Source organism: Cyphomyrmex costatus, unplaced genomic scaffold, assembly GCF_001594065.2.
Source record: "Cyphomyrmex costatus isolate MS0001 unplaced genomic scaffold, Ccosl1.0 scaffold26, whole genome shotgun sequence".
NCBI lineage: Eukaryota > Metazoa > Arthropoda > Insecta > Hymenoptera > Formicidae > Cyphomyrmex > Cyphomyrmex costatus.
The window spans coordinates 52,899-124,987 of record NW_017276692.1 but is presented as its reverse complement, the minus strand read 5'-3'; the positions used below and the strand labels follow the sequence as shown (position 1 = coordinate 124,987).

The 72,089-nt window shown below is 27.5% G+C and overlaps 6 protein-coding genes across 6 annotated transcripts in view; all 6 read left to right on the top strand.

Annotated features, from left to right (window-relative positions):
• The first annotated feature begins 18,989 nt into the window (after positions 1-18,989).
• On the top strand, positions 18,990-20,881 carry LOC108774517 (uncharacterized). The gene is made up of 2 exons (XM_018540651.1): positions 18,990-19,073; positions 20,468-20,881. Exons 1-2 carry the CDS (start codon positions 18,990-18,992, stop codon positions 20,879-20,881), a joined length of 498 nt encoding a protein of 165 aa, XP_018396153.1.
• A 2,582-nt stretch (positions 20,882-23,463) lies between these two features.
• LOC108774516 (Odorant receptor 47b) lies at positions 23,464-33,168 on the top strand. Its single transcript, XM_018540650.1, has 8 exons — positions 23,464-23,757; positions 23,847-24,256; positions 24,409-24,508; positions 25,432-25,590; positions 30,959-31,368; positions 31,478-31,577; positions 32,796-32,897; positions 33,001-33,168. Exons 1-8 carry the CDS (start codon positions 23,464-23,466, stop codon positions 33,166-33,168), a joined length of 1,743 nt encoding a protein of 580 aa, XP_018396152.1.
• A 3,706-nt stretch (positions 33,169-36,874) lies between these two features.
• Positions 36,875-45,670, top strand: LOC108774515 (putative odorant receptor 69a). The gene is made up of 9 exons (XM_018540649.1): positions 36,875-36,958; positions 38,153-38,559; positions 38,993-39,092; positions 39,773-39,931; positions 42,426-42,832; positions 44,022-44,121; positions 44,909-45,010; positions 45,096-45,254; positions 45,611-45,670. Exons 1-9 carry the CDS (start codon positions 36,875-36,877, stop codon positions 45,668-45,670), a joined length of 1,578 nt encoding a protein of 525 aa, XP_018396151.1.
• A 3,318-nt stretch (positions 45,671-48,988) lies between these two features.
• LOC108774514 (odorant receptor 67c-like) lies at positions 48,989-51,192 on the top strand. The gene is made up of 5 exons (XM_018540648.1): positions 48,989-49,380; positions 49,938-50,037; positions 50,588-50,689; positions 50,975-51,133; positions 51,181-51,192. Exons 1-5 carry the CDS (start codon positions 48,989-48,991, stop codon positions 51,190-51,192), a joined length of 765 nt encoding a protein of 254 aa, XP_018396150.1.
• Positions 51,193-54,892: 3,700 nt separating this feature from the next.
• Positions 54,893-55,291, top strand: LOC108774513 (uncharacterized). Its single transcript, XM_018540646.1, has one exon. It carries the CDS (start codon positions 54,893-54,895, stop codon positions 55,289-55,291), a length of 399 nt encoding a protein of 132 aa, XP_018396148.1.
• Positions 55,292-70,356: 15,065 nt separating this feature from the next.
• The window catches only part of LOC108774557 (odorant receptor 49b-like), a gene marked incomplete at its 3' end in the record, with an annotated part of 3,159 nt that continues 1,426 nt past the window's right edge, over positions 70,357-72,089 (top strand). The window contains exons 1-2 of the mRNA XM_018540696.1: positions 70,357-70,650; positions 71,035-71,444. Of these exons, the coding sequence (XP_018396198.1) occupies positions 70,357-70,650; positions 71,035-71,444 (704 nt within the window). The remainder of the gene's footprint in view (positions 70,651-71,034; positions 71,445-72,089) is intronic.

Here is a 72,089-nt window from a genome sequence, read left to right as displayed (position 1 = left end):
AATATTTTCAAAGTCGATCATTTATTATTATGTATCTTTTCTCCGACATGTTCATATGTTTGATTAAATTGTTATTTAATCACAGACACGTTAAGTATATCATATTAAAACTATATTAAGTGCTTCTGTCAAATTTGCATTAATAGAACGTTTGAATATTTAAAACGTTTTTTGAAGAAATTTAAATTTGTACGAACTCGATTTTTCTTTCTAAAAGTTTTGAATATACTGGCAATTTTATAATTATTCCACTGCTGTTATATAATTCACGCTCTTATATTTGTATTTACTTATTGTCGTAAAAATACTTCGTTACTACCGAGACGTTTTTCTCGGGAGTATAATAAAATATTTATTATATCGCAAATTAACTAGAATCAGGCAACCTATTATACATTCTTTATCTTTGCTTAGTAAGCGCCAGCGATTTGCTAGTCTCGTAAAACTCCTAATTACAGAATACTTTATCTTATGTTTACTGGCAGCTGGCATGGCCGGAACCTTTTCCTTCTCAGAAAGCAATTAAAAGTTTTCGGCGTGTTTTAATGTTTGTTGAAACGAATGAAAACTGTACACATTAAATTAAAGTTTGTAAAACTGGTTAGTAGAAAGACTGGCTATATATTTTAAATTACATCGTATGCCCCTTAAATCATGAAAACATATGATGTATAATAGCTGTACATTATTTAATAATTATTAATATTAAGTGACATGAAAAATAAGGTCAATTTAGTTACCTATGAGCATCGTATTGACATTGCTAAATTAGAATTAAATGTGCGTGTAATATGTTATTAATAATATGCAGCAGATTGCTGTTATAACAGGCTAGAAATATTATCCAGTGTTGCCACCGTGTGAATCGAAAACGATCAGCGAGCTATGCAAATCTGCTTGCGCAACTGCACATGGATTTCAGGCTTATTAACTGTCGAAAATATTTATATCTCCACGAGATTTAATTTGGCACTATATGCAAAGCGCGTGTGCGCCAAATGCGCACTAAACGCACCGACATATAAAAACGGCGATTAAAATTATTTATGTTCGGCGACGTTGGCGTCCTGCATCCTCGCGAAATTTGCATTTTATCGTTCGTCGCTTTTGTTTGTAGTATTATCGCATGCTGAAAGCGTCGCGTTGATGTACTTCATTACGATTTACCGTAAATTCAACCACAGCTCTCTCCTAGTTACACCGACTACACGACGAGTAAAATCGGAGTTTTCGATATCGTAATTAATCAAAATAAATTTCTCTATAAAATCAAACTGTTACTGCTACAAAAAGATATAAATTAATACTTTCAAGGAGTAATGTCCCTCCCAAAGGATTGCATCATTTTTTTAAATAATATAAATATAAATACTGTTACACTGCGTTTTAATAAAATAAGAATAATATACGTAAATTGGATAGATAAAAAGGAAAAAAGTATTGTAAATTTACAACATTACTATATTTTAAAATCTCAAGAAATATTATATTAAGCGTAAATTTTATAAACAATAAATATAAATTAATTTTTTATTTGCTGTCGTTTATACAATTTTAATTTCTTACTACAATTTTTAATTTGTGCCAAAACAAGCATTTTTACAAGATTAGGCAAATTATAGCTCACATTAATTATTACTTGCTAAACATATAAATATAAAGAAAATATTGATCAAAAAACACATAAACTAACAGTTTAAAAAATGATAGTAGCTGTCTATAAAACAGTGACTTTATATATGAACCTAAACTCTGCCAGCATTAATAAGCTTCACGAAATTGGACATAGACGCCTCAACGTGTTACATCCATCTTGCAGCATGACAGCTTCCGTTCAAAGCAGATGTTCCGGTGCATTAAAAGATCTGGCTGTACGACAGCGACGATTATTCGATGGATGGCGGAACCGGAAGTCGAAGATCTTAATCTGCCTTTAATATCCTGCGTCTGAGAGGACTGCCTAGCTACGATCGCAGGTCGTTCGATTCACAGGTCAAAAGAAAACTAGGCGCTTTTGGCCGCACAACTCTCGAATGGACATTGCTCATTTTCTCACGGAGATAGCCGGAGAGAAAAGTAGCGGGAAACGAAGATTCTGGAGAGGGAATCTCGCCGAACGGAAACGAAATGTCAGCGGAGTGAAATGCTCGGGGAATTAACGAGTTTCTATAAGTTCGGCTCGCGCAGCATCAAGAAGAATTGATCGTTCTTTCGACTCCGCGGCAATCAGTTTTCATCGCGCGAGTATGAAATTTTTACTTAATCTCTTCAACGCAATCGGATTTAAGGATTGAGAGCGAGAGATATTAATTTGATTAGTTCAAATTTCGATACTGCAGGTGTGTAAAAGTAATCTTTATATGTAGATATTTGCAATAGCTATAATTTTGTTCATATGTAAAAATAAATAAAAGAAGAATGATACAACGTATGGAAAAAATTACTCTATGAGCCAGAAAAGCAAAACAAAATTCAAACCTTGTAAATTATTAAAATTTATGTTATTTTATTAATTATATAATATAGTAAAATAAAGCAATAGTTTAACGCATTTTAAACAGATTAATTAAAAAAAATTCTAGTACTGGAATAAGGTAACACATTATGAAAGATACATGAAAACTTTATGTAATAGCGACAGAAAATAATCTCGCTGTAAGTACGAGTATACCGATTTTCTTTTAAGTAAAACTATCATACAACTTGACATTTCGCCTTTTTCGGCGTTAAGATCTATACTATTTCATAGAAGCAGACTTTACGATTTGTCCCCGTCGTAAGTTTACTCCGAAAGCGCAGCTGAAATTCGTCTTGTCCTTTATCTGTCTCATTTGAACCACGGGAACGGTCTAGACGAATAAAGACTGAGAAGACAGAATGATGATGAGAAATCGATCTGAAAGTATGTTGAAAAATTTGCTGTCATTTTAATTATCTAAAATCTTTTATCAACATATATATATATATTTTTTCAAAATTACAACACTAAAAAAAACGACTAAATTTTAATAATTATTTACTTAATAGCATTCACATAAATCGTAGCCCTTTTCCTTTTTCATTATTTTTAAATTTATTGAGCCTCACAAAAACATATATTAACATAAATATTTATTAAATGTAACTTTTTTTATTGAATAAATATTTATTTACTAAAAATAACCGTTTAATTGATATTATTGAAAAAATATGTATTAAAATTTAGTAAATCTTTTTCAATGTACAATACAATATTTAAAATTAATTAATATGTTTATTATAATATCTAAAAATATGATTATAATTTAAATATACGCATGATCGATTATTTTATTGTGAGAAGTATTTTAGTCGTACAAATATTGAATAAAACATTTATAATAACTCAGCAAAATTGTTTATCTTTTATATGTGGTGCATTTAAAAGAATTTATTTTATAAAATTGTAAACCCAAATATATGCATCGAAGTGAATATCGAGCGTGAATTTATGCAGGATATCGTAATGTATAATACAAAAGCAAAGTTTGCTTGGACAATATAAAATGCGTTACATTAAGTGAGATCTGAACAGCTTCGAAAATACGGACTTAGAATTTTAAAGCCACTTTACGGACAGATTTTAATTCCTAAAGCGCTTTAAACTGTCCTGGAGGTTATTTAAACTTGCAAATCCGTTCATTTGAGTTAGATCCCGATAGTGCTTGTTTCCCTTTAAAAATGCTCTTCCACCCGGAATACGGGCAAGCGGCGGAGTATTGCATTCCGTTCGCCGCCGCGATTAAAGCAATTATTGATTTCGCATTCGCGTCGGCCGACACGAATTATTCGAAATATTAGCGAATTATTCGAGAAATTTGCCGCATTGATTACACGCGGTTGCAGTTGAAATGTGACTGATACAATAGAATCGTAATATTACCAATCACATTTAAGACGGACTGATCAGTTTATTAAATTGTTCTTCTATTATTAAAATTGACAAAAACTTCAAATTATATCTTATTTATTAACGTGTATAATTTATTAATTTTATTTATAATTTATTAATTTAAAGAGATTTATTTATCCATAAAAATTTTGCCACGTAACATCGTTCAAAAGAATTTAAAGCAAAATAATTATAAATAATTATTTTGCTTTAAATTATTATTGTTTATCACTTTTATGTTGCTATAGTAAGTAACAAAAAAAGTGCCAAAAGATTTGGTCACAAAAGTTTAGTGTTTTTTTTATCAAATTTTATTTAAATTATTTAATATAATGATATTTTTTATATAGTAGCTTAGATATATTAAGAAAAGACAAATTCTAGAATGTTAGTTACATATGTTATTAGATATCAAAAATAACTTGGCATCGAAAAGTTTCCATTCGCTTGTAAATTAAAAACCGTTCTATACTGATTGTCTAAAAGAATTTATCCACAGAAAAACAATGGATATTGATGCGTACCCAAGTGCCTTAAAACTTCATCAAAACTAAAAGTGGCCATCTTGAATATTAATTATTATTTTGATACTAAATAGGATGGAATGCTATTTTTTTTAAATATACGTTACCAATAATTTGATAAACACAAAATTCTGTAGTAAACTTGCGCGCGCGCGTGTGTGTGTGTGTGCGTTTACTTACAAAGTTTTGTTTTATCAAATTCTTAGTAATGTAAATTTTTACAAAAAGAACAGAACATAGAGTGTTAATTATGTTATCCAATATAAAAAATAATAGTTATCAGTCAAAATGATCACTTTTAAACAAAACTTTGTTAAAAAAATGAAGCATGTATCCCGGATGTAGATGCGATATGCCTATGAGATTTTTATTACGCTCAATATCGTGGCGACCATTGCGACAGAGTTAAACACGAATCACGCAGGGACACGATCTGGAACGGTTTGCAAAGAAAATATTATGATTTTTTTTGTAAAACGTTCCAGATCGTGCCTCTGCGCGATTCGTGTTTAACTCTATCGCAATAGTCGATTTGATAGCCGCGATATCGAGCGTAATAAAAATCTCATAGGCATATCGTCCATACATCTGGAACACGCTACGTAGTTTTAAAAATCGAAATATCATAACACTGGTGTCAACAGATGATCCGAAACTGTAGAGAAAAACAGAAAAGAGGGAACAAACGAAAAGCAACAATTGTTTGAAAGGTCGAGAGAAATAAGAACTTAGACATGTATCTACATATCACCTATCAAGTCTATTTCCGTCACTCACATTTATGTATAGTATATATTAGTATCATAGAGACGTGTTCAAAAGACACGGGAATTTGATGCGCGCGACGAATATCAGCGCTCTGACATTGAGGAATTCGCCTTCTTGTTCCGCACATTATCAATTTACGTCGTTATACGATCTGCTATACCTCGTTATTGCATTAATAAAGCTGCTAATAAAGTAATCAACAAATTTGTCCATCGGTGTACTTTTTCAATCTGATTTAATTTTTTTATCAAAAAAACAATCAGAAAAAGACATGATTGAGAAGTACATGTAACACCGTTACCAATATCGTTGCTACCGGTCGTTATATTTTTACAATAATGGTAACAAACAATCGTTACTTTTACCGTTAATCTTCTATTATCTTTATATCTAATCAATAGGTCGCATTATTTTCGAAAATATTTTATTTAAATAAAAATTTAAATGTTAATAAATATTTTGTACTTCAAATTTTAAGCCGCATTTCAATAATCACTGCCAATACAGAACATCTATACATACACACATATTGTGTATGCGACGTTAGTTGTCAATTATTGGCAATACATTCTTAATAATGCATTCTTAATAACGGATTAATATTTACAACGTTTAATAAAAATTGTTAATAAAATTTGCGTTTATGAAATCTAAGTTTTTAAATATATATTAAAAAATAAAAATGTTAAAATAAAGAATAATAAATAACAAGAATATAAAGGCTAATGAGAGCTATTCGCTGTTATTAGTGCGATCATATATAAGATATGTTAAAGTGTGAATTTTATATACCACGTATGTAGTCCCCTAAAACGCGTGCCGAAAATCCTTCAGACTTACAACGCAACTCTAATTAACTACCGTGGTAATATCACAAATTTTTGATGCTTATAGCATCTTATTGGATCTTAATAATATGTTGAAAGACATATTAAAATTTTAAAGATGTAATGTTAAATTCGTCTAAGGTAGGCTCCAAGCGTCTAAGGTAGGCTCTCACTGCATTACCTTACTGATGAGTCTAGTAGTGAGAAGCCGGGACGAAACGCCAACTTGTGATATTCTTCGCAATCTTATTTTTCACAGATTTTAATTTACCATTAATTTAACATTACATCTTTAAAATTTAATATGTCTTCCAACATATTATTAAGATCCAATAAGATGCTATAAGCATCAAAAATTTGTGATATTACCACGGTAGTTAATTAGAGTTGCGTTGTAAGTCTGAAGGATTTTCGGCACGCGTTTTAGGGGACTACATACGTGGTATATAAAATTCACACTTTAACATATCTTATATATGATCGCACTAATAACAGCGAATAGCTCTCATTAGCCTTTATATTCTTGTTATTTGAAATTTTCGAGAGTCTACTTTAATTGATTTGTTTAAAGAATAATAAACACTTTTTTTAGATGAGTATAATATAAAAAAACAGCTTATTATATAAAGATTAGTTTTAATACTGCTAACAATAAATATTAATTATTAAATAAAGTAGATTTTTAAATTTTTTGTCTTACTTTTTAACATTATAAGAAAATAACAAAAGCAATGAATCATTACTTTTTAAGTAACAGTAATGGTAACGCATTATTTTTTTTACAGTAACGTTCCCAATCTTAGAAAAATTGCAATCTGCTAGTAGCAAGGAACAGCAAAAATAATTTTTATATTTGCACGTTCTATTCTGGTAAAACACAATTCTTTCAAATGTTCTAAATAAGACAAGAAAACAGAAAATATATACACATATATATTTTTATTTCAAGAAAAGCATGCTTAGTTCGAAAGATTATGTACTGATGATAAATACATCGCCTTCTTGCAACAGAATTTGAACAGTTGATAAGAACTTAAGAAAACACTGTATTGACTTAATTTAATATAATCACATTCTTTTTAAAAAAATATGAATTGCACAGAACGTTATCAAACGTCTGCAAAATGTCATTAATCGAAGGGAAGTTAATGATTTATGTTTAGTACGAATTTCCTTGGAGAATACTCAAGTTTTACTGCTGCGGGCAAATGTGCGAGCAGGTACTTTTTATAACTTCGCTACAATATTTTTCATTGCTTCGGCTGGATCCGTTTCAGAGAATAACAATATTTTCTGACGTTATCACGAGAGGAGAGGAAAAAGTGAGAAAAGGGGAAAGAATTCCAACACTCGGATCTCCGTGCGTCTTAATTTAATTTTCACCTGTGCAAATGCCTTTCGGGTATGCGATCTATAGGGAAATAGTTCTTCTCGTACTATCTTCCTTTCCCTTTTTACCCGCGGGCCAATCACTTACAAATAAATTACATACGATTCCTCTCTCGATTTTGTTTACACTTGATCCTTTATTACATTCTTGTCAGTTATACATACTATAAAAATAATTTTTTTGTGCAGTTAGAAAATATACAGAAAAATATATAAAATATTTACGTTGATATAAAAATGATTTATGAATGTAATACTTTTTATATATAGATAAATTCAAAATATAAAATAAAAAAAATTATAAGAACATAAACGGACCAGATTTTATCTTTCCATTAACAAATTAACGCAAATATTTGAAGCGTTTATTTTCTGCTGTAATATGCAGTTAAAAACATATCTTTTTATACGAAAGGCGTAAAAAAAATATTAATATTATATTACTATATTTTTATTATTTATATTCTAATTTTTGTAGTATTACATCTTCATAATCATTATAATTTTTATAAAATTACATACGTACTACTATGATATCTGTAGAATACATATAATTATAAAAAGGGAGGCAAAAAATAAATTATTAAAAATGATCTTATATAAGAATTGAATATCTTCCATAAAATCTCTATTATATATCCAACTGTTTTTACTTTAACAGAGCAATGAAATACAGAGCTATTTTGTAAAAGTCCCTCATGAACCGTAAGTGGACACTGTCCCACATAACATCCCTTAATACGATCAACTGCGTATAATACCTTAAAAGACACTGTGTTAGACGCGGTTACACTGACAATATGGGTTATCTAACTCTGAGTTAGCGACTCGTTGTCTCTTTCTGGATTATAGTGCTTTCTACAACATCGACAGGGAAAGAAAATTTAGTTGAACTGGGTTAGCGCTAAACCACGTCACTACCATCGGCCCTTAGTAGTACATCCAGGATACGGGACATGCAGTGTAACGCCGCATTGATTACAAAAGCTAAAAGGAGGCTTGCGCTTCATCAATATAATCGATATTCAGCGGATAATCGTGGTTTGAACGAGCATTGATTAAAACTATTTTAATAAATTAAATTAAGGGTTATGTGGAAAGGTCGATATATATATTTGAAGTATATACAAATAGAATTATTTCGAGAAAGATGTATAGAAGTAAAAAGGATAAAAGTTTAAAAAGCTCATGTACATAAAATAATTTATATCATAGAGAATACACATGTACATACACATAGTACATTATTAATATTTTCATAAAAGAAAAAAAAATTGATCCAAAATATATATTTTTAAAATTGTAAAGATAAATATAAACACGCAAAAATTTGAAATATTTTTAATATTATATCTAACAAAGCATATTAAAAAAATGAAATTTATTACAATCAATTGGTTTTTTAAAATAAATATTTTCTAACAAAGAGATTGTTGTATCTCTCTATTTTTATAAACATATTGATAAATCTGCAGAATTAAAATATATATATTTAAAATTCTACATTAATTTTTATATTTATAGTTATACGTATGTATCTGTATTTTTCTGCACGATAATATACTAGCAAATGATCCCATGAAAAACTATCTATTTTTCACAGGATCAGTGTGAATTGTAAGAAAATGTTTTTTTTTTCTTTTCAGAAAAGAGCGCATCGCTCTTATTATTGCCTGATGCAAGAGCCGTGTACGTAATTTTTCTTCCACTGAATCCGCAACTTCCACGCCTGCAACATTCCGGAAATTTGAAACGCCAATTCAAAGATTTTGGCGAAGTTTTCCCAGCTTCCTATCTCTATCGGTAATCGAATCTCAGCATCATTACTAAAAATGTTTATTTTGTAACAAAAAAACCGGTAATTGTATATATATATAGTATGTACATAAATTTAATATCACAGTAAAAAATAACTCTCTTGCGATTTAGTTTGCAAAATTGGATAAAGAAAAACATTTATATCAAGGAAGGAATATAATCGTAAATCAAATGCGAGTTAACTGGTATTTTGTTAGATAAAAAAAGTTTATAATCTCTATTAATTATCAATGATCTTATTATTAAATCGATTATCTAACAACTTTTATTGATAGCTATTTATTAAAGTTTATCTTAATGAGTTTTTATATAATTCTCACGTGATCTTATATAATCATTAAAATATAAACTAAGAATACACTGGTCTCTTAGAAAAATTTAATACCATCAAATTTTTTCATATTTTAGACTATAAAAATATAGAAATATTTGTAAAGATTCAGCATCGTAACACAATATTTTTTATATCTTAACAATTTTGCAATTACCTATACACGCACAAAAATTACATACATGTCACTCGCATTCAACGAATCTACGGATAACTAACGTAACCTAAGTTTTCTTAATTTATATTAATTATTTTCACATATTTTTACAATAATTAATATTGACAAATAATACTTATTTTTTAATTTATCATATTTTATTTTGTACATTTGCCTATTTTTTGATATAATTAATATAACTTTTATAATATCAAATATAACTTTTGTATTATATATAACTATTAATATTAGATTATTATACTGTTATTAATATGATTAATATTATATTAATTATATATATTATAATATATGTTTAACGTATATTGTAATATATAATTATTAATAAAATAGTATAAATATTACTAATTTTTGTTGATATCAAGTAAATAGATATTAGACAATGTAAATCAAGTTTACAAAAATTTAATTTCTTTGCAAAAGAATTAAGAGACTTAAGATCTCTAAACATATAATTCCAACACTGCTCTCACTTACATTTACTTAAAACGTAATTGTTTTACTTGGTCAACGCGGTAGATAAGATAAACTTACGAAATTGTAGTAGCAAGTGATAAAGGCCAACGAATAACGACAATCCGTCAATCGCACACGTTATCGTTACCACGAGCCGGTTCGAGCAGATAATGCTACGACGCAGGTAAAAACATGTCATACCCGTCCGTCATTTGCAGCATTGACAACGAAAATGTTTCCGCGGGATCTGCTGCTGATGCTGCTCACCTGCATCCTTTACAGCCACAGCTATGCACAAGAAGTCAAGGTATGTATATTTGCCAAATCCAAATGTTCTATCTTATAAAATTCACTATCGTTATACATTATCATTCTTTCCATTTTGAGTCTCACGAATTATATAAATACTTATGACACGTAATTTTTGCTTAATAAATTTTAATATTTCAATCTAATGAACAGAATGTCTAAAATTGACGTAAATTAAATAATAAGATGTCTTTTAATATTACCTAAAAAATATTATTTTTTGATAATATCTTCAAGATATTTACTTAAAAAACTCGTAAAATTATTTTGAAATTGTCTTACGTCAATTTTAGATATTCTGATGATCATTGGGAATTTAGTGCGTCTGATAGTGTTAAGTTAAAAAACGTAAAATATTCATTTTCATAATTTCTTCCAATCTTAAATTTAATTATAATATAATTTGTATAATGTTTTTGTGTAGTATGTATATAATAAATTATTTATAAAATAATATCACAAAATACACTGAAAAAAATGTTGTTTCAACAGCATTATTTTAATTAAAAATAATTTTGTTAATTTAACAACAGTATTAATAAAACAAATAAAATTTTGTTAAAACAAGAGCATAAGTATTTATTTTATTAATGTTATTAAATTAACAAAGTTATTTTCAATTAAAATAAAGCTGTTGATATGACATACATCGTTTTTCTCAGTGTATCTTTTAATTTATTGTATTGCAGAAAAATTAAATATACATATATATATAATTTCGAATATTCTATATTTATATTTTATACCCAATCAAACGTGTTTTTAATAATTATTATTAAAAAAAAATTGTGTTGTTAGAACCATATTATAAATTTACAAAATTTGTAATTTTGTTGGATACTTAATTTAATTCATGTAGGGATAGTATAAGCTACAAATAAGAATAATCATTATGGACGATATTAAAAAGATTAGCAATTCTAACTATTATCGGTATCGAAATTGGAACTTTTCAGTTATTTTGTCTAAGTTATTTTGTCAATTATTTTGTCTCTTTCCGGCATCAAGCGTGATTAAAATGAAAGTTGACACATTTTCGTCGACTACATAAGTATACTTTCTTACTAGCCGACGCAGGTTGTAAAGTTCAGTGGCAAACGCGACGCTAAGTCAGCGCTGTAAGTGTGCGCGTTTGTCGCGCGATTAACCCGTTCACCCGTGGTCGATACTGCATTTTCAGGTCAAATAATGATAACGAGTCAAGTTAAACAATAAGCTGTTCCTTGGAAAAGCGACGCTGGCGAAAGTTTTAATGAGGATCGAAAGACAGTCGCTCGCGCCACTCGATTTCCCATCTGACACGGACAGCCTCGGTCAACCAAACACGCCGCAAATTTCCAACGCCAATTATGTGTACTAAATAGGCACGTAAATTAAAATGGAAGTGAATAAAATAATCGCAACACGATTGTAGAAGTTCAGATGTCGCGTTCGATGAGTAATATATTTTACGTTAATTTTTTTTTTTAGGATTTTATGCATGAATATGTTTAAGGTGAAATATTAATTTTACTGTGTATCTTTTATTAGAGATTAGTTTATTAATAAAAATACGTATTAATATATTACACAACAGTAGAGAGAAAGATATTCGATATATGTACATTTTATCCTTTATAAGATAATATAAATTTCTCTTTAGGTATAATGTATTGTGCATATAAATTTAAAATAGAAAATTTTGCTAATTATATCAATATAAAACAAGTTTTTCTACGCTATATGTTTATGTATGCAATAATATAAAACATTAATAATGAAATTTTCTTATTTATACATATTATATACTTGTGGGATACAATTATAGTCTACAATTATTTCATCCTATGTTCATATTGCCATTTTCTGCTGTAGTGATTATCTGTCACGATAATAACTATTTTATTAAAGTAAAATAAACATTGAAAATTTCTGGTTAATATCGTGGACTTTCTGAAAAAGGGAGAGAAAAAGCCGGTTATATTCCGATAACGCTGCACAGGTAATCTGAAATATATCAATGTTTACTGAACTGCAAGCGATAATTCCAGTCATATCTTGACAAAATATAGTAGGCTGTTTTGCAAAACACATTTCAAGCGCACTTTGATAAAATGGCACATTTTACCTTGAAAAGATAGCATCAAGAATTTATGATTAAAAAAACAGAAAAAAATCACCGTGTAAAATCAAACTGCAAAAACAAAACCGTATTATTATAGAGTATTAAAATATACAGTGCACTATGTAATTATGTTAAGTCAATTTCAAAATTGGATAGTTACTTCGTTTTTATAAATTAAGTAAATTACAATAATATATCGTAATGTGTTAGTATTTATCGAAACGCAGCGTGAAAGTAAAAAGTGTAATTAAGGGAACCAAAATATTAATCTCCAGGAAGAATGCGGAGCAATTACGAGAAAATTAATGACACAAAGGATTCGCTTTGAAATAAGTTAATCGTTCTCCGGGTAATTCGACAAAAAATACATTTAATTCCTTAGCGCAAATCTTTGATCCTCGATTACGGTATCGCGGTTACATCTCAACGAGATGTCGAGTACCGGCGTAATAGGTACTTCGTATCTCATCTTTCATCTCGTTTGTAATACTCACGAGGTAACTTCTCACCCTTTCTATATCCGTAATCTTTTTCTTTATAACTTAAAAGGCTTGCGGGACAAGCGACCATTTAAAGGTCTCGACAGAAGGATTTAATTTTCTATCCTTTAATTAAATCGTCGTTTTCGGAATATCAAATGACTAAGAAAACAAAGATTTATAATAAATTTTCTACAATAATGTTACAGTGGATTCTAATCTTTAATTTTTCGTGAATTCATGTATTCTGTAACAAGGATTTTCCTATTTTATGTGTCTTGTCAATTTTCCTATCTTCAGTTAAGCAAAATAATAGATAAGTCTTATGATGTAACCACATTTCATGACGGAGTCGTGGAAAGGAAACAAAGGAAAGGGTAGAGGAGGAATCACGCTTGAGAGAATACGCGTCCAAAACTGGATTATAAAGTTTCGTTGTGTTATCACTACTTAAAGGATTAACGCCTTCTTGCGAAACGTGCGTTGGGAATTCCAATCAGTCGCGCTGGTTTGCGCAAAATCGATACAGCATCGAGTAAAGAGATGAACTAATCAGCTGTGCGAAATATAATTATTTTTATTTATAGTTCCAATGCAGAAAATATTGTTCTTTCTCTAAAACCTTTTGTTTAAGAGTAAAATTAATTTTAATGTTTGTTTTATATTAAATATAATGTTTTAACTCGCAGTTTTCATTTTTATGAACGATTTTTATAAAAAAAATTATATATTCGAGAAATTTGAAGACAATTTTTACTTAAAATTAGCAACTTATATTTGCGTGTGGAGATTTACTTATGCTTATTTCGTTACTGTTAATATTTCTCTTTGTATATTTGTTACATATATGTATATATTATTTTTCTTTATTATAGAATGAAACTGCATTGGACGACTGGGTAATATTATCAACTACTATGGTTTGCTGTATGTTCTCCGTCCTAATTATTCTAATTCCTACATTGTTGTATTAGTAAATATCACTTTTTTATATATCATAACATAAAAATACATATATCATAAAATTACTTTTACATAAAATAATTTCTATTACTGCATTATACATAATCAAACATTGTTTAAAGTAAATTACACGTCTATTATCTCAATTTTATTTAAAAACACGCTACATATTGAAATATATATAATGTATATTATATATATATATATATATATATTCATAATTTCAAAAACATAATTTTTTAAATCTAGAAATAATAAAATATTAATTTAATCATAATATTATTTATAGATTTGATATTAAAATATTATTTAAGTAGTAAAAATTAATTATTTTCAGATTTTTTCAATAGCTCAATAAAATGTAAAATATTTTTTTTTATTTAGATATTAATCGATGTAAATTATTTATTTTATAAAATGTTGCTGATATTTATTTATACATTATAATTAAATTTTTTAATTTATAGACACATTATAAATGTAATTAAAAAAATATTTTTTTATTTATTCCATTAATACGTATATTATACATAGTAACGTGCCTTGTGACCAATTAATATGCGTATACGCGTTGTGACCGCGTATAAAGAGTTTTGCTATGCACTTAGCACTCTGCTACCATGAAACGATGCTTATGTACCAAGAAACTCGAACACACTAAGAAGCTTCTTATTTACATAAACATTAGTAACACTACGCGTAGCGTTAGTTACCTTATTTAAATCATAGCTTGTGAATATATTTTTATCATATAATATATATATATATATATATTTAAACACATATATGTATATTTAAATTATTATTATTATACAATTATTGAAAGTTATTATTATAAACCTATAATTTGTTTTAATGTCTTTTAAAAATGCATTATTTTGTGGTAATTTTGGTTTTGCAATCTTTCTAGAAATTTCAATTCTAAAATATAAAATATATGACGCGTGCATTTGATATTAATTTTCTAGAATTAACGGCTGTATTCATATTCCTTAAATCTCTTTATTTTGACCAACAAAGTACACATATAATATTTTAATAAAAATACATTTATAATGTTAATCTATTGCTACAATAAATATTTTTGTTTGTACAGCAGGTACTGTTCTAAGGAAGAGTTTGCTCAATAATGACCAACCACAACTATAATTGAAGTATCGACGTTCATCAGTATTAATCACTAATTCTGTTGAAAACTTAAAATTATAGTCTAAATTGCGTTATTAAATAGATAGAAATATTCAATCAAATGAAGATTAAAAAATATATGCAACCAAATCTATCAGAAAATTGCCATACGCTGCCCTTAATTCGTAAATGTGCACTCAATAAACCCACGTGAATCAACAGCAGTGCGTTGACGCGAACTAATATGTATTCGATAATTAATTCGTCAATCCAGTTTTGTAACCTGCTGTTAACGAGATCCTGCTAGTATAGGCCGTCGTGCGTTAAATTTTGATTTGATTAAATATGAAATATGACTATGCTTCTTGTAAATGTAACTCATATTCATCGCATTGTATTTGTTTGTTTTTAGTACATGCGCGATATGTTGCCAATTTGTTAGTTATGTACTTTTACAATGTTTAATATATTTATTATCGATATATTTAAATATATATTTTATATCAAGGAATAAGTCATTATAATTATAAGAAACCAAAAAGTATAATAATTGTGTAAATCTTTCAGAAATATTAAAATTTTATTTAAATAAATTTTTTGCAAACAAAAATATTAAATTGAATAATATAAATTATTTAAGATTAAAAAAAAGATTATTAAAATTATAAAAATAACAATAATTTTAGTTCATTTTTTTTATCTAACATTTTTTTATATAACTAATTAATCTTAAAAATACAACACACACATAATCCTATTCCTGATGATTCAAATGATTATAAGAACAAGCTTAAAAGTCCTCTTAACACAAAATAATTATGAATCATAAATTTATATAATTTTTTCCTCTTTTTATCCATTAAATGATGTAAATTCTTCGATGTTAAATATGTTCCTAATTTATAATAAGTATAATTTAAAAACCATCATATTAATTTTATATGCTATTAAATATAATAATTTAATTTTTATATGCACAACATTCATTTTATCATAATTTAAGCTTTACAATTATACATATTAAATATTCTTTGCATTATATAAGAAGAGTTAAGTTTCCTTATATACAAAAAAATTAAAATTATTTTTATAATTATTTTATACATTTTATTCTATTATGTACATATTGTATACTATATAACTGTAGAAGATTTATGTTACTACACCGGTTGCGCACACAAAAGCAATCGAAACGAACAAACCGCCGTGTCGTATCAACCAAAATACAATCGGTGATAAAGTTTCTCAATGTATCAGAGAACACCGAAATGGGTGCGTTTCAAATATTCACTGAAATTGATTTTGAATCAGAGGCCAAATAAAAGTTTTAATTACAACTGCATTCATGTATAACATAGTCCGCTTATCAAATAACCGTTTATCAAATTTCTAATATTGAAAATATTAGAAATTTTTTAGTTGAAATTCTATTTTTTTTTATCAAAAAGCAATTAAAATTTCAGTAATTCCAATTTTGTAGCTTTCTTTAATATTTTAAATAATAGATTTTTAATATTTTCATTTTTCTGATTATTTATAAAATTTTAAAAAATAATATCTACATAATACTTATGTAGTATACAAAATTTAAGTCCGTAATACAATAATTTAGATAATTGTCATAATTTTTGAAACATTATTTTGCGCCTTATTCGATTTTTTCTAAATTTTACACTTTTTTCTGTTTTTTAAAATTTTTGCAGTATTTGAAGACCTTTTGCGGTAAACCGATTGAAAACCTTGTTATAATAACATAATAACAAAAAAATCAATGATATTTACTCTGTATAACTAGTAATATATAATTAATAAAACTTTAAAAATATTGCAATTTTATTTAATGACGTATATGTATATTAAAATAAACTGTAAACAATAATAAAACAAGATCGCTGATCTGAAAAATATTTAGCACGCCCTGAGTGCGTAACGAAATGTCTCATAAATTTATGCCACAACGTAGGGCACAAGACAATATAAAGCTATACATAAAGCTCTTCTTTCGATGGACTGATGTAAAGTTTAACACATTCTCAAACTTCTGTGGGTTATGATCAGAAATGTACTAAGCGTGAATTTGCAATGTGCCACTTGCCAAAGCGCATTACAAATTCGCTTCTTTAAGCAGCCAGATTTTACGTTTTGCGAGAGAGCTTGTTCTAAGATTTCGAGAGCACTCTTTGCGATCTCAAAATCCATTATTTCGTGTCATAACTTCGCACGCGACAACAGTGCCCGAATAAAATCACAACGGAATAACACTCGGTAGCGGCGCAATGCGCTAATTAACAGAACTCGTATAAGCCAAAGTTGCGAAAGCTGGGAGTACTTTGTTGCCGAGAAGATAGTACGTCGCGTTAAGATTTGTGCTTGCATTAGTACGAACCGCTGAGTGGTTAAATGCTACCGAGTTGCAAACTTGGGAAGATGTTTTCGAAACTTTTGTCGACATAGGTTGTGAATTGTGAATTAGTCAGAGAATCAGAAGTTATAAGAATTAATATTATATAAATTACACAGTAATAAAACAATTAAATATTAAATTAATCTGAAATAAAGTAATAAAAGATACGAATTTTGGTACTCCCATACATTTATTGATTTATTAGTCTCTAATCGTCTGACGGTATAAGTCCATCCCACTTGAAAGAATACTTTATCGACAAATGTAATATTATCTATTGTTAGTAAAGTAACGTAAACCAATTTGTATACAAATAGATATTAATTATTAAATTTATGATAATAGACATTCATTATGATATTATTATTATATTATTTATAGCATTAAAAGATTATGAACTCTTTATACTCGATCGATCATATTAGCGGATGTTGATAACTTTGTTACAAAAATATTATCATCGGTTATCATAACTTATGTAGATAATAAATGCTACAAAGTTCCGTTCTAATCCGCGTTAAAAAATAAAATTAAATAGAAATTTTGTACAATTTATAATGATTTATTTTATAGAATTATATTTACAAATCAATTATGAGATTTTTATATTTACCAAAATAACATCCATCATATAAATATTGTTAAATAAAAAATATAGATATGCCATTATATGTATTAAATTTGATTTATTTATATATTTCTAAATATTTTAATAATGGAGACAAAAATGTGTACAAAAATATAAGCATTTTATGTGTCTAAAATATTTATTATTTACTATTTTAACATTTATTATTAACAATTATGTATCTAAAAATAATAATTTTTTTTAAGTATTATTTGTGCACGTGTATATTGAAATGCTTTTTACCCAGAATTGATTAAGTTTTCCCCTATAATTTCAAACTAAAATATTCAAATGATACCCTAGTATAATATTGTTTCCGTAGCATTTGTAATTAATGAGACTAATCACTCACTTGAATAAATAACTCGGTATGTTTATTTCCAGATGGAATAATTTATTAGTCAACTGTTTGACATTATAAATTCTCATGATAATCGCAGTTTTAAGCATACGAGCTATTCATTTACATTTCAACTACTTTCATTTCTAACTTTGTTAGGAGTATTCTGTTTGTCGAAAAGAGTAGTGTTTCTAAATACTTGCAAACGATACAAATTGCTCAAATAATGAAACTGTTATATACGAAATTTGATCAAGTATTTCAATTTTTACAAATGTGCAATAGTATGCCGTGTACGTGGCTTAATGCTGATGTCGGCAAATTCGCATTTATTTCTTGGAAGATCAATTGCAATTTTAACATTTTGAACATAATTATCATACAGATGACATTATTGCGGGCCATTTATGAACATTGGCACAATGTAATGATAATAATGAAGACTTTAGTGGAATTTACCTGTATGATGGATTTGTTAAGTAACATCTTCATATGCAGAACAAAAAACGCCAATATACAAGTATGTATACAAGTTTTACGCATTAATTCTATTTAACTAATAATTATCTCATAACTATCTCACAACATCAAAATAATAATAATAATAATAATAATAATAATATAACTCATGATAAATTATTTAGTATAGTATCATATTGTATTACTACACTGAGAGAAAAGTTTCTTTAATATTTATGGCTGTATATAATTGTATAATAAATTATTATAATTAAGAGAATATGATAATATAATAAAAAGAATATATAAAAACGATTATAAAGTTTCAAGTTGTTTTTCAGAACAATCATATATACTTTTTGATGTATAAAACTATATAATTATACAAGATGTCCGGAATTTAAATAAAAAATGTCAAAAATTTGGAAGCGTGTAGAAGTTCGATAAACTAAGAAAAAAAAATCCTGTAGAGATATGCTATTTTTGCTTCGTTTTGGAGAAATTGTAAAAAAAGACAAAAACGTAGTTTTCATTTTTGTACTTTCTTATTTATTCACGTTGTATTTATTCACTTGCTTAATGTAAATATTGTGCAAAATGTTGACCTCTTGCAACAATGCAAGCATTGCATCTAATATGGACAACTCGTATTGTAGCTAAACACTGATCTAGTGATATTAAGTGCATTACAGCCTCGATTCGATTTCTCGATCGTTCTCTTGAGTTGATTGACAACGAATAAACTTCCTGCTTTTGGACCCTCTACACAAAGAAATCCAGTAGTATGAGATCAAGTGATCGAGGTGGCCAATACTACTCCCCCATGTCCAAAAACAAAGCAACTATAACGTTTTGTCTTTTTTGCAATTTTCTCCAAAACGAAACAAAAACGAGCATATCTCTACTTTTTTCATAGTTTTCTTATTTATCGATCCCCTACACGCTCCCGTTTAATAACTATATAATTATTTATATTTAATACACTAAATAATTAAATATAAACTGTATAATTATATACAAGTAATACATACCTATTACTAAAGTTAAAAAAATAACTATAAAAATAGAACTCTTAACTGTAATACAATATTTTAATATACAATGATATAATCAAATATAAAACACTTTTCTCTTATAGTGTATGAAAATTAGAGAGATATCTTGATTATTACTCGATAGCATGACCAATAGTTGCATACACAGTTCACTTTTCCAGAGATACTTAATTATATGTATTTTAAATAGAATATTCTCATACAACACAATCCCGTCAAACGTCGTACGGACATCACGATATCTGTATATGGTATACCATATTTATATAGATGTGTGATGTTTATGCGAAGTTCTTCAGACGAGATGTAATGTGTGATTATTTGATGTAAATGTACGATTCTTTTCTTTAACGTTGAATATATTTATCAGTTTATTACTAAAAATATTAATTAAATTTAGCACATTCTGAAAGAGATAAAGAATTTTCTTCTTGCTTCCAACGACTATGAAAGGATTGTTCTGCAAAAGTACATAAATCGTTACGCCTTCATGTTCATATCTGTTATAATATGCTATATCATCACAATAACCACCTTTTGTTGCACCCCGGCATTTACTTCGAGAAAATTTCCTTCTGAAGGATTGTATCCTTTTCCCACTGAATCGCCATTTGTAATATTTATCATCTATACCATGCAAGTCTGCGCTATTGTACAATGTGGACTTAGTTGCGGTAGTATGGATTTCTTGTTTGCCGCATTCTTCTTGTATTCATCTGCCAGATTAGAGATGTTATGTTTAGAAATACAAGTTACAAAAAATGAAAAAGAAATAAATTCATGTATTAAGAAACATCAGAAAATAATCAAGTAAGTGGTCAGAACGTCAGAAGCCTACTATAGAAGAAATTTAAAATTTTTGAACATTTATTTATATTTTAGACATTTGTTATTTAAACCCAAACATAATATCTTATGTATATAGTATAATAATATATCGATAATAAATTTGAATAACAGAATTTTTATTTTGTAACAACTAGATTTGTTGATGAAACGAAAGATATTGTTCAATTTAGTCTTTTTAAGAAAAACATTCTAATAGCAATATATGCTATTTGTGGTACTTTTCCAATTATTCACGTATGTTCTATTGGCACTTTATTATTTTTATTAGTGATATTTATTTAATTTAAATTTATCTAAATTAATAATTCCATCATTTAATAATTTTAATATAGAGACAGTCATTAGGGATATCGGCTCAATTAATATTTCTAGTAATATCTGGATGTCTAAGATTATGCATTACCGCTTGGCCAGCTGATGATTTAACGGAAAATGTAATTAATAATCTAAACAAATTTATTTTTCATTTTTGCTACATATTAAATCTATTATATGATAAATCATATGCATAACATATTTTAAAAATATTAAAGATCTTGTGCTATTACATTTTTAAAAAATTATTTATTTGTTTCTTATTTAGATAATACGAAATTTCATAATTTTGATTATGATTCTAGAGTGAATGGGTTGCAATGGAAGTATATAATATATCATGGATTAAAAAATCACAAGATACCGTTAAAAATATATGTTTCATGATGCAAAGAAGTCAAAAGCCACTTGTAATCAGCATGGGAAACTTGCTACCAACTTTATCTCTTAAATATTATACTAAGGTATATTTTGCTATAAGATATTATATATAAATAGTAAAATTTTTATAATAAATTGTATAGTGTAAAATATTTGTAACATACAAGAAGTTCTGATTAAACGTATAATGAAAAAATAATTCATAACATATAAAGTTTAAACGTGAATATCAATGTAAAGAGTGGTTCCGAAATTTGTATTTATAAGTAAAAGTATAAAATCCAACGATTTTAGGCACACAGCACATGCGCGGAAGCTATTTGTCATATGTTGTCAGAAAGCAGAAGGTGTTTTGTGAGTTGTTGCGTTACTAGATGCACCCAATGCCAGAAAAGTAAATAACTTCTGCTCTTTACACTTAACACTCACACTTTGTAATCAGTAATAATAGATATTCATACTTTTTATATTATAAATTTTTTTCATTATATTATATATCTAACCAAAACGTTTTGTATTTTATAATTATTTATACAGAGAAAAATAACGTAACAAAAATTAGATTTTATATTTTTACAGTATTTTGTGTCACTGTTATCTTATTTTATGACAATGAGAGCAATAATTGTTGATTTGAATCGTTAAAATCAAGAATTGTAGAATAATTTTGTGCGCTTACTCAACATACGATTATTGGATATAAATTAATGCTATACTTGTAGCTATAATTAATATATGATTATTTTTAATTATGATACGTATTTTTATATGTAACAATGTATATTTAATTTAATGTTGTTAAACTGAAAAATTTTATTTTTATTGTTAAATATAAACATTTCATTAAATAATAAAATTAATAAAATAAAAGTATCATAGATTACATTCAACCAACAAAAAATATTTATAAAAATAATGTAAAATAGTGCATTTATTTTTACTTTCACTAGTTTACTTTTTATAATCATCAAATACAAATAGTTATATTACAAATAAATTAAATATGTACATATATTCAACAATAAATTAAGCATCAAAAAAAATAATTGCATTTTTCGGTATTTGCTCCACAGGAAAAAAAATTAGAAAGTGAGCGTTTAAACATATAAGCAGAAAATGATAGAGCTTGGAAAATATATTTTATAGACGAGATTTGTACCATTTTTGCTTATTTTTATAATTTATATAATTATATACAATATAATAGAAATATCAAATTAAGAAAAAATAATAAATCTGAAAACTATTAATTTAATTTAAAAAACTGAAATTAATAGCTATAAGAATAAAATAAATTATCTGTTTGAGAAACAATTTGCATTGTATAAGTTTATAGAGTATACTAGACTGTGCGCGAATATAAGAGAATTTCTTTTTCATTTTTCACCCATTTCACTCATGTCTCAATTAAGGAACGTTAGAAGATTCATAAATGTTTTAACAGTGCGGGAAACAGCTGCTACGTAACACTACAATTCACATTTCAGGTTCTACATATCCATTAAATTATTTTCTGCCACTTAACGTTAGTTTTCAAAGAATACGCAAAGAAAAACCTTATATTGTATCTATTTTGTAATTTTTCTTCAATCGACATTTTATATTTTAGTAGAGCTGCAAAATCTTACCTCAACTTATTTTCGTATGTACGCATACTTTTTTTTACCCTAAAGATAACTGATGTAACATGTATTGGCATCAGTTTGTTCGCGTTTTCACTTAGCGTACAAGTATCACTTATAAAAATATTATTCAAATTGTGTGTATTTGGTGTAAAGAAAAATTTTCAAAGCAGTTTCTTAAGTAAAACTTTTTACAGAATTGCAATTATACGTAATTCAGAACGTAATCATGCAAGAGAGAGTAACGCTAAAGAAGGCGATTGCCATCGTGAAGTTTAGTCTATTTGTTATATGGTTTTGGCCGTTACCATTAGGCGCGCCTAAAAGCAAAATTCTGTGCATAAAGTTGTATCAATATATCTGTATATTATTAACTACAGGCGTACTATCGTCGATAATATACGCCCTTGTGAAGAATACCAATGATCTTGATGTTTTTATGAGATCATCGTTTTCTTTATTTCCCTGTGGTCACGTTATTGGCAATATTCTGTGTCACCTAGTTATTTATCAACGATTACAAGTAATTAATATAGATACTGCTTTTAAGAAATAAAATTTTTTTCTCACGTATTATGAAACGGAATGATATAATATTTTAATAAATTGTAGTACGTTACTTTCGAAATGGAGAATTTTTGCACACTGATCAAACCTCATGAGGAAGCGATTGTTCAGCGGGAGTATGTTGACAAGTATTCCAATTTTTATGGTTTTTGCATAAGTTTATTCTACATGAGTCTCTTCGGCCTTTTCGTGGGGCCTATCATGCTAGACCAGCCGCTTCCAACGACTGCTGAATTTCCATTTGATGCGTCTCATCAACCACTAAGGGCTATCACGTATATGCATCAGATTTTAATTGGTCTGTTCATATCTGCGCATTTATGTGTTAACGCTTTCATGGCGCTTTTGCTTTGGTTGGCTTCAGCGAGATTTAAATTGTTGATCGAAGAGTTACGAACAATTACAAATATCTATGATTTCGCGAAATGCATCAAAAAGCATCAAAAATTAATCGAGTATGACATCCTGTTAAAGTGTGTAAAATTAAAATTTTAAATAAAATATTAAAATTTTGTTACATGTATTTAACTGTTAAAATTAAAATTATTTAACTATTTAAATAGAAATTACCTTGTATTGTGAGACAAAATATTTCAAATGGTTTTAGATATGCAGGAGAGGTAGCCCTTACAGTTCGACCTTTTGCACTTGTAACTGTATTTTTCAGTACTATAGCATTAATAATATTTGGACTTGTTTTTATTGCAGTAAGTATAATTCAATGTAATTAAAGCATACTACACACTTATGCAATTAACTCTCAGTAGTCCAACATTTTTACTTTCATTGCTTTCCTAATCCAAGCCACTAGTGCCTGATTGTGTTCTTTAAAAGGATTTTAGGGTTTAAAAATCTAAAAAAAATTTGGTACATTTTTTCAACATTTAAAAAAAGCACTTTTTACAATGACATGACACAAAACGTTTTTCACTTGTTTTATGTGTACAAATTGACCTTGAGTTTTTTTAAAATAATTTAAAATTGAAAATTTGCCTGGGTTTTCAAAATCTCGATTAAACCACAGAAAGTAATAAAAATATGTTTAAGAACACTAATATTTGTTACAATCTTGTTATTAAAATTAACGTAAATGTAGCATTAATATAATATTAATATAGTATTTATTACTCAAATTTTTATTTCAATATATCAAAAAATTTAGAAATATATGATATCTCACACACATCGTTTTTCATTTATACTTAAATAGTTTTTATGATAATGTCTTAAAAATGAAACTCACGAAATATAACGATCCTATCATATAATAAATTTATAACAGGATATACAATAAAACTATTTGTGTAATACATATATTTTTTAAATACATATTATAGGGGTCTATATACATACATGTTTTAACATAAAAGTAGTAAATTTTTAAATTAGACAATATGTTATTAAAATTTTCCATAATAATCACGTTTCATGGTTCAAATAGAAAGTATCAGCAGCTTTAAAGATTCAATGTATCTTATTATCAATTTGTGCATTATTAGAAGTCTTTATGTATGCTTGGCCAGCGGAACATTTGATTCATATAGTAAGTAAATTATTTTTAAGTATGAATAACGTAATATTTACACATAATTCATATCTTATTAATTATATGGATGTCTTTTTGTAATAGAGTACGAATGTAGCACAAGCGGTTTTTGAAATAGATTGGTATGCTGAATCTGAATATTTTAGGAAAAATTTACAAATGGTTATAATGAGGAGCCAAAAGCCAATATTGGTTGTATTACCATGCGGTTTACCCTCATTGTCTTTACGTTATTATGCATCGGTGAGATAGTGATTTTAAAAAATTATTATTAAAATTCGTCTATAGTGCACATTAGTCAGTCATCCGTAATTACCTACTTATATAAACATTTATGACATAAAGTCTCTAATTTAACAAAATGTAGTAAAAATGTAATTTACTCCACCTTATTTTAAGTATTACAATTATCATATACTAAAATTAATAATTAAAAAATTATCGTTTGTATATTTCAATTTTATAATCGGTAAATATATAAAAAAGGGGAGTTAATATGTAGGTATAATTTTCGAGAAATGATACGTTAATTTTGAAACTTTTTTTGTTAATAACGTTTTAACGGACAGCGACTGCCACCTAAAATCTGCGGGAGGTTACTCAGGGTCATGACCTTGACAACATATGTCAAGGTCAAGATCATCGGGGGAGGGCTCCCCTTTTCTATATATTTACCAATTTGCAAATATATCTATTATAATTAACACACATTTACATATGTATATATAGTAACTTTTGCTAAAAGAAATGAACATACATGAAGCGTTCATAATTAATATATGTTTCAGTACCTTTCAAGCATATTTTCTTACTTCACTACAATGCGAATAATGTTCGAAGGAAAAGAATTTGGAATATAAATTGAGCAGTATATTTTTATAATAACAAATATTTGTTTGAACTATTATAAATAACAAAAAAAAATGTTTTTGTTTAAGTAAGTTTAATGTTTATTTAGATCAGATTTCATTTAAAAAATTTTGTTCCTGCAGTTTGTATCCCCTATAGTCAGTATTATAACAGTAAGTGCAATTATTTTATTATTATATATTTTATTTAAATATTATATGAGAAGACATATACATACACAATAAGGATCGGACTAAATACTGCATGTCACTAGATTAAATTTAAATATCTTTTTTCTCTTAAGGTAATAATTAGATTAATTAGATTATTTGTGTTTATAAAAAACTAGATTATAAATATTTTATCACATTTTAAGTATGAAATGTATTAAAAACTTATATTACATATTAATTAAAGTAGGCTATTTCCTTGTAAAAACGTATTGATAGTAATATTATATTTATAGCATTCAAAAGTATTCAAAGATTAATATACGTATAATATATAATATGTAAATAGTAAATATAATATACATACCAGTAGAGTCCTATTCAACAAATTTTCTTACTTTGTTTTTATTTTTTAATATATTGTATTTTTTTAGTTACAACTTATTCAACCTTGTCTCTTTTGAAACATTTTCTGTTGACACACACTTCTCCCTCGTTTATTTCTAGAAGAAACAATAGCCCGCGTTTTTCAAAATCGCATATAGTTCTCCTGCCAGACATTTCAACACTTCGAGATGATATTTTCGATATTTACTATTTTATTGTCAGCAAAGATTCACGATTGATAATATCGTATATCAATCGAAAAGGAGAGTATTTTGAAGGAGAAAATGACGAATAAGTAGATAAACTCCAAAATTATGAAACCAAAGTTTAAGAACTTTTTGAACAGATCTCGTATCAAAAAAATCTCAGCATGATGGAAAAATATAAAGTATATTATATATATATATATATATATATATATATATATTATATTATACATAATAATAGTAGAATAATTAAGCAGCCAGAAGAAACAATCAAATTTTTACCTCAAAATAGTCACTTGACAATTTTGGATAAATTTTTCATTAGTTCAAAGAGTAACCATTATGTTGGACAAATTTACTCTCGAGAATATAAACCTTATGTTCCTACGTCGTCATAGTACTTGTGCTAGTATACATAGGGTGTGTTCCAAAATTGACTGCCAGTACTGAAAATCTATAGTTTATGTCACGAGCACTATAGGTTTTCAGTACTGGCAGTCAATTTTGGAACACACACATAATATACAGAAATTACTTCAAAATAAAAGAGCGAGGTAAACATTTCACTAAACATACCTATTTTATTTATCAAAGATAGGAAATAAAAATTTGTTTTTACATCTTGTATCTTCAACATCTGATACTTTTAATCTTTAAATATTATAAAATCTTTTCTGCGATGTTTTCTATATTCCGTCATACGATAAATATTCCCATAAGTTTCTGTATCGCTGCTGTAATACTACTAATACTGTACTTATTTGTATATCAAGAATATAGAATCTTAAGGAAAGAACTTCCGGTCTCTTAAAAAATTGTGACATAGAAATTATATGAATAGACATTTCTATTCTCTTCAACTTACCACTTACTTATTATTTCAATATAATGATACTTTCGACGTATTTTCTTTACACAGAGGGTGATAAAATTACTATGAAGTTTACGATTCGATATGCAACGAATCGTCGAAGGGTGTGCGATAAACATTCGAATGTAACGCGAAGAAAGTGAAGAGGAATTATTATAGATGCATTATGTATATTCCTGTATTCACACAGAAGGGGTATACTTTGCTAAAATTATAAGGCACAATAAGAAAAGAGAATGCACCATGCGTTTAAAATCAATAGGTGCAGATATAATAAGCTGTTTCTACTTATAAAGTAGAAACGCCCTACTAAACATGCAACACTTCTTCACATTATTGATAATGCGAAAACAGCTTATTATATCTCCATGTATTGAACACGCAAGGTGCATTTTTCTCTTTTATCGTGCCTTATAATTTTATCAATATGTACCCTTTTTACACAAAACGGAAATGTATACATATAATACGTTTACAGTAACTCCTCCTCCTCTCTCTCTCTCTCATTCATTTCATATTTATGTATCACACACCCTTCATTGCATATAGCAAATTGTAAGAGAGTTAGTAGTATTCGAAACAGTGTTCTCATCGTTACAATACGTGAGTAATATACGCAGTATAATCATGGTACAGAAGTCGGTAAAGTCAAAGAAGTTAAGTTTTAAAAAAGTTATTTCCGGCGTGAAGTTAAGTTTATGGCTACCGTGGAGTTGGCCGATGCCACACGACGCAACAAAATTTAAGATCACCTGTATGAAACTATATCACAATTTATGCATCATTCTGGCAATTTTCTTGGAGGCATTTATGATATATACCTTCACAAATCATACTGACGATTTAAGTATTGTCATAGAATTAATTGTTCAACAGGCTCCTATTATTCACGCTATATGTAATATTATCTTTCATAAAGTCAATTATCATCACATACAAGTACTTAATATCGATATATTTTATATTAAAGAATTTTGCGCAATATCTATACGCACACAATATATGTATTTGGTTTAAGAGTTTACAACTCAATTATTTTTTTTAGATACAGTCATAACAAAAAGTGAATAAAATTTAATTAATCTCAAATTACATATAAATAAAGTTTTATTTAAAAAGATCTAATAAATTTAAACAAAAATTTCAAGACATTCTTTTTTAAATGCTTTAATAGCTGTTATACTATTTTAAATAAAATAATGAGTCTATTTTATTACACTCGTGATACTTTTTTGAACATGAGCAAAAAACCGAATATATCCAATAAAGTACTGTTCAATAAAAAAAAATAATTACTACAATATATTACTTACTGCAATTCATAAATAAAATAATTTTTATTTAAAAAATTTTTAATTTTATTTAAAAAAAATAACCAAGTACATATACACACACTTATTGTATATGTACACATATTTAATCAAATATTGTAAATATATACAAAGTGTCCAGAAAAGGTCGGGACTCTGAATATTTCGGATAATATAAGTTTTACAGGAAAGTGTTTCAAACAGAAGTTGTAGAGTTTAAAAAGATCTATTTACTGGTCTTATCACTTTGACCTGAGGTGGCGTTGCCAAAGTCAGGTCAAAGCACATAGATTTTTGTTAATGGAATACACTATTTTTTATTATATATTCTTGTAATTTACCTTAACAGCTTTCCAACACACTATGATAAAATTTATTTTCATTAAGTACTTTTCGACTTATGTGGCTTGAAAATTACAGTATTACTGACGGTAGTATAGCATTATCCAGATCAGTAAAGCTAACAAATGCAAATTTTGATAAAATTAACATCGCATTCGATATTGTCCACATTTGTCCACATTTCTCCACATTTGTGAAGAAATTTTGTCGAAGAGATTTTGTCGAAGGGACTCCGTTTGCCTACAAATCGATTGCCCATAGATTGATTGACTATAAGTATTATTGTCTACAGCTCAATTGCCTACATGAATTTTGGCCTACATGTATTTTTACCTACATCCCGATTGCCTACATCCCATTTGCCTACAGTTCGTTTGCATACATGTTCTATTGTCTACAGCCCGAGTGCGAGACCAATCCTGTATAATTACCAAAATAAATGTAGGTAATTGGGCTGTAGGCAATAGAACATGTAGGCAATCTATCTGTAGGCAAATGGGATGTAGAGGCAAACACTGCTGTAGGCAATCGATTTGTAGGCGAAGGATTATTAAATACAAGGAGCATTTATACTTTGCTTAGTTTTCTAAATAATTTTTATAAAATTGCACAATATAAAGGAAATCGCAAATGGTAGGTGGACAATCGGATCCTGTATCTAATAATAAAGTAAACGCACTTACGTGTACAGTGACGAAATGTTTAACTTTAATTTGTTTATAACTTTTTTTTGAAAGGTGGACAAAAGAAAATTATGGGTGGACAAACGCGTACGCATGATGACACAATCGAATTCTGTATATAATTCGGAAGAATATTCACATGAGAGGGTGCTACAATTTTTTATTTATTTATAATATTTTTTAAGGGTAGACAAACATATTTTTGGTGGACAATCGAATGCGATGTTAATTTTATCAAAATTCGCATTTGAGAGAGCTTCATAGACCCGCAAGGTGTCCAATAGACGATTAAAACTTCTTGAATGTTATTCAGAATCATGATCTGGATAATATTTGTCATGATCAAGGCCATTGAAGGTTGTAACTCTCATTTTAATTTTTGCATCGAAAATTCATTTTGACGTTAAAATAAAAATAAGTGTTATATAATCTCCAATGGTATTGATCATGATAAATGTTATCTAGATCATAGATCTTTTTCAACCTTAGAACTTTTGTCTGAAACACTTTCCTGTAAAACTTAACTTGATCGGTTCAGCCGTTACATGACAATGAGATCTATCATCTCGACCCCGAAAAATTCTCAGTTTCGCGTAAAGGAGGCACGGCAGTGTCGCACGCTTGGCTTAGCGCCGAGACACTACCGTGTCTCCAGATATTTTCTGAGATATTCAGCAGTTCCGATTTTTTTTTTAACACTTTGTGTGTGTGTGTGTGTGTGTGTGTGTATACGCATGCGCGCAAGTGCATAGCATGCGTGCGTGCGTGCGCATGAATATGTAATTATTTACAGAATATTGCTTTTGAAATGGAATATTTTTGCGACTCAATGAATCCACATGAAGAAATTGTGATTCAACGGTACATTGATAAATGTGCCGCATTCTATGGTGTGTCTGTGCTCATTTTCTATTTTATTACGATAGCAGTCACCGGAATAGTACCTGCCCTGCTACATCAACCATTTCCATTAATAGTCGAATATCCGTTCGATGTATATCATCAGCCTTTAAAAACAATTATCTACGCACATCAAACTATAGTCGCATTCATAGTATCGGGACAATTATGCTTAAATACTTTTGTAGCTGCTGTACTTTGGTTTGCATCAGCAAAATTTGAAATAATAATCGAAGAGCTGAAGACTTTTACAGATGTCAATAAATTGACCAAATGTATTAAAAAACATCAAAAAATACTTGAGTGAGTAATAACTTAAATACAAAGTAACATCCTTGCTCTTATAAGCTCGTAATCTGATTAAACAAATATGAATGATATAAATATTAAGAACTAAAATGTACCGATTTAGATACACAGAGGAAGTTATTCTTGTTGCTCGTTATTATGCATTAACATGTATATGTTGTAGCACGGTCAATTTAATAATACTTGGCGTTTCGTTTTTTATCGTAAGTACATATAATAATTTAAAAATTAAAATTTCTTTTCATAGTATATTTAAAACCTTAATTAAAAGTTTATGTAAGGGAGAATGTTTTAAAGAAGTCCGTGTTTTATATATATAAATCGGACCTTTTAAATTAAATAAATACGGTTAAGCAGATTTGTGTGCTACTTATATAAAGTATAAAGTAAAGGTCCGATTAAGCTAAAATTTTGACACGTATGGTATGTTTGAAGGTTTAGTACTTTCTAAAAATCATATGGATTTGTTATTAGTGCGCCATCTATTATGTCAGGCCTGGGATTTATTGAGTGATGTGTCAACAATAATAAATCTCTTCTTCTCTCCTCTTTAATATAAATAAATATATTTTATATTTATTTCTATTAAAGAGGAGAGAAATTCTTTCAATTCTCTTCTTCTCTCTCTAAATTTAAAAACAAAAAAATGGTGTGTTCGGTCAAAGTGCTATTTGCGAATTTTGGTGACTAAAAATATAATATTTTTACATAAATCTTACAATTCTCAGTTTAAACAAACCGATTATTTATTAATTTTAAAACACAATTTTTAAAAAAACTAGATCATAACACAATATCATCAATTAAGTTGGCAAATTATTTTAATAAGAATAATGCCAATGCGCATTTTAAAATATTATAAAGAATAAAGAATTAAATATTTGATTTAAAAAATGATGTTTAAATTAAAGAAATTACGTTCAAATCAAAGAAACAGTTTTCTTTAATCGTACAAGAAAGAAACATTTCTTTGTATCGAAGAAATCTTTCTTTGAATAATGTTCTTCGCCGTTCCCATTAGACGCCTATCGCGAAATATAGAGATATTTAAATGATAGGATCCAAGTTAAATCCAAGTTGGTGTGATATTTTTTGCAATAAATTCTTTAAAATTTTAAAGTGGTTACATCAATATTTTTAAATTTCGTATCAATTTATTTTGTGATATTACGTACTATAATATGACTTCAGTTTAGGACCATGTTTTAAGATCGAAAACAGTTAATTGATCAAAGTGGAATTGTAAGATTCACATAAAAATAACATATTATTCGCTAAGATACGTTTTGATCGAATATGATCTTCTTTGCTTATTTATGTTAAACATTTCTTAGTTAATTTTTATTTAATAACATAAATTAAAAAATTTTAGTATTAAAAAATCAGTGGAAATAATATTCACGTATGATTTTTTTAAACAGAATCAATCTCTGATATTGAAATTCAAATATACCTTCATGATTCTAGCTTGTTTAGCAGAAATGTGTATGTTTGTTTGGCCAGCAGAACATTTGATTTTCTTAGTAAGTTACTTATTATAAAAAAAAACATGGAAACACACACCATGATATCTAATATCAATAATTAATATTACTATTTTTCCAATTAATTTATTATTTTTCCAAGAGCAACAATATGTCTCAGGCTGCTTTTGATATAGATTGGTATAATCAATCAAGTAAAATACGGAAACTTCTGCAAATTATCATGATGAGAAGTCAAAAAGTGGTGACGATCGGAGTACCATGTATTACACCATCCATATCTTTTAATTACTTAACATCGGTAAGATAGAGATTTAAATTAATTAAAAATCGCTATATATATATTACATTATTTACATTATTTATTGTTAGTTATCGTTACGTTACATTTGCATGTACACTTCAATGATCGAAAATGTATTTTTATAAAATAATGAAGAATTTAACTCTTTAATATATATTTTCATGTTCCAGTACTGTTCAATCATACTGTCCTATTTTACAACCCTGCACATACTACTAAATACAGATTAAAAGAGATCATATGTAATTTAAATAATTGTCCCAAACTATTAATGTTTGCATAAGAAAAGATATTTAATAAAAAATTTGGAATATAAAGAAACTATAAATTTTAGTGTACACGTAATACATAACAATTCTGAGTCAGCAAATTATGTAATATAATTCAAGATAATAGTAAATCATTTATTATTTGCGCAAATCACATTATTTTAAATCAATTTATATACATCTTACATACATCTTAAATAATAATAACCATGTACTATTTCCTATATACACATTTTTCATATTTTTCTCTCTTTATTACTTGCTATATACATGTGTTTTAAATTTCTCCTCAAATCTAATGAAAAAATTAATTAAAATTTTTTTTTATTTTATAGTTCTAATAACAATTTTTTAATATTTGTGAATGTGTAATTGTCGCAGTTATTATTAATCTTTTTCTATTGTTCATTTTGCAATTTAGAAATTCTTCGACAATTTTCCTAAATTCATTTAATTTATTTTCAATTTTATCATAGTCACTGTCAAAGAACATTCGTAAATTTAAATAATACGCTTCAAAATCTTATGCTCTTTGTTGTGTATGAATACAGAAATATTAAGTATATCTGTATTATACATCTTTTATTGTAATACTGCATCCTACCAAAGACAACAAAGCTGTAGTGCTTGCCTCTATATACAAATCCCCTTGGAGATAACACTATGTACACTGCAATATGACTGATTACAAGTAAGAAACGCATATCTAGAGCAATATCGAACCGATTTTTGATAAAACATTCTCAATCTATTTTATTCAATTCTAGAAAAATATTCAAGATATGTTAATAAGTTAAATATTTGCTTTTTAATATTACTGATTAACTTTATGTATTATACACAAATAACTTTTTTTTATCACTTCTGTTTATCCGATTGTATCTCTCTTTGTAAAAATAGTATCTTTACAAAAATTACATTATCTACTTTGGAAATCTATACGTATATGTAATTCAATTATCGATTTTATTTATTCATAGCACAGGTATAAATTACGTATTACCAGCTAAAAGATCGAATTAAACTTCAGTATTTAATTTCGGAAATGGATCATAATTTCAAGTAAGCAGAAAGTATATGAAAAAAAGTTTTACCAACGGTAGATAGATACACGATGCTTTATGCAGACTTTACAGCAGCAGTTTTTCTCGGTACATGTAAAACAATGACTGTGCTAATGATAACAGCCGATCAAATGTAAAATATCCTTTCGACGTGGAACACAAACCAGTGAAAACTATTATCTTTTTGCATCATTTTGTCGCAGTGCTTTTCCATCGTTTTCCTGTGTATTGTCTTCTTTTTATATGGATTATCACGGTACATTTAGAAATCCCATCACAACAATTTCGTACGGTCATCAACACCTATGGTATCACGTATGTAGATGTATATTATATAAAATTATAGAAATATAAAATTGATAAAATGGGTAAATATTCAAAAGTGGTGCTTCCTCAAAAATCGCGATTTTTTTTAAATAAGAATAAAACTAGTTATAAAGAGATATGTATACCATGTTTTAAGAAGAGAGTTGTTTGTAACTTTTGTGGGAAAAAAATTCTATTTAAAAAACAAATAAGACAGTTTTATTTTTTATTGAAATGTTGATGTAAAGTTTCTTAATCTTTTATATTATCGGAGTAAAACATTCGCAAAGATGAGAAAAAAAGTGCGTAAACACACTCAACTTCTTCCTAGGAACGTACAACTTTCCACGCAAAGTGACTTTCACCCCACCTCCCTTCATGCTATGAAACGCACAACTTTCCACGCAAAACTAGATCTACCCCTAGACAGAAGAGAATGTGTGATGAACCTCGTTGCGCATGGAAAGTCATATCCCTCGTAGCAAAAGGGGAGGAGGGATGGAAGTCATTTCGAATGGAAAGTCGTGTGTCCTTAGATAGGAGGGGGAGGGCAAGTGGAGACCTCGTTTGTATAGGGTCGAATCTTTGTATAAGCAAAAATCTTTAGAAATATTTAAAGCGTATAATCGCTAAACGCTTCTTTTATATTATATGTATTTTCATAAAAAATAAAACTGTTATATTTGTTTTTTAAATAAAATTTTTTTCCACAGAAACCACCAGTCTTAAAACATTGTATATCTATACGTTTTTTTATAACTAATTGTAATTTTAAAATTATTTATCTGAAAATACATTTTAATATTTATCAAAATTAACAATCATCTTTAATAATAAAATAATTATTTTTATTTTATATATTTTTAAAAAAAGATTTAACACCTCACATTATATATTTTCTGTATTTCATGCTAAAGTTATCTTGTACATAACATATAATTCTTTATTCTTCACGTAAAATAAAATTGTGTCATGTTTTTCATTAAATTACATTAATTGTATACATTTTTATAGAATATCGCAAGGTACTATTTAATAAGTATATATGATTATAAAATTATCATAAATATAATATAAAAATATATTAGATATTTTTTACAAATTGTTACATATTTTTCTATTTTCATTTATTCACATATGTATTATATTCTTATCTGTTGCGAACGTAAATTTCTCTTCTCTAATACAATATCAACTACACAAATATTATTGTTAATTTTTTATTATATTATTAAAAATTATAAGAATTTTTATTTTATGTATTGTAGATATATAATAAAGATCGTTCATAACAGAAAATATTTTTTGTATTGTACACAAATATTCTTTTAAATACGACATAACAAAATATTTTAAGACTAATAATAAGATTTACATTATTAGCTTTAAGTTTATTTACTTAAAAATTTTCTATTTTACTTATCATATAACACCTTATACAAGGTTATTGCTATGTTAATCAATAATACTTCAAAAAATACAATAATACTTCAAAACATACTGACCTACGTTTAACGAAAAAATCAATGTATACTTTCCTCCTGTATTTTATTATTTCTTTTCCTCTCTCATAATTTTTGCCGTATTATAGTTCCGCACACATCGCTTTGAAGAAAAGTACATTTTGCTTTAAAATATAAATGAATGCAACGTAGGTGTAATTTAAGTGTTTAGTATCGCGTGATTTTCTTTCCTCGAATTCTTGAAAAACGTTATTTTAATAATTTAAGTGTTCAATATCGCGCGATTTTTCTTTCCTCGAAAAAATTCTTGAAGAATATTATTTATACACTTTAGTCGAGTACGAATCGTAATAAAGTGCGTTATTTTCTATCTCTAATACTCTATGAGATTATTATTATTATGACAGAAACATTGACGCTAGAAAAGATTATTGGCTTCTTAAAAGTAGATCTGACGTTTGCATGTTGTTGGCCACTTCCGATGGAGGCTACAAAATTTCAAAAAATTCGTGACAAAATATTTCGGCTGTTATGTTGCTTAAATGGAATTATAATGTCAATATCATTAATATATACATTAAATAAAAAGTATAATAATGTGATTCTTGTGATGAAAGTGGGCTGTGAGTTGAGCGCTTTTATGCAAGTTCCAGTACAAATTATATTGTTCACTCTTCAAAGTGATCGTTTGCAAGTAAGAAATGTAATGGGCTTTTAAATTTGTCATAATTTTAATTTATTTATATCATAGATCATAGATATTAAAAACATAACATAAATCTAGAAAAATGAAATTTAAATAAGTAATGCAAAGATTTAAATTTGTGCGATACAGTTCATAGACAAATTTTTCTGCAACTGTATGGTAGTCATGACAGTTTCTAAAAAAATTGGAAAAAATTTTTTTAATAAAATTTGTTTTAATTATTTCGATTTTTCATGATAAAAATTTTAATATAATTGACATTTAAAAAACAATTTAATATTAATTGTGTGAATATATGTGTGATTTATATATGTTATTGCGTATTATGTATATCCACACGACTTTTTAAAATTTATTTTATTTGAGTTCTGAAAAATAAAAAAAAATTTCTAAACTTTGCACAAATGTAAAATAAATCAACATACATGTCATAATAATAAATATAAAATTAGCCATCGTCACGAATTGACAATAATTGACATTAAATCATTATCTCATAAAAATAACTCTTGGCCATTTTTTCAGATCTTCTGATCTACTATTATTGTTCGTACCAAAATATATTTTATGACATTAAAAGTCTCTAGTACAAGAAACAACTAAAAAATGGGTTTAAATAATAAAATGTGAATTGTGAAATAGTACGGTAGGTTTTTTCGTTTTATCTGTATCTCAAAGTATTTAGAATTGCAACTATTTTGAATTTATTAAAAAAGTGATTTTATGGTTTTTCAAATTTTATAAAATACAAATAACTTCTCATTAAAACGTTCATTCAATTGATTCCATTATCATTTTCATTTCAATTATTTATAAACTTTTCTTTAACTTTAACTATATACTATAAACTTTATCAAAGTTAACTTGTTTTAATAATCTTACTTTTAAAAAAATGTATTTGTAAATAACCTTCCTAAAATCTTTCAGTAATCCGTGAAAAAATGTACAAACAGTAATATATACATTTGATACTAATATTTTATACTATGTGTTATATACAAAGCAATTAAAATTAAACTATTATACTTATATTTGTGCAAAGTTTAATTTGCCAGAAGCATAAAAAGTTACAATCAAAAATATATTCAAATATTTTGACAAATAAATTTAGCTAGTGTACAAATAAAGACTTCCTTTGCTGATTCCGTCACTAATGAGAGATTACATAATATATTTATGTAGATCATAATATACGAAATGGAAAATTATATTCAGCAAGCAAAATCAGAAGAAAGGAATATATTTCAACGATATATCAACAAGTGCAAATTATTTTACGGTACGACAATGTGTTTGATAACCATGACAGCTATAATAATGTGGTTCGGACCATTAGTGTTGAATCAACCTTTTCCAATCGAAGTTGAGTATCCATTCGATGTGAACAAACAACCACTAAGAACTATTATTTATTTGCATCATATAATAGTTGTATATCAAAGTCGTGTGCAAGTATGTAGCAACATTTTCGTTGCTCTTCTGCTTTGGTTCATAGCAGCAAGATTCGACATTCTGTCCCAGAAATTTCAGAAAATTACAAGCACCTCAGAATTCATAATCTGTATACAGCTACATCAACGATTATTACGGTAATATGCAAATTATGTAATACATTACCACATAACATCTTCTTTAAAAATAATTATATACTTGTGTATTCAACACAAATAAATAAAGAAAACTATATTCGATCAAAGCGAGTTTTGATATCTAATAACATTTTTTGTATAAATTTCACAATGTCCAGTTCAAACTAAGAGTCTATTATCTGTTAGTTTAAAAACACAGTAAACTCTGAAATTGGATTAATATTACAAATTTAATTGATAAGAGTATTTTCATTTAAAAATATCAGTCTTTTTAGCTAATTTCAGCTGATATTATACGACAAAAACATCTTTAAACTTATGTATTTATATTATTTTTTATTAACTAACACATAATTATAATAATTTCATAATATATGATGTATATAACAACAAAAATTATTAAAAACGAGTACCAATTAATAGCTAATTACAGATATGCAAAAGATGTTACTACGACAGTTCGATATATAGCATTGTCAACGATAGGATTCAGTACCATAGCAGTGGTATTCAGCGGTCTTACTTTTTTAAGCGTGAGTCTGTTTCGTCGTTACATTGCATATACTTGTTACATAATATTAAATACATTTGTTTGTGACAATATCTTAATTAAATAGAGTAGTAGCATGTGAATTTTTAATTATACAAATATGTCTAATATTTATGTAACTAGTATTGTACATATATAAACAGATACGATCTAGGCATTAATTTACTTAAAAAAATTAAAAGTTTAGTAATTTAGAAATGTAGACAACGACCAATTTTTTTCTTTCCGTCACAAATAATAATTTAATATTGCAATATTTATATTAAAATATTATTTTACACAGCAACAACCATTAACTATAAAAACTCAATTTTCTGCCGTTGCTGCATCTGCACTCATAGAAGTTTTTATTTGCGCATGGCCAGCTGATTATTTATTACGCACGGTAAGGATAAGAGCAAAATAAAACATAAGAAAAAGCATAAAAACAGTTTATAACAAAAATAATACATCAATCAAAATTGCAATAAATTAAAAGTATATAAATATAAAGTATGCATAAATTTAGAATAAATACATACATGTGCACAATTTCTTTTAATATGATCTTTGAATCACACTTGTATTTTGTAGAAAATATATATTATACATCATATTAATGACTGTGTCTTTACTCTGGGTAAAAATTTTCCTTATAATGTTTTCGTTATTTTAATATTTCAGAGCAATGACATTGGCCATGCTGGATATGAATCGTTATGGTATAGTAAAGACGTATCTTTACAGAAGAATTTGTTATATACTGTGTCGAGATGTCAACATCCAGTAACTCTAACAGTACCATGTATGCTACCGACTCTTTCACTTAATTATTATGCCTCTGTAAGTCATATCTTAAATTTAAATATTCACAGGAGGATTAAAGTTCAATAATCTTGGACATAATAATTTATAAACAAAGTATTAAAGATATGTTGATTTTCGTTCTGAAATATGAAATAGTCAGCAATCTTTACATGCACAATTCTAGCCAGAATAATGGTTTTCTAATTATTATTTTCGACACTATCAATTATTGATGTCTAATTATTAGATGTCGTGCTAGCTTCACAGATCCCTGATTAATTTATAAGGAAAAGTTGATCAGTACCTTCATTTCTATAACATGTCAAGGTTAAGGTCGAAGTGGTGTCCCCTAATGTAAAGGTTTTTACCAGCTTTAATTTATTGTATCTCCTAAACCAATGCCGTCCTCCACTTAATTCTTGTAGGAAATCACTCCCGTAGAATATATCTGAAGGACATTAAAATCGGTGAGGTGTCACTTAAAATACATATTTACGGTTTTACGTAATTCTATTCCCATTTCTTTTCGGACAAATCGTTATTATTTCCTATTATTCATAAAAACCAAACAATAATTTTTCATGATTCGTATATTTTACATTGGACACGAAAATTGACATCTTTTAATTGACACTTTTCTTTGTTATGTCTTTGTTAAACATAATAGTTTCTCAAAAGTACCTATCGTACACTTTCTATACATAAGCTTAAAATAAATAATAATAAATTAAAAGTATTAAAACATTATTTGATCAATAAAATGTTCGTATGAATTTGTAATAATTTACATCAATCATTATTATACATTATATATATATTATTATATATTATATATATACACTAATACTTAAAATAATAATTTATATATTTACATGTAACAGTATTTATCAACTACATTTTCCTATTTGACAACATTTCGAGCAATGCTTACTAAGGGAGACGGGCTGCAAATGTAACCTACTGTATGTATTAAACTTTTATAAAATATGAAAAAAATTAATAAACTAAAGCTATAAATATTTTAAATTATAGGTTAAAGCGCAACTATTCCGTCAGTTTATACTTTAAAATTATGTGCAAATTTACGACGGGAAACAATATCTCTTTGCAGTGACGTGCTTACAGCTACATTATATCATATAATCATAATTGCTCCTTGACAGCCAAAGCACAATCTTCAAATATTTAATATGTGCTATTCAAAAATATAAACATCATCGCGAAAAATGAATGACAGTATCGCTGCGCTTGACTTAGACACTACTGCATGTCTCCAGATCAACAAAATTCCGCTCTATTATGTCTGCATCTGTATCTGTAATACAAAGTTAAAAATTTTAATAAAATTATTAATAAAAAAATATTTACAATTGATAGAATTAATGTCACTTCTTGTTCTTCATTACATTATTTAATATCTATACTTTATACATATAAATTATAAACGCATAAATAGAATATTATATATATATATAGTAAATATTAATATTTTAATATAACAGAATATGCGTATTTATAAAAATATAATATTAGGTAAAACTTGCTAATAAGTAAATACTCGTACTTTAATAAAGGTTTTTATTTTCGAAGCATTTCAATGAAACTAAGGTTGCGGCAGGAAATTCATCGTACATGTGTTGAATAATTTATAAAGTAATTACTGCAGAACGCGGTTCCTCAATTACTGGCGCATTTCATAATCTTGTATCATCATATCCTAGGCATATTACGGAAAATGTTCTTTTCTAAAAGCTCTGGTAATGATTTCAAGGAAAACATTACAAAGAGAGAAAATTCCAAATTATATCGTAAATTTATAATACCCCTACGTATGCTACTTTTGTAATTTGTGTTAAAAATAGATATTAGTAGAAAATATAAATCTACAAACCATACTTTTCACACTGCACATACACATACGCATCTCTATTGTTCATTTTATCACAATTTTATAGTAGAGGTATATTTTACGTGAAACAGAAGCAATGAGAGCAGACATAACCATATGTGCTACATATAAAATTTTCTTTATTATATATCTTCTTATCGTTGAAACATTTTAAGATAGATATTTATTATATATATTACAATACGAGAATATGTGCAATTAACATTCTAATCATGTGGTCAAAGTTGACGTTAAAGAAAGTCATCGCTATCGTAAAACTAAGTTTGTTCCCAACTTGGTGTTGGCCTCTACCAAAAGATACAATTAAATTGAAAGTTATCTGTGCAGGAATATATCAATATTTTTGCGTAATTGTACTTTCTAGCGTGGCTGTAGGTTTGATAAATGCGATGCATAATCATTTTAATGATCCTGTCGTTATTGCAAAATCGATAAGTGTTCTGTGTCCCGCTTTACAAGTCGTTTGCAATATTATGTGCTGTAGAATTAATTCTTGTCGTTTACAAGTAATTATAATGAGTACATTCAGTTTTTATGTAAAAAAAAAAGAAACAAAATTTATCATTGTATGCACTTCCTCTTTGTAAAAATTTATATATTTATATACATAATCGATTCCAGTTGGTTACTTTCGAAATGGAAAATTTCTGTGAGTTACTTAAACCTCGCGAAGAAGCAATCTTTCAACGGTATATCGATAAATGCGTCTATTTCTATGGTGGTTCTATGTTTTGGATTTATCTAAGTGCCATTTTCATTATATCTGGACCTATTACGCTAGATCAACCGTTTCCAACAAACGCGGAATATCCGTTCAATATTTATCATCAACCTCTAAGATCTATTATCTTCATACAGCAGATTATAGCTTGCGTGCAAGGTGCTGCCCAACTATGTATGAATATTTTTATGGCGCTCTTAATATGGTTTACGTCAGCAAGGCTTGAAATACTTATCGAAAAACTACAAAGAATTACAAACATTTCTGACTTAAAGAAATGTATACAAGAACATCAAAATCTATTAAAGTAAGTCACTGTTTTTATTTAAGGCAGGATTATTTTATTAAAAAAAATCTTTAAGGTAGATAAACCAGAAAAAATAAGAATAATAGTATTTATTAAGGGGATATCAAAAGGGTTAAAAGGCAGGATTCCCTTAGGTGGCCAAAGTTGTCCAATTTCATGAGTTGGGGCAAAAGATGAATGAAAATAAGCTCAAAAAAAGAAAATAAAAAAAAATTTCTGAAATAATGAAAATATAGGATTATGTCTATTTTTATACCCTTAAAGACGTATAAAGTATGACATTCCAATGAAAATTGATTCAAACGTATGCAAAAATGTATTGATCATCGCGGAGAATATTTTGAAAAACAATAAAACTGTTTTAAATGATTTGTTTATTATTCTGGATACATAAATAGCAACCCTCGTAATACGTATATCGGGTCCCGACAACTAAATCAGGGAAATATTATAGGATTCTTCTCGGGACTCTATTTTAATTTCTATTTGTACATTTACAAATAGAAATAAATTATAATAAAATAACGTTATTTTATTATAATTTATTATATTCAAATCTAAAGACCGTCAATGTACGAACATAACTAATACGAATACAAAGCCTATAACAGTCTAGCTTGGATCTTTTTAAATGTTTATATATAATTTCGCGTAAATTTATATACTAATATATGTATGTAGTCCCCCCAAACTGCGCGCCGAACGATTGTCGGTCTTAAAACGCAACTTTAATCAACTACCGCGGTACGAATTAAATTGATTAACAATTTAATAAATTAATTGATGCTCTTTTTGGCATCTTATATCGATGTTAAACTATATTAAAATCTGAAAATATTAAATCTGGAAATACATAATTCTTATTGCGAAAAATATTACTTCGGCTGGGAGTCAAATCCGGACATCTTGCTTTACACGCAAGTATCCTAGCCAATTAGACTACCGAGGCAAAAAAGAATTATTTCCAGATTTAATATTTTCAGATTTTAATATAATTTATTATATAATAATCAAAAGTATAAAAATCATAATAGTCGTACAACTTTTGTGGTAAAGCAATTCTTTATATATAATACTTATATCACATAAGCTTTTCTATATCATTTGAATAAATATTTTGTTACATGTTTATCAAAAGAAAATAATATTAACAATTATTAGCGTTATTATTTTTATATTTTTATTTCAGGTATGCGGAAGAAGTGACAATTTTAATTCGTCCTATAGCATTATCAACTGTGAGCTTCAGTACTATCGCGTTAATAATAGTAGGCCTCATTTTATTAACCGTGAGTACTGAGTTACTGCTTTTTCTAATAATAGACTTATGAATTTAGTTAATATCTATATAGATATATATAAACCATTTTTTAATTAAAAAACATATTTGTATAGAATTTTTAAAAAATGAGGAATATTTTCTAATATGAGAGTATTATTTATATATATATATATATAATAGATACATATATTAGATCTATACTTAATTCTCGGCCTTTTTTCCAAGTTTCGATGTTAAATTATAAAAAAAAACGAATATTAACCTAATCAAAAATTAACTTGATCCCTTCACTTTCCACACATTTTTACCATCTTTCAGACAATTGTCAGATTCCGCTTTCGAAAAAAGGTGGTTGTTTTAAGTCAATGAATTCTATGATGAGAAAAATTAAAATTGCCATTATGAAATCTTTAGAACCACTATTTGTACTGTACGACAGTGCTTGAAATGCTGCTTTTCGAACGACATAGTTTTCACTACTATTTTTTGAACTTAGATTTGTAGGACTGACACTTTTTTATCATATCTTATTTAACGCTTGATTGAAGATGACTTTCAAAACGTATATGGCGAAAAAAAGATTCAAATTTGAATAAGTGCTATAGTCGATTGAATAAAGGGGCCGAAAATTACGTTATAGATCGAATATTTTATTTATTTATATGTTTAATTTTTCTTTTACCTAAATATATACAAAAATTATTTTAAAAATTTATTAATATTCTCAACAAGATACACGGATTATTAAATAATAATAATAATGCGTCAAATAATTCATAGTGTATTATAAATAGGATCAACCATTGTCAATGAAAATCCAATGCGTTGGTATAATGTTCAGTGGATTATCAGTAGTGTTTATGTATACGTGGCCAGCAGAACATTTGATTCAAATAGTAAGTTTATTATCACAGAAAGAATTGCTACATTTTCATTAATTAATTACAATAAATCAACATTACTATCCAATATTGTTTCTAGAGTGATGAGATCGGACAAGCAGTCTTTGATACAGAATGGTACCAACAACCAGTCGATCTAAGGAAGGATATACTGATAGTTATGTTAAGGGCTCAAAAACCGATAATTATTTCAGTACCATGTATTATGCCTGCATTATCTTTAAAATACTATGCATCGGTAAGAAATTAATTTTTAATATGCTGTCACATTAAACACGCATAGCAATCACTAGTAAAGTATATTCATTATTATTATATAATGAATAGAAAATGATAATGTATAAAAGCACTTCATTGTATGATACAAATAAATATAATATATATTACATAGAAAAATTATATTATTTAGTTGACTTTTTAGAGATAAGTTGTCTAAATGAATATCATATATGTATAATTAAATACATGGCAAATATTACATGTATTTTGTTAATTTAAAATCATAAATAAGAAATTTACATATATAATTCGGTTTAAACTAATATTTTAACTAAAATAGTTCAATAAGTACATAAAAATATGAATGTGTTCCAGTATTTATCGACTATATTTTCCTATTTTACGACGCTACGAGTAACCATGCAAAATGTTTGAGATGCAAAAACATGTGCTACTGATAAAATTGGAACATACGCAAGCAACTATATTAAATAGCTAAAAATTAATATTTATTTTATTGTTACACCGATTATAACCAAATCTCACATGGCATAGTATGACACAATAAATTCAAAAATCTCGCTAAAATTTCATATAATAATGTATATAATTAGTTAAAAACTTTATAAGTTGTTCATACTTATTTTCTTACCTTTTAGTCTTTTCTTATCATTTTGTTCCATTATACAAAAAGAAACAATTAAATACAAAATTAAAAAATTAATTTATTAACTTACAATTACACTTATAAACTTAAAAATACATCAGTTCTTACTTCTGTTGTAACTCTAAATCCAGATCAGAATATTGTGAATTAAATAAGGAAGAAAACTTCTTATCGTGCCACTGTCAAAGAATGCTACTAAATATAGATAATGCTCTTCAAAATGGTAAGGCCATTATACGTATAAAAATTTTAGTCGTAATCGTGAGGTCTCAAGCAAACCGACCAATCACAATCAAAACTACAATCTTACATTTTAAAACGCTCGATTGTGATTGGCCAATTTGTTTACGACCTTACGATTACTATTAAAATTTTTGTACCTGTAATGGCCTTTATGCTCTTTGTTTTGTAACATATAAATGTAACAATATTATAATAAGTATACCTGCAATACGTACCCTTCTCTTTATAATGCTACATCTTACGAAAGATAACAAAACTATGACGTTTGCTGAGTGCCTTCACATACAAATCCCTCTGGAGATAACACTATGCGCACTGCAATATGACCGATTGCAAGTAAGAAATGCATATCTATAGCGATATTAGACCGACTTTTGATAAAACATTCTCAATCTATTTTCAATTCTAGAAGAATGTTAACGTTAATATGTAAAATATACATATATATATATATTTGTTTTTTAATATTATTAATCAATACTATATACTATTCTACAAATAACTTTTTTTATCACTTCTGTTTATACAATTGTGTCTTCATGTGGAAATTGTATCTTTACAAAAATTACATTATCTTTGGAAACCTATATATGTAATTCAATATTATCGACTTTATTCATTTATTCATAGCGCACAGGTATAAACTACGTATTATCAGCTAAAAAATCAAATTGAATTTGAGTATTTGATTTTTGTTACACCGATTATAACCAAATCTCACATGGCATAGTATGACACAATAAATTCAAAAATCTCGCTAAAATTTCATATAATAATGTATATAATTAGTTAAAAACTTTATAAGTTGTTCATACTTATTTTCTTACCTTTTAGTGAAATGGAGCATATTTTCGAGTAAACAGAAAGCATATGAGAAAGACTTTTACCAACGGTACGTATATAAATACGAGATGTTTTACGCAAACTCCACAGTACTGTTCATACAGTACAATTGTAACTTGTAACTAAAGCGTAAACTACATGTTTCGCTTTTCAACCAAACAAAATATCTATGAAAAATACTATCATCGAATCATTCCTTCAACATCGATGTTAACATTTCAGTTAATATTCATTAATCATTCTTATTTCGAGATTGTCTTAAGTCAGTGCAAATTATATTAAATTTTTCTTACTCGTAATTTTTTAAAAAACAGTTACTGAAATACTCATATTTTGAAAGTTCTTTGTTCATAACTTTTTAATAAACAGTGATCGCCAACTTAAACCTTTTGAAGGCCACTCGGGGTTATGACTTTGACAACATATGTTACGGTCAAGATCATCGGCGCAGTGTCTCCTAATCTGTATAATTACCAAGATTTACATTATTAGTCTTACGCGCATTGCTTCTAAATTTTCTATGTCACTTATATAACACATACAATTATACGTTATACACGTTATATAATTATTTCAATATTTTAATCAGTATAATAATTCAGAAAAAATAATCATACTGACCTACGTTTAACAAATAGCAATGTATACGTCCCTCTTGTACATTATTATTTTCTTTCCTCTCACATAATTTCTGCCACATTATAGTTCCTCTCACATCGCTTTGCCGGAGAAAAGTACATTTTGCTTTAAAATATAAATGAATGTACCGTAGGTGTAATTTAAGTGTTTAATATCGCGCAAGTTTCTTCCCCTCGAATTTTCTTGAGAAGGGTTATTTATAACACTTTAGTCGAGTACGAATCGTAATAAAGTGCGTTATTTTCTATCTCTAATACTCTCTACAAGATTATTATTATTATTATTATGACAGAAACATTGACGCTAGAAAAGATTATTGCCTTCTTAAAAGTCGATCTGACGTTTGCATGTTGTTGGCCACTTCCGATGAGGGCTACAAAATTTAAAAAAATTCGTGACAAAATATTTCGACTGTTATGCTGCTTAAATTGCATCATAATGATAATATCATTAATATATACATTAAACAAGAATTATGATAATACGGTTCTTGTGATAAAAGTGGTCTGTGGGATGAGTGCCTTTTTGCAAGTTCCAATACAAATTACATTGTTCACGCTTCAAAGTGACCGTTTGCAAGTAAGAAATGCAAAGTGCTTTTGAATTTATCGTAACTTCAATTTATTTGTATCATAGATATTAAAAAGACATATAAATCTAGAAAAATTGAAATTAATAAGGAATGGAAAGATCTAAATGGGATATAGCTTACAAATTTTTCAATTGTAATTATGACAGTTCATAAAGAATTAAAAATTTTGTTAAAATAAGATTTTTTTTTATTTCAATCTTTTATGATAAAGATTTTTAATATTACTAGCATTTAAAATTTAATATCAAAATTGAATATATAAACATATGTATATACATACATATATGAACTGGCTGTTTCTTAAATAACGACCAACAATCATATAGTGCTATTTCTGATTAAAAAAATTGAGTCGAAAAGTCCTCCGTCATTTAGCAATTTTTGTAATAGTTAACGGAATATTAATTTCTAAAAATTACCGAACAAACGGATAAAATCAATGCATATGATAATAATTTTAAGATATCTTTCAGTCAAGATATCTTTTAGGTAGGAATACTCTGTATACAATCAGTAATATACATTTAATACTATAACATTTTATACAGTGTGTCATATACAAAACAGTTCAAATTGAACTATTATATTATACTTATATTTATGCAAAATTTAATTTGTCATAATCTTAAAAAGTTACAATTAAAAATATATTTCGGAAATATTGCCATTTTGATAAATACATTTAGCTGATGTATAAATAATTCCTTTTACTGACTCCGTTATTAATAAAAGATTACATAATATATTTATGCAGATCATAATATACGAAATGGAAAATTATATTCAGCAAGCAAAATCAGAAGAGAGGAATATATTTCAGCAATATATCAACAAATGTAAATTATTTTACTGTATAACACTATGTTTGACAGCCGCGGCAGCTGCATCAACATGGATCAGACCATTAGTGTTGGCTCAACCCTTTCCAATCGACGTTGAGTATCCATTTGATATAAACAAACAACCACTAAGAACTATTATTTACTTGCATCATGTGTTAGTTGTGTACCAAAGTCGTGTGCAAGCATGTAGCAACATCTTCGTAGCTCTTCTGCTTTGGTTCATAGCAGCAAGATTCAAGATTTTGTCCCACAAATTTCAAAAAATTACGGACACCTCAGAGTTTATAATCTGTGTACAGCTACATCAACGACTATTACGGTAATATGTAAATTATGTAATGCATTACCGTATAATCGCGTCTTTAAAAATAATTATATACTTGTATACTCAACACAAGTAAGCTATGAAGACTATATATTTAAGTCTTGGTGTCTAATATTTTCTTTATGTGAATTTTACAATTTCCAGTTTAGGCAAACTACAAGAATATAAAAATTAAATTAATAAGTAATTTAATATTACTAATATCAATTATATTATACATCAATATTCTCCTTGACCAAATATAACCTTCTTCGCTTGATTGCACTGGACATCTCTCGACTAATTTTCACTTAAGAACATTAGTTTTTTCAACTGATTTTTTGACTGATACTTTTAGCTCATATTATACGATCGAAACATTTTTAAACTTGTGTATTAATCTTACTTTTTAGATATAAACTAAATACTAAAACATAATTATAATTAATTTTATTATATGTATATTATATAATAAAATTAATTATAATTATGTTTTATATATATACCATATATATAGTGTATATAATAGTAAAATTAATTAAAAACTGGTAGTAATAAACAACTAATTATAGATATGCAAAAGATGTTATTGTGGCAGTTCGATATATAGCATTGTCAACGATAGGGATCAGTACCATAGTAGTGGTATTTAGCGGTCTTACTTTTTTAAGCGTGAGTCATTACTGTATCGTTGTTTTATTGCATATTACATAATTTATTACATAATATTAAATTTGTTTACGTAAATATCGTAAGTAAAGAGAATAGTAGCATGTAAACTTTAAATTATACAAACAGGGAGAACCCTTATGTCTCCTTGCCTATAACTCAATTGTCTACATGCATTTTTGCACACAAATACAAATTTCAGAAACGAAGTCACATTTGCCTACATTATTGCCTACGGCTTACAGGTACTATTCAGTTTTAAAATGACAAATTCTGTTTTAGAACACAAATTTTCTGCTTTGTAGGTAAACACTGCTGTATTCAATCAATTTAAAGACAAAAAAAGCCCCCTCATACAAACATAGCTAATATTTATATAATTTGTATTGTAAAATTTATATAAATAGATATGATCTAGGCATTACATAATTTACTTTAAAAAACTAAAAATTATTTTATTAATATAGAATTGTAAACAATGACTCATTTTTTCTTTCTGTCACAAATATAATCTAAATTTTGTATTATTTACATTAAAATATTATTTGCACAGCGACAACCAATAGCTATACAAACCTCATTTTTTGTCATTGCCACATCTGCACTTATACAAGTCTTTATGTGCGCATGGCCAGCTGATTATTTATTACGCACGGTAAGATATAGCAACTAAATAAAACATAAGGAAAAAGGCATAAAACAGTTTATAAAAAAATAATACAGACTAAAAATTGCAATAAATTAAAAGTATACAAATATAAAGTATGTATAAATTTTGGAATAAATATATAGATGTAACAATTTCTTTTAATATAACTGATGTGATTTATAATCACATTTCTATCTTGTAGAAAATATATATTATACATTATATTAATGACTGTGTCTTTATTCTGGGTAAACATTTTCTTATAATGTTTTCATTATTTTAATGTTTTAGAGCAATGACATTGGCCATGCTGGATATAAATCGTCATGGTACAGTAAAAATATATCTTTACAGAAGAATTTGTTATATACTGTGTCGAGAAGTCAACAACCTGTAACTCTAACAGTGCCATGTATGCTACCGACTCTTTCACTTAATTATTATGCCTCTGTAAGTTATATCTTAAATTAAAATATTTAGAGGAATTTTATTTTCAGTGGTTTAATTAAAGTTCAATAACCTTAGTCATAATAACTCAAGAAGAGTGTTAAAGAAATGTCGTTTTCCGCCCCTAAATATGAAGTAGTCGGCGATTTATGCACAATTCTAGATAGAAAAATAATTTTCCAATTATTAATCGTACATATAATACATGGCTTTTGTCATCATTATTTCCTGTCATTCATAAAAACCAAACAATGATTTTTCAAGGTTTCTTAATTTTAGTTGAAGGCAAAAAATGATATTCTTTAAAAGCCTTCTTTATTATTTTTTTGTTAAACATAATATTTTTTCACTTAAATATAATATATAAGCTTAAAGTAAATAATATAATAGATTAAAACATTATTTGATAATTAAAAATGTTCGTGTGGGTTTATAATAATTTACATTAAAAAAACTTTATAATATATTATATATACATATATACTATGGTACTTAAAATAATAAAATTATATTGTATATTTACATGTAACAGTATTTATCAGCTACGTTTTCCTATTTGACAACATTTCGAGCAATGCTTGCTAAGGGAGATGAGGTGCATATATAATCTACTGTATGTATTATACTTTTCTAATGTAAAGAAAATTGATCAAAACTATAAATAATTTAAATTATAGGATAAGGGTTAATTTCAACTTTAAAGTAATGTGCAAATTCACGACGATAAACAATATCTCTTTGCAGTAACATGCTAATAGCTTACATTATTTAATCATAATTCCACCTTGAGAGCACAAGCACAATCTTTAAAAATTTAATATATGCTGTTCAAAAATATAAATATCATCGCGAAAAATAAACGACAAAACTCTGCTCTACGCTACTATCTGCATCTGTATCTGTAACATTTGCACAAAATTAAAAATTAATAATAAACAGTATTTTAGTGTCTCTTTTTGTTCCTCATTACATTACTCAATATTTATGAATAATTTATATAATTTATAAACGCGTATATAAATAGAATATTACTACAAAATATTCTAATATAAAAACAAAAACAAGCAACGAGCTGATGAGATATAATCGCGGTAAATAGTGCGATAACAAAATTTATTTATTATAAAATTCTTAATATAATTCAATACAGATTTCGATACAGCTCTAAATTTACAAGAGTAGCGCAAATTGCTCGCCATTTTTCAAGGTCATTGACTTTTTCCTTTTCCGTTCGTTATTCATTAAAAAGTTATTAACAAAAAAGTTTGAAAACTAATGACTTTTTTTTTACTACATAAAACAGACCTTGCTTCACGTTGTACAGTACCTCTGACATTCCGAATCGCTGCAAAGCTATGTATAAAAAAAATTAAGTCTTGCTGTGGACAATGTGCTGTGGACAGTATAATTATGTGTGTAATGCACTATGTGCAATATTATGTGTTCAAACGAAGTAGGCAAACGGGACCTTCCTACAATTTCTTTAAGATTTTACAAAATTGTAAGGATATTGTTATATTTATTAATATATATTTATCTCTTATAAATTATTATTTTATAAGTACTTATAAGTCTTTTACGTTACACTCTCGTATTTTATACCATTAGAAACGATACTACATTAGATTTGGAACACTTCCAAATATTTTATTTACTTATACGATTAATTAGTAGCGTGTAATAGCTTACGACATTTATAATATACCTATTTATATAATGTAATATAAATTTATAATAAAAAAATTAAAAAGAAAAAGAACTTCTTATAATCTCAATAAAAATATTTTTAATAATAGTGAACACCGTAAGTACCTAAATGCGATGTGAAGTAAATCTGATATGGACAAAATCCGTTAATAAAATAATTGTCTAGCATAACAATTGTCATAAAAACACGTTTTGCCTCTTGTATTCATTAAAAGTAATTATATTAATTCCTCATAATTTTTAATTACGTAATGCAATCTATAAATATAATGTCAATGCATTACGTATGTCTCTCTCTCTCTCTCACAAGCATTGTGCGTTTTTCCATTTATAAACAATAATACTCTCTATCTCTCACACTTTCTAAAAGATTGAAATTCATATTGTAGTTATCTCTTTCAACACTCAACAATTACGCAGATTACATAAAGACATAGTGTGTAGTTCTATAATAATTCAGGGTAGAAATGTAAGTGCTATGGAACTACGTGGAGGTGAAATACATACCAATCGTATAATTTATTAATCCGCAAGATTGCACATAAACTCAAAGGAGAGAGGAAAACGAACAGAAGAAATAATAAACGTAATATTCTGCCTGAGATATTTCGCGTTGCCGATGTGCATAATCTCGCATTGCCTACACAAGTTTCTACCCTAGTTGCATAAAGTGTTCTTCATACAATTGCGAGAAAAGCGCAGAAATATTAACAGTCGAAATATTCTTGTATGAAGAAGTACGACTGCTTTTCATATAACATGAAAATCGCACCGACTTTAGACAGAGTTATTGCTTTTTTGAAGATAGATTTATTATTCGCTTGTTGTTGGCCTCTATCGCGAACAGCTACAAAGTTGCAAATTATTCGTGATAGAATATTTCGGTATCTATCCATGGTGAACGGTGCATTTATAATTGTTGAGATAATATATTCAATTAGTAATCATTTAGACAATGTTTTGTTACTTATGCAATTAGCTTGTGCGTTGGGCATCTTTTGTGAAGTTCCATTGCAAATATTTTTATTTACGAAACAGCACGATCGTCTGCAAGTAAGAAAAAAGTTAATTATTTTTGTATTATATATTAACTAATAATGTAACAAATGACACATGAAACACATTATTTTATCGACCCATAAACCTATATTTGAATATAAAATTTTTCTACATGAGTTCTGTTTCATATATACATATATCTGGCATGTGTCTCATTACTTTTGTATTTTTATCTTTCTTTATGAAATAGATATAATGTTTTGTTTTAATTTATGTGCTCTGTGCATGTGTGTTTTAAAACTACAATATTTTCTTATATATATATATATATATATAATTGCAGTATAAAACTTTATTCAATTAATTATTCAAAACTTCTAATATATACAGATCTCAATATGTAGTTTTTTGTAATACTAAAATTATTCTAAACAAATTATTATACATAATTGCCTTTATAAAAAGATCTTCTTTATATTTTACTATGTAGTAGATTTATAAAATTTCTAAAGTTTAGAAACATATAGTTTTTTGCAAAAAAGAAAAGTCAGAAATTAGAAAATAAAAACATGGTCAACCTAAATGGTTTTTCCTGAAAAAAACTGTTATACATAGTTAAATTTAATATTAAATTTAACATTAAATGTTCTTAAATTTCTTTGTGTGTAACATCGTAAAATTAATATATTATATAATATTATTACTTATTATTAGATTTTATTGTTAAATTAAAAACTTGTATTTTTAATAAAATAACATACGAGAATAGAAACCGTAATATCATATTTCCTTTAACGGATACAATTTCAGTAAACTATAATACATCAAATTAACTTCGTTGACAGTAAATTTTAAAAATAATAAGAAAGAAAAACAAAATTAATTAGTACTTTAAAATGTTATCAATTATATTAGATATCAAATATAAGTAATTTTCTTTTTTCGTATTTGTGATCTGCCTTTATAATATCAAATAAACATTTTTGTAGCAATGTCATATCGAAGTTGTAATAATTAAATTAAATCTTAACAAATTTACAGAACGTAATTTGCGAAATGGAAGATTATTACAAGCAAGCAAACGCTGAAGAAAAAGATGTATTTCAACAATATATTAACAAATATATTTTGTTTTATGGAACTACGTTAACATTAACTGCTGCATCCTTAGCTGGTTCGCTCATGGTGCCATTAATTCGGTCTCGCAGGTTTCCGCTAGAAATAGAATATCCATTTCGTGTTGATTATCAACCAATAACAGCAATACTCTATTTTCATCAAGCACTCGGTATGTATCAGGTTTCTTGTCAAGTGAGTGCAAATGTTTTCCTCGCTCTTTTAATATGGTTCACAACGGCTCGCTTTGAGATCTTGACAAACAAATTCCGCACAATCACCAAATATTCTGACTGGAAAACATGTATACGAGAGCATCAAGTAACTCTAAGGTATTAAAAAAGTACAAATTAGCATTAGAACCAAATAAAATTATCACATTTTTTTAAAACAATGTTTATCTCTTATATAAATTAATCATAAAATTCTTCTCTATTATGATTCAAAATTATAATTAAATTCTGACAGATATGCAAAAGAAATGAGTAGTTCTATCGCACTCGTAGTGTTATCATCACTCGGCGTTAGTACTATAGCTCTAATATTTGGCGGCGTTACGTTCCTCAGCGTGTGTATATTTGCCGTTTATCGTAATACAGTCTTTAATACATTATACAACACTATTAAATAATTTCTGTTTTGCATTTCTCAATTCAAAATGTTTGTTAAATAGCGATTTCCGCCGTCTGTAAAAATTCAGTATATAATTGTATGTTCTACATCATTAGTAAAAGTATTTCTATGCGCTTGGCCGGCTGATCATCTAATGAGAACAGTAAGAAAAAAAGACGTTTGAAAGAAGTTGGAAAAAAAAACCTAAAATTGAATATTATAATAAGTAATAATATACTATTTTTATTTACATTTCAGAGTTCTAACATTGCTGAGGCAGCCTATAATTCATTATGGTATAACCAAAACATCAAATCGCGTAAGATTATGTTATATACTTTGCTACGATGTCAACGAGCTGTAGTTATATCTGTTCCGGGTTTATTAAAGGCTTTAACCTTTCAACATTATGCTTCTGTATGAGAACGCCTTGCAGTATTAATCTCTATAATCATACAAAATATAACGTAATTTATGGTACAATAAAAAAAAGTATTTTCTGTGCAAAAACATAAAATAAAAATATAAAAAATAAAAAACTTGTTCTTTTCCAATTGTACCATCAATTACAACTATGTATATACATAGCAATAATACAATACATTAATAGTATTATTTATTTTTACAACAATTATTTTTACAAGTTTTACATGTTCATTGATTTTTCAGTACGTTTCAACGGCATTTTCTTACTTAACAACGTTTCGTATAATTCTTTCTGAGGACACATAACTTCAAGAAAAAAAAAGTTTGCTGAAAAGGAACATATATCTTTGTCTATACATACGGAAAAACAGCGAATTAAAAAAATAAAAAGTATATATATTAATACGTATATAACAATTCCGCAAATTTATTATTAAATATAACTTGCATAATTTTAATTTATTCTGGCAAATTCCAGTTCTTAATTCAGTTTTATGGATATTAAAATTTCAAGATGTATAGAAAGACGAACTCTTTTTAAATTGTAAATATTAGTAACAGTTACAATCTTTAAAGACAGTATCTGTAATATTTATCTATGTTACACATTTTGTGCACTATAAAATTTATTTATTTATACTTTAGAGAATACAACAATATAACTATTATTGAGTATTAACATTAACATTTTATATTAAGATAATGTATGTATAAAAATATAAGTAAATTAATTTCTGTATCTTGTTATATTGTGACTTTTGTTTTAGAAAATTATTAAACGTCAAGAGATCAATTAAACTGATTTAATTAGGTACTATTATGATAAAAAATAAAAATAACATAAATACGAGGGTGGATCAAATATAAACGAGAATTTCTTTTAAAATTTTTTTTATATGAAATAAAAATGCAAAATATTTTTTTTATTTTTCTACGTAATCTCTTGCTTTGGAAACGCATTTTCTCTATCTGACTAGAAGTTTCTTTATGCCATCATTATAAAAGGAAGTTGGATGTGTTGTAAGCCAATTGCGCACAAAGGCTTCCATTCCTGCGTCTGCAAAACGCTGCCCTTCCAACGCTTCTTTCAGGGATCCAAACATGTAAAAGTCATATGGACTGTAAGAAGGGTGTTCAAGTGCAACTCATGAAATTTGCTCCAATTTTTAACGCGTTTGACGCAAATATTTTTGTGTTGCTCCGTGAGAAAACGCAAGATCCAACAAGCTGACACTTTTCTGTATCCCAGCTCATCTGAAATGATTTTTTGAATAATACCATAACTGTTTCCAAGATGAGTAGCAATTTCGGCAATCGTAATGCGTCATTCGATCTCCAAACCGCACGAATATTGTCTTCCATTAGATTCATTCTGGGACGGCGATCGTGACTCTCAATTTCGATTCTCTCTCGTCCTCTAGAGAAAGTCTTGTGCCAAAAGAACACACGGGGCTGTGAGAGAGTTGATTCCCTGAATTGTTGGCGTAATCTACGGAGAAAAATTTAATTATGATCCGTTGCGCAACGGACGAATGAACCTCTTTCCCGCTCATCTTGTTGCAGACTGCCGTAACGACCCGAGAAATCTTTTCTTAGGCTAGAAATCTCCTCCTAACATCTCCACCAAAGCATCCTCAACGTTGCATTGTCCTACTTTACCTTGTCTAGACTTCAGAACAAAATTCTCATTTATAATTGATCCACGTATATAACTAATTGTATAAACTTAAGATGTATTTAGGAAGACGCTATCAGCGCCATATAATTTGTGTTTCTCTATCTCTATAGACGTAAAATAAAGATAAATAATACAAATAGCACTGAGAACATCTTTCTTAACACATTCTTAATAGCTTTATCCATTAATAAATTAATTGGTAAAACAGCTGTCATAAATACACGCAGTTGTTCTCGTTAAAATAATTATTTTATTAATTTTGATGAGTAACTAATGACTCTGTGAAAACACGAAAAATTTACAAATAGCTCGAATTCATAGAAAATTCTAAATGTATTGAAATATTGTGAAAAATTCACAAAAGCTTATTTTGAATGAATTACATTTTCCTAATAATACTCTTGTGTTGATATTGTCCTCGTGAATGTTTTTCACGAGCACTCTTTCCCTGCTTCGCAGGTACTTCTAGAAATTTCTTAAAATCATTTTAATATAGTAATTATAAAAATTTTTACAAAAAACAATAATCTACAATGCTTTTTGTTAAAAATCTTGAGACTTACATTACCCACTTGGGGGGCCAATATGGAAACATTGACAAAATTCACATTTATAATAACTATCCCAGCAAAAATATGGTGTAATTACAATATTAAGAACAACTTTTTAAGAATAAATTTCATGTATAAATTTATTATTTATAAACTTTAAAACAAGTAAAACTTGAACATTGCGAAATATACAAAAAAATTTTTTCATAAGTTTAATACCTTACCTACCTATAAGAACAAATTAATAATCTTTTACAAGAGATGGTTAATTATAACAGGATTTTTAATGGGACATTATCAGTTTTTTCGATAAATGTTTCGATTTACACAGTCAGCCTCAAATGACTTCCGAGTGACCTTGACCCTCAAGAAGGTCAAGGTCATTGACCATTCCCGTCGCTCGTTATTCGTTGAAAAGTTATTAACCAAAAAAGATTTAAAAATAACGTACTATTTCTGCTATACATGTACGATATTAAGTACTATTCTGCACCCCCTCCCCCTATGTAAATGTGTTAAATCTTCTACGCGAAGCAACTCTCATCCCCCTCCTTTATTTGTAAAGTAACTTTCACCTCCCCCCCCTCCTGCACAGGGGCACATAACGCATTATATATATATAATGCATTATATCATATATATAACGCATTATATATATGACCGTAATGTACACAACACATTGCACACAAGACTGCGTATTGCGCACAGAACATTGCACACACTTCCATGCTACGTACACATTGTAAAACTTTTCTTCGTGTGTGGAAAGTTAAAAGCCCATATCGAATTGTACAATGGACCTTGTTTTGCACATCATGCACCGAACGATGTGAAATGGATGTCAGATCTCACTAACACATGTAGAACTTTGAAACATTTGCACTTCAAGTGGAAAATTGAAAATCCTGTATGTAAATACCGCACAATTATAAATGTTCTTTATTACAATGTGCATGCATGCAAAATAGATGTATCATGTACACAATCCGAGCATATACATGACACAGTCGCATGTCTACAACACGACTATGTATAAACGAAATTGTAAGCAATCGTTTTTGTTAGCAAACGGAATCTCCCTGGTTCATTGTCCGATCTCTTTTTATCGGATTTTCTTGGAAATTTTTCCTAATACTGACTTATACAATAATTTTAAACTCCAACATGGAGTTAAAGAAACGCAATATTATCCCCATAATGGATTTGTTATACCTACCTATAACCAATATTGCACCACTCCATCTATTTCCTTAATATGAAACATCAAATCTTCCCTTTTCTCAAAATTATATACAAAGGTTTTGAGAGCGTAAAATTCTTACTTCCAACATAGGGTATCATTTCAGTGAAACATATGTTACTTCCTGCACACTTACTTCCTATCGCAGGCAGGATATACATCTATAAAATTATTATGTAGCATGAAGAGGGCTACTGCGCGTTGAAAGTCTATAAGTTAAAACTGTTTTACTTAAATTTTTATAGCAATACAAAACTATGTGTTATATAGAATAATAAACAGATTAAAATAATGTATAGTTTCTCTGCAATATGTACGGTGTAAGTACATAGTATGTAATATATCCGGAATATCTCATAGAGATATCTTCTTTTTTACTCAATCTCTTAATTACTGATATTAATAATATCTAAACATCCTAAATACATAACATTTTTTAGAAAATTATACAGAAATCTTACTGGAAATGCATTTTTTTTTTTAAAGCTTTTATAGGCAAAGAACGTAACCCCTTATTGAATTCAAACACGCAAGCTATCTGTTTTTCACATACATCATATTATCACGTCATGATAATTTTATTTACGTATATCCCACGTGAAACGGAAAAACGCAAGAATACATGTTCTCCTACAATAACTCCCCTTTACAGTAACACCCTTTCATTATATTATTGCAAACACGTGAAACGTATCCATTACGTAACGGCTTGCAAAAGAGTTTTTATTTCAATATCAAGTAATACGTTCATAACATACGTAGCATACTTCAGTCATGCAAGGAAAAGTGATGTTAAAAAAAATAATCTCCATCGTGAAGTTAAGTTTGTTTCCAATTTGGTCTTGGCCCCTGCCACAAGATGCAACAAAATTTAAAATGTTTTGTGTAACACTGTATCATTGTTTAAGCATAATTATAGCGATATGCCTAAAATTACCATTGATATACGGTATCATAAATCATCTTAATGATCCTCCTATCTTAGTACACCAAATTCTTGTATTAAGTAGCGTTGTTCACGTAATTTTTAACTTTATCTTTCATATAACTAATTATCATCACATACAGGTAATTAACATTTAACGTCAAAGTTTCATGCAAAAAATACATGCAAATTAATTAGAGATAATATTTACGTTTTACTACATTCTATATGTATCAATTATTTGAAGTAATTATTTGTGTACAGATTGCTACTTATAAAATGTTACATTTTTTCGACGTAATGAAACCACATGAAGAAGCTGTGATTCAACGATACATTGATAAATGTATCGCGTTCAATGGTATATCTTTGGCTACTTTCTACTGGATTGCATCCATAACTATCGCATTAGTACCTCCTTTAGCGCATCAGACATTTCCAACATTAGCCGAATATCCATTCGATGTATCTTATCAACCGGTAAAAACAATAATTTTTATACAACAATCTATGGTTGGAATAATGGTAGCAGGACAACTAAGTATGAATGTTTATATGGCAATGTTACTTTGGTTTGCATCGGCAAGATTTGAAATACTAGCTGAAGAACTGAGAAAAATTGCAAATGTCTATCAGTTGTTCCAATGTATTAAAAAACATCAAAAAATATTAATGTAAATATTACAAATATTATCTTATATGAGAATATTCTAATTAGAAAGATTTAAATAATTTTGACATATACATTTACTCAGTTATGCAAAGGAAATTACATATGCTGCTCGTCCTTTCGCATTTACATCTATATGTTGTAGCACGGTTAGCTTAATAGTAGTCTTTCTTTTATTCATCAGTGTAAGTATATGTAATATTATAAAAATATAATATTATTCTTTTAAATATATTTTTTCTAAATTTACATAAATATAATATATAAATATCACACAGAAAATATGCTACGATTATCACAATCGGAAATAATTAATGATCATTTTCGCCCATCAATACATTTAGTTGTTATAAGGTTATAACTGTAAGAAAATATCTTAATAGCCGTAATCGTTAAGATATGCCATCTTATGGTTATCACAATCATATAATTTTTACAACTAAAAATTATTTATTATTGATAAGCGACTTTTGATAGTAATAACCACAGCTGTTTTTTCCGTGGCATATAATCATTAAATATATTTAAAAAAATCAAAGATAATTTAGAAATTATATCATATACGCAATGGCATCGAATCCTTCCATCGTATCCTTCATCATAATATTTTTCATACATTTATGTAAAAAATAAAAAATTATGCGTTAAAAAAATTTAGTGTAAGAATGTAAAATCACATTAACATAAAAATAATACGTCAATCAATTTTTTTAAACAGCATCAATCTACAGCGATAATATTCCAAATTATCGGATTAGGTACAGCAGGTCTAGCAGAAGTATTTATGTATACTTGGCCAGCAGAACATTTAATGTATACGGTAAACTACTGATTATATAAATTTGTTATAATATTATATATATATTAGACTGGTCTTTAAAAAAACTTTTTTTTTGTTCGCCCCCTAAATTGGTTCCATTTGATGAAAGAATAAGCTGTGCTAAACCGGAGGTCGGTAGATCCATGGGAAGGGATGCCTCTAGACCTATCAAATTCGGTAGTTTTATTCGTTAAAGAAAACTTTTTTTTAATTTTATTTGCTTGATATTACAACAGAAGCTGTGAATCTTCATACCGAATATGGAATATTTTTGGAGGTCTTTTTCAAGCGAATAAAATTTAAAAAAAGTTTTTTTTAACGAATAAAACTATCGAATTTGATAGGTCTAGAGGCACCCCTTCCCATGGATCTACCGACCTCCGGTTTAGCACAGCTTATTTTTTCATCATTATATAATTAACTTTATTTTAAAAAATGTTTGCTACTCAGAGCAAAGACATCGCATTAACAGCGTTTCACATACTCGAAAACAATCACTCAATTGAAGTAAGGAAATGTCTGCAAATTATTATAATAAGAAGTCAAAAACCAATAATAGTTTCAATACCTTGCTTTTTGCCCGAATTATCTCTTAATTACTTTACATCGGTAAGATTAAGTTTTAAAAAATTAGTTTTAAAAATTGATTCAGCTTGTTAACATGTATTAATTGTTTGATATTACACACGCACGCACGCACATATAATTATTACATAATTATTATATATATGTTATATATACTTAATATTATTATATGTATATTTTCGTGTATAGATAGATCAAACTAAACTGTGAGTCAATAAGTTTTCCATTATTTTGCAATTTTCGTAATATTTAATAAGATATTTCTAAAGTCGCAAACACGTCGCAAACTTTTTGATTCAGTTTAATTCGCTCTACTTGAGAGTGGTACAATCATCACCGAACATTCTGTATATACGTATATATATTATACATATATGCATACAGAGTGTCCAAAAAAGATTACAGCTTCAAGATTGATTCGAATTTAACGCTATCCTATTCAATAATATTAAAGAAGTTTAGAAGGTTCCATTACAGTTTTTAATTTTTATTATTTAATTTTTTTTCCACGATTTAAATATTCATGCTAATGTATCTGCTCCTGATCTATATCGTGTTCAAAGCTAGAAAAAATATGAAATCGTAGATTTTTTTATCCATTTAACCTCAGTATGGCGACCAACGCTGAAGATAAAAATAGATTAAAAAATCTGTAATTTTATATTTTTTCCAGCTTTGGATACAACATAGACCAAGGACAGGTACATTAGCCTAAATATTTAAATCGTGGAGACGAAGTTTTTATTCTGCGAAACTATTATGAAGAAATTAGACAGGAACGAAAACGTCAAAACGCTAGTTTTATTGGTAATATAGGGGACTCCAGCATCCCCTTAAAAGTTACAATACCACGTAACATTAACGGGCGTTAACATTACTCAAGGTGTCCAACAAACGCCTAAAACTTCTTGAAAATTATTCAGGCTCATGATCCCGTTAATATTCAACGTGTGAATACTTAATATTCAACTTTTTTTACATGTAAAAATGAAAATATACATATATGAAACAATCTCTAATGACCTTAATATTGACAAATGTTATCCAGATCATGATCCGAATTAAAAATAATTTTTAATTTTTAATTATTTTAAAAATTAACAATAATAATTATATACTTTATTCATTTTTTATATATTATCTTTTATATTTTTAAAAAATTTACTTTTTTACTAATGTAAGGAAGAAGAATTTTACTATACTTATTTATTATTATATGTTACAGTACGTTTCAACTATACTTTCTTATTTTACAACACTGCGGGTAATGATGATTACTGAATAGTAATTAAACATAAACGCAATACTATAGCAAAAATATTACTTTAAACAATTATCGTTTGTACAAAGTAAAGCTTTTGTAGTTCTCTTGTATAGTTACATTAAATTAAATAAATATTACTTCAGGAAATTTTTTGTATTATATTTAAATAAAAAATATTAGGTTTACAACTTAATTCTCGGCCTCTATATTCAATCGACTACAGCACTATTCAAATTTGAATCTTTTTCTCCGTACATATAGCCATACAGCCGTTTTAAAGCGTTATCCTTAAGCTTTAAAATAAAGTATAATAAAAAGGTGTCGGTGCTACAAGTCTAACCTCAAAAAATAGTGATGAAAACTATATCGTTCGAAAAGCAACATTTGAGGCACTGCCTCTTTTTCGCGTTTCAGCTGAAGAAAAATACCGCGAAAATTCAAGAAATGATTTCCTTTGGCTTTAGGAGAAAATTCTGTGTCGTACAATACATGTAAAAAGTGGTTTCAAAGATTTCGTGATGGCAATTTTAATTTAGAAAATAAAGAACATCCAGGTTAACCGAAAAAAAGTGGAGGATGTGGAATTGGAACAGCTTTTTTTGGAAAAAATCGTTGTCAAACGCAATCAGAGCTTGCAAATTCACTTGCGGTAATTCAACAAATTATTTCGAAACGTTTGTGAAAGCTTGGTAGAATTTAAAAGAAGAGTCGTTGGGTTCCATATGTGCTAACACCTGAAAACAAGGAGAGACGCCACAACAGGCTATCTGCCTGTTATCGAGGTTAAAAAAAGCTTTCTACACAAAATATTGACTTGTAATGAAAATTGGGTTCTGTATAATAATCTAAAGAGAAATAAAAATATTGACAATCAAGTAATTTTTCAATGCTCCGTAAACATTATACACTTGTGCACTTATCTAGCTGAAAATAAATACTTAATAATTGGCCGATCCTCCAAATTTTAAGATCTCAACCTTCCGTTGCATAAGTAACAAGAGGAATCTTATATTATAGTTAATGAATCTTAACAGTTGAAACTTTTCCATCGAAGAACAAAAACTGTCCATTTGTCTTGATTAAACTGGACTCTCCTATGTTTGAATACTTTGAACACCTCTTTTTTTATCGAAGTTCCATGAAATCGATCGCGATCCTAAGTATTTGAAAGATATCCTCAAAAACATTACACCCAAAGATTGAGAAAGTCATACACTTACTTACTCATATACAAGCGATACTTCCAATAAATAATTTAGATTTTATATTCTAAAAAGATATTAATTTTAATATACCACAAAAAATATTCAAAAAAATTGCTATTTGAAATCAATAGTCAAACTCAACTTACACGTAAAGCAACAATTTAAACAAAACTCTGTTACAATCTAGTGGTTCGTTACCCGACATTTCTTTATCGTTCAATTTTCTTAGAGAATAAAACCCTTTAACATGAAATCCTTATTCCTAAACTGTATATACCAACAGTGTTGTATATCAACAGTAAATTCTATGTTACTGCCTGCATACTCATTTTACGAATAGGACATGCATCAATAAAATTATTAAGTAGCGCACAACGAAAAATGCGCGTAGACTTGATAATTCAAAACACTTTCTTATAGTATCTACAGTAATAGTAAATAAGATATATGTAAAATAATAGACAAATTAAAATAAGTATATAGTTTCTCTACGATATCTAAGATGTACAGACATACACTCCAAGATATCATAGGGAAGCGTTGATCCATTTTTTACTTTACATGCATATTTTGTGAACTCTTATTGCAGACACAGCAATAGAAAATGATTCCTTTTGATTTTAAGTAGAAAACACTATCTATTTCACGCATTATATACTTCATAATAATTTTATTAGGGCATTCCCCTCATGCTAAACAGATATATGCGTTATACGAAGACTATAAATAATATATTTGTGTTAATCCCCCTCGGCTATATTTCCCTGCTTCGTAATAATGTTGCAAATCCCTGGAGCACTCAGTAAATTATATGTACCGACTGGTAAAGGAGTTTTCGCTTCCCACAATATCTAAATTTGTAATACGCTTATAACATACATAGCAGACTGCAGTCATGCGAAGAAGGGTAACGCTGAAAGAAGTAATCTTCGTTACAAAGTTATGTGTGCTCCCAGTTTGGTGTTGGCCGTTGCCAAAAAGTGCGACAAGATTTAAAGTGTCTTGCATGAAATTATATCACTGTTGGTGTCTTATTATGGCAACATGTTTCGGGGCAGCATTACTATATGGCGTTTCAAATCATCTTGACGAACCTATCATTCTAGCACAACTATTAGTTCTAACAAGTGGCAGCTTTCATATTGGTTATAACTTTATCTTGTATCATATTAATTATCATCATATACAAGTAATTAATATTTATTCATTTAATATTAAAAATTTCAGATATAAGTTAGTTAAGAAATCATATCTTAAAATTGTGTTCTCTATCAATAAGAATATAATTTGCAGAATGTTACTTATGAAATGATATATTTTTGCGAGATAATGAAACCACATGAAGAAGCTGTTATTCAACGATATATTGACAAGTGTGTTATATTTTATGGTATATTTGTATTTATGTTCTATTTTGTCACTCTTGCAACAATGACAGTGTTACCTACTATGATGAATCAACAATTTCCAACATTAGCCGAATATCCATTTGATGTGTCTTATCAACCGTTAAAAGCAATAATCTACGTACAGCAATCTTATACTGGACTAATAATAACAGGACAACTATGCACGAATGTTTTTATGACTCTATTGCTGTGGTTTACATCAGCGAGATTGGAGGTACTGAATGAAGAGCTGAAGAAAGTTACAAATTTCTATTCGTTGTTCCAATGTATTAAAAAACATCAAGAATTAATTAAGTAAATATGTAACTCTTATCTTACACGAAAATGACCTAGTTAAAAAAATACATATTATATCAATTTTGTTGCGTAATACATTTAGGTATGCTACAAAAGTTACTATTTGTGCTCGTCCTTTCGTACTCTCAACTGTATGTTGCAGTACGATTGTCGAAATACTTATCTTCCTCGTGTTCATCACCGTAAGTACATGTAATTGTGAAAATCTAATATTCGTACTTATATATTTTACACTCATTTTACGTATAACTCTTACATCTAAATATGTATAACGATCATTAAATAAATATGAAAAACCAAAAAGAGGAAGTTGTAGTTGTGTATGTAATATATCTGTATCATTGTATTATTAGATCCTCAATTCTTTTATGTAATGTAGAAGTAATTTTAATTATATTAAAGAATTTTAGTGTAAATACATTAACACGACGTAACATGGAAATTACATGTACATCAATTTCTTTTAATAGCATCAATCTATACCGGTATTAGTACACTTTTTGGGATTAGGTTTAGCAGCCTTAATAGAGGTGTTTATATTTGTCTGGCCAGGAGAACACTTAAAATCAACGGTAAATTATATTTATTAAAAATTATTATGTTACAAATAATTTTAACAAATGATATATTATTTTTCATAGAGCCAAAATGTCGCAGAGGCAGCGTACAATGTATTCAAATGCGATCAATCAATTAAAATAACGAAATGTCTGCAAATTATTATAATGAGGAGTCAAAAGCCGATAATCGTTTCAATACCCTGCCTTATGCCCGCATTATCTTTCAATTATTTTACAACGGTGAGAGATTAAATTTTAAATTAACTATTATAATTCTCGTTGAAAATTCTCTTCGCATCATTTTCATTTTAATTATTACTAATATTTTATACAATTTCTTAAAATAGAATTTTTATCAATGTATTAAGTGTACGTGAGCACCCACCACACACGCAACATATTTAAAGAAAAATACTATAATAATAATAATAATTAGTAATAAGACTCTATAATATGAATAAAATTAATATAATAAGTTTAAGAGCTAAGAGCCAGTTATATGCTATACTTTTTTTTTAAATCAGTGTAAAATTATACTCGTTACTGTTGTTAAAATGATTTATTTGAGCAATCTGAAATTTATTAAAAACTTGTTAATTTTCTATTTTTTCGATACGTTTATCAATATAATATATGCATGGGAAAGAAAAAGAGCTAAATAAAAATTTTAATTAATTTGCATTTTTAGTTATAGTTATATATAAAATTTTGAAATGATAAATAATTGTACATAGAAACATAATAAAAAATTACAGTAAAATCCACATATTCTTTACTTCACACGTATTTTCTTACTTCTTCGCAACATTTCTCCTTGCATTTTTTTAATACGATTTCACATTTTTATGATCATTTCATTATACATTACTTGCTTTTTCATTTCATATACATTTAAAATAGCCATGTAAATGTAAAATGGATAGAAAGCATAAAAATGTCAAATTATAATAGAATAAGAAAAAATTAAGAATAAAAAACATTTTGCTTTAATTGTAGATTTCCTAACAAAATTATTTTTTGAACAATTGTAATCATTGATGTATAAAATGAGATATTATTAACAAACAGCAAAACATTAAAATGTTTATACAAAATGGCAGAAAAAGAAAAATATTTAAAAGATAATTATTGTTTTAAAATTTATAGACAGTAATGGGGCATAAATATATTTTTTGATGTACAAGTACTATCAACATTTTACTTCTTTTAATACAAAAACAAACAATTATATATATTTTTACATGTTTCAGTACTGCTCGACAATACTCTCATATTTCACAGCACTACGAGTAGTGATGGAAGACGATTATAATTGAATGTAAACATAATGTAATCGTAACCACTTTGATAATTAATATTTGCATAAAAGAGTAGATTCTATACTTTGTTATATAGGACTAAAAATATAATGATGTTATTTGATTTAGAGATAACAATAAATTAAATGAAGGGGCTCCGTTTGCCTACAAATCGATTGCCTACATGTATTTTTGCCTACATCTCATTTGCCTACAGTTTAATTACCTACATGTTCTATTGCCTACAGCTCTATTGCCTTATTTACTTTTGTTTACATTTATTTTGGTAATTATTCAAAATAAATCATAACCCATATAAACAGTGGAGTGTGTAGACAGTAACGCTTGAGTTCGGGGCAGCACAGCCGCCTCAACATGTACGCAATCGAACTGTAGACAATCAGGATGTAGGCAAAAATACATGTAGGCAATAGAACATGTAGGCAATCGATTTGTAGGCAAATGGGGTTTTCCCAAATTTAATTTAAATTAATTTAACTTTATTAGAAAGCACTAAAAAGACTACATAAAGTAAAATATGGTACAATCGGAATATAAATATGAAACAATCGACAATAGTAGTTTGCAATTGGTTACCAACAAGACTGCTGTTACAAGGCTTACCAGTAACAAAAATCAAGACAAAAACAAAGAGATACATATCATCTTCTTTGTTTTTGTTTAATATCAAGACAAAAGAGAAAGTTAAAAATGGTTAGTTATTGTACAAAGGTATAAGTAAAAAAATAATTTTGTATGTAGATTTTACTTTTTCTGGATATGCGCACGATAATATAAAAGCTATACTAACATATTTAAGGAATATCTCGAAAATTGAACAAAAACATGGTGTATTTAGCAATGTTTTTGCTCACTTTTTAGGATATTCCCCAAATGCTCTACAAACTGTTTAATAACTTTATCGTATTCAGCAGATCAAAATCTGCAAAAAACACAATTTCTTTTATTTACACTTTTTTGAGGTGAAAATCGTCCCTTGTTAAAGAATGCTAAAAAACCAATTTTAAATTGTAGTTATTAATTATATATATATATTATTAAAAACTTTTAATATATTAAGTAACAAATTCTAATACAAAGATGCTAATGCTTGTGTGTTTTTGTAATTATAGTAATTACAATAATAATATTAATTATAATAATAATATTATCGTAATGCATATATGCATATATTACTATACAAATTATTTGATAATTACCTCAGGTGGGTAGCTATAGTAAGTTAAATGAATAGAAGAATCTCATGCAGCTTTACACTTTTTTCAATAATTAACGGAAAATTATATTATATAATTAGCACATAATAAATTTCTGTATATTACAGGTCATTAATAATAATAAAATCTACAAACGATGTACACATCTTCAAAAAACGATGAGATATGTACAGTATTGAAAGTACTCTCCCTGCTACTGATAATTCATGGTATTTGGTTTCCTAGAGAGAATTGCATATTGAAAATTTAGTAGTTCATTATCATCATGTGTAGCAATTTATTACAAATATGAGAATTTATTTTACCTTCCTTTAGTACTATATGTACATTCCGTTTAATATAAAATTTCTTTCATAAAACTGTTATATTCACAGCACCCCTACAGCAATCGAGTATGCCAATTGTGCTACATGTAAATTACAGTGTACCTCAGTCTTCCACAGTATTGTGCATGCATTGGAAAATGTACGATTTGATTACGCTATTATGCATCAAATATTTACGAGTTATGAAGCAAGGAAAAAAGCTTATAACACTTTATTTGAAACGAAGTAACGCGAGAAAACATCATATATAGAGCGAATATAGATTTTAAATATATTTTCAATGAATTCGTTGATGTAATTATGAAGATAAAAATAACTCCAAAAATTGCTATCACGTTTATAAAAGTGATAGTTGCTTTGTCCTTTTCGTGGCCACTTTCAAAGAATGCTAGTAAATTACAAATAATATGCTTCAAAATTTCACGTTCTTTGCTTTGTATGAATGCAGTGGTATTAAGTGTGCCTGTAGCGTACACTATTTATCGTAATGACTTTGATCTACCGAGGATAATGAAACTATGGTGTTTATTGGGTGCGTTTATACAAATCCCTCTGGAGATAACACAATGCGCACTGCAATATGACAGATTGCAAGTAAGAAAATTATATATGTTTATAGTACTATATGCGGATATCACACAGACTGACCTGAGAGAGAGAGAGAGAGAAAGAAAGAGAGAAACCGTATTCAATTTACCTTATTCAATCCTATAAAGATATTAATGAGCTAATTCTTTCCCTGATTATTGATATATATTATACTATTATGCAAATAATTTTTTTCATCCGTATATCTTGAGCTTATCTCTTGAGTATGATTGTACTTCACAAAAATTATTATCAATATCTATATTAAAAAGACGTAATCTAATTCAATCTTTGATTTCACTTATTTATTTATAGCCTAGATATAAATTACATATTTCTAATTAAAAAAAATAAAATTTAATTATTATATAATCAAAATTTAAATTTCAGTATTTGGTTTCGGAAATGGAGCATACTTTCGAAAGCGCGGAATCATTTGAGAAAGAGATTTATCAACGGTACATTGATAAATGTGCAACATTTTACGCAAGCTCCACGGCGGCAGTTTTTCTCTGTGCAGTTATAGCAATGATGATGCCACTGATAGAAACCGATCAGATTTTTCCGACAGATGCAAAGTATCCTTTCAATGTGGAACATGAACCGGTGAAGAGTATTATCTTTATACATCAGTGTATCGCTGTTTGGCAATGCTTCTCCATTGTTGGCCTCGGTGTCTTTATCGCTCTTCTTATATGGTTTGCCGCGGCACGTTTCGAAATATTATCACATCAATTTCGTATGGTCACCGACATTTATGGCATCACTGTATGTATACGGCAACATATAAAATTACTGAGGTAACAAAAAAATGCATTTCCTCATTTATAAAAATTCATAATAATTACTAACAAGGAAATAATTATTTTTATTTGATGTGTATTTTTAACAGAGGTTCACCACTTGACATATTTTTTATATAAACTTTATCTACACCATCTATTACTCTGCTTTTCACGCAAAATAAAATTATGTCATGCTTTACACAGAAAAACAAATTTACTAAACATCATTTCATATTTTGCGAACCAATTTTATCACTGCTTTGCACATTTATATACTTTTAAAAAATACGTCCATAAAATCTGAAATTAAGAGCTAAAATTATATTTAAAAACATACATACTTTAAATAATTTAATAATAAACGTTTTAATATGAAAATCTCATAATTAGTTCTGTTAAAAATAATGAGATTATTTAATTTAAAAATATATAAAATCTGCAATGTATAAATCCTTTTTATAGATAAATTTTTTTTAATTAAAATTTTTTAAATTATATTTAAGATATAAAGACACAATATGTACACAGAGAATAAATAAAGGAGTTAAAAGTTTTATTATTAAAGAAAAAACAAAAAAAAAACTTATATATTATATTTATGATTTTACTATTGCTATTTATAATTTATTATTAAGAAAAATGTTAGGAAAACAAGAAGGT

Excerpts from the sequence above, each read along its gene's own strand:
- LOC108774514 (XM_018540648.1), top strand. The coding sequence starts at position 48,989 with ATGGAAAATTATATTCAGCAAGCAAAATCAGAAGAGAGGAATATATTT. Across the intron at positions 49,381-49,937 it reads CTACATCAACGACTATTACG|ATATGCAAAAGATGTTATTG; the intron begins GTAATATGTAAA and ends AACTAATTATAG. Across the intron at positions 50,038-50,587 it reads GCGGTCTTACTTTTTTAAGC|CGACAACCAATAGCTATACA; the intron begins GTGAGTCATTAC and ends TTATTTGCACAG.
- LOC108774516 (XM_018540650.1), top strand. The coding sequence starts at position 23,464 with ATGCAAGAGAGAGTAACGCTAAAGAAGGCGATTGCCATCGTGAAGTTT. Across the intron at positions 24,257-24,408 it reads AAGCATCAAAAATTAATCGA|ATATGCAGGAGAGGTAGCCC; the intron begins GTATGACATCCT and ends AAATGGTTTTAG. Across the intron at positions 25,591-30,958 it reads CTTTACGTTATTATGCATCG|AATATTGCTTTTGAAATGGA; the intron begins GTGAGATAGTGA and ends AATTATTTACAG.
- LOC108774515 (XM_018540649.1), top strand. The coding sequence starts at position 36,875 with ATGAAAGTGGGCTGTGAGTTGAGCGCTTTTATGCAAGTTCCAGTACAA. Across the intron at positions 38,560-38,992 it reads CTACATCAACGATTATTACG|ATATGCAAAAGATGTTACTA; the intron begins GTAATATGCAAA and ends AGCTAATTACAG. Across the intron at positions 42,833-44,021 it reads GAACATCAAAATCTATTAAA|GTATGCGGAAGAAGTGACAA; the intron begins GTAAGTCACTGT and ends TTTTTATTTCAG.
- LOC108774517 (XM_018540651.1), top strand. The coding sequence starts at position 18,990 with ATGAAGACTTTAGTGGAATTTACCTGTATGATGGATTTGTTAAGTAAC. Across the intron at positions 19,074-20,467 it reads CAAAAAACGCCAATATACAA|CACATTCTGAAAGAGATAAA; the intron begins GTATGTATACAA and ends AATTAAATTTAG.
- LOC108774513 (XM_018540646.1), top strand. The coding sequence starts at position 54,893 with ATGGAAGATTATTACAAGCAAGCAAACGCTGAAGAAAAAGATGTATTT.